Source organism: Pelmatolapia mariae, linkage group LG9 (assembly GCF_036321145.2).
Source record: "Pelmatolapia mariae isolate MD_Pm_ZW linkage group LG9, Pm_UMD_F_2, whole genome shotgun sequence".
NCBI classification, from domain to species: Eukaryota; Metazoa; Chordata; class Actinopteri; order Cichliformes; family Cichlidae; genus Pelmatolapia; species Pelmatolapia mariae.
Window position 1 is genome coordinate 7,457,202 of NC_086235.1, and position 72,089 is coordinate 7,529,290.

At 41.0% G+C, this 72,089-nt stretch overlaps 1 protein-coding gene and 1 long non-coding RNA gene across 3 annotated transcripts; both read left to right on the forward strand.

Annotated features, from left to right (window-relative positions):
* The first annotated feature begins 16,922 nt into the window (after positions 1-16,922).
* On the forward strand, positions 16,923-55,567 carry LOC134634046 (zinc finger protein 208-like). Its single transcript, XM_063483080.1, has 5 exons — positions 16,923-17,123; positions 24,070-24,175; positions 25,419-26,099; positions 53,456-54,052; positions 54,371-55,567. Exons 2-5 carry the CDS (start codon positions 24,158-24,160, stop codon positions 54,947-54,949), a joined length of 1,875 nt encoding a protein of 624 aa, XP_063339150.1. The 5' UTR covers positions 16,923-17,123; positions 24,070-24,157; the 3' UTR covers positions 54,950-55,567.
* Positions 55,568-58,299: 2,732 nt separating this feature from the next.
* LOC134634588 (uncharacterized) lies at positions 58,300-66,497 on the forward strand. 2 transcript variants are annotated; one of them, XR_010573819.1, is made up of 4 exons: positions 58,300-58,787; positions 63,547-63,652; positions 64,882-65,478; positions 66,335-66,497. It is a non-coding gene; the product is annotated as an uncharacterized LOC134634588 (long non-coding RNA). The 2 variants fall into 2 exon arrangements; XR_010573820.1 differs by having other exon boundaries at positions 66,338-66,497.
* Positions 66,498-72,089: the final 5,592 nt, after the last annotated feature.

Below are 72,089 nucleotides of genomic sequence, written 5' to 3' on the forward strand. Positions count from 1 at the left end.
CTTTGTACTAAGAATTTAGTCTTTTTATTAATAATTTCATTTAATTCTAGTTTTGTTTTGTGTATTTTGTTTAATATTTCTTGATCTTGGTGTGATACATAGGCTTTTTCTAAGGATTTGATGTTTTTTTCTAGTTCCTGAATATTTTTGTTTTCTTCTTTCTTCTTATGTGATGAGAAAGAGATTATTTTACCTCTCATCACGGCTTTCCCTGCTTCCCAGAGGACAGATGCTGATGTTCCAGGAATGTCATTAAACTCTAAATATGAAGTCCATTCTTTTTTAAAGTATTTGATAAACTCTTCATCTTTGAGCAGCGATGTATTAAATCTCCAGTTTTTACTTGGTGTGGTATTATTCTTCTGCATTAGTGTTAAAGATACAGGAGCATGATCGCTGACAGCTATAGGATGAATCTCAGTGTCTGAAATGTCCCTCAGCAGTGAGCTGCTGATCAGAAAATAATCCAGACGAGAGTAGGAGTGATGAACATGTGAGAAGAAAGAATATTCCTTACTGTTGGGGTGGAGGGAGCGCCATGCATTGCAAAGACCAAAGTCGCTCATATACTGTTTGATTATATTTGTGGACTGCCAATTACGCTGAGTTCCTGCTGTATTGAGCCTATCCATTTCTTCATTTAGTTCCAGGTTGAGGTCTCCCCCAAGAACAATTGTGCAATCTAGGTGTTCGGAGAGTGTACTAAAAAAACCGTGGAAGAATGAGGGGTCATCAACATTTGGACCATATATACTTACAATACCTAGCTTTTGGTTAAGTACAGATAGTTTAACGATTAGGAATCTGCCCTCTGGATCTATAACTGTGTCGAATATTGTGAAATTAATATTTTTATGTATTAAAATTGCTACTCCTCTTTGTCTAGAATTATAACAGGCTGAGAACACATTAGGAAACTCAGGTGTTTTAAGTTTATTCAAACCTGTGACAGGTATGTGGGTCTCCTGTAATAAAACAACGTCTGTTGGTTAAGTATTTTTAACCTTTTTTCCCTAGAGCCAGCTCCATGCACATTCCATGAGACAAACCTTAGCGTGCCCATAGTTGTGTGTTTGTGGCTAATGACATACGCTGTGTGTCTTGCTTAGACGGGTGAGGAAAATGGAAACACATCATATTTTTTTTGTAAATAAAGAGAAGAAAATGCGCAGCGAGAAGCTCCATAGGTCTGACTGTGTGTGCATAATAACTAATATGAGCAAATGTGTGCGTGTGTGTCCTATATCTGTGTGCGCTGTGTGGCTGTTGTACATGTGTTGCCTTTAAACGCATGTGTGTGCGTGATCGTGCAGAGTGAGCATGTAGAAATAGACGGTGTTGTTTTTGGATGGATAGGGAAACAGGTGATCGCCGCAGTGATAGAAAAGAGAAGCAAAGAAACCAAAGAGCAAGGTGAGCGACAAGAGAGAGAAAAAGGGAAAAAAGAAATAAAAACGGACACATTCCAATTAAGGCATTGGCGGAGAGTGACGGTGACGTTATACTAGATTAGCAAACTGATATTACAAAGTTAAACAGATGTTAATGCAAGAGAGTGTGAGTGAAAAAAAATAAAAATAAAATACTGTAGTGGATTCTTATCTGGTGTGCGGTCAATACAGCCATGGAGTGGTGCCGTGGTCGCGGTAGAGCTGTCCGTCCACGTAGAGCCGGTCCACGGCGATGACAGCCTGGGAGCCTTTCTGAATAAAACTACGTCGGACTGGGAAGAGGACCCTGCGTCGTTCCAGGATCTCTCTGGGGAACTGGTCGTTCACGCTAAAGTCTGTTCCTTTCAGCTCTCTGCCGCGACTCTTCACCTGCTCCTTCTGCTTAAAGTGGCCGAATTTGGCCACAATAGGACGTGGTCTCCCGCTTCCTGTCTTCGGAGCCCCGATGCGATGCACTCTTTCAAACCCTATGTTTTTCACCGTGTCCTCCAGCAGCTTCAGGTGGGTTTTAATAAAGCTTCTCACGGTCGTTTCTGGGTCCTCTCCGGCAGACTCTGGAATGCCAGAAAACACAAGATTATCTCTCATGCTACGGGCTTGTAGATCGATAACGGTCTCTTTTATTTTTTTATTTTCTATGTTTAATTGGGTCACATTTTCGGTTAGAGATTTGACCGAGTCCCGTAGCGTGGCATTTTCTGCAGCAAGTGTTTCCACCTGCTGCTGGCTGAATTCCAGGGATTCTCTCAGAGATTTAAATTCCCGGTGTAAGATCTCCACCAGGGACAGCCTAGCATCAAAACTGGACAATCGCTTATCGATTGACTCCAGGATGTCTATGATGTCTTTGCCGGCAGGCGATGTTGTGCCGGGGGAGTCTGCCGGGCGACATCTTTTAGATGACGGCGTCTCAACTTTGGCCGGGGAAGACGCACTCTGAACCTTCTTCATGACTAGGTCGTGGAAGCACCGGTCGATGTAATCTTGGAGAGCGTCTAAACTCTCCTCGTTGTCCTCCAGGGTGTTAGAGATGATAGGACAGATGTTGTTAGTTATATGACAATTGATTAGTATATTTGGTAATACTGAAGCTTAAAGAAACATTGCTCAGTTCTAAACTACCATTCGCTTTAATTTTCCGCCAAAATCTCCGGCGTCTGACGTCAGTTACAACATGAGTCGCTTACCTTGTTCGTCACTTCCGTCACTTACCACTGACAAAGCTTTCCACAGAGTTTCATATCTTCTTGCCTTCTTGTTTAAGTTTGTATGATGGTTAGTGCTATTTACACAATCACAAACATTGTAGTACCCACCAAAATATAGGATTTTTTGAAAACAATTCAGTAAATTTATTAGCTTGCCTTACACAGAACATGTTCTACTAGCCAGGACTTAAAGCATGAATGACACAGTGGCTCAGTGATTGAGTGATTCTAGTGACATTTTACCTTTCTGCAGATGTTAGATTTTTCTTTGTTTAAGTTAAAATGCTGTTACCAAACTGATGGGACACTAAACTGTTAAAAATTCCATCAGGGATAGAAACTCATCATTATTCCATTCCCGTGGGATCCTGAAAAAAGTTTGACCAATCGTAATATTTGGACCAAGTAATTTGATAGGACAACTGACTGTGCTTACGTAACTGCTCACACCCTCTCCACTTGCAACCAGGAAATAAACTGGACTGTGGTTTCTCTCCCCACTACCCTGTCAATTAAAAGTTTAAAAATGACGATGATGATGACATTCCAAGGTACTTACCATCTGGATTTGGACCTTGTGCTTGACAAATCTCTAGCACACCAAGGTTTTGTTTTTTCATAAGGAAATCAAAAACATCCTCATCAACTTCAGTCTTTCAGTCATCAAAAACTTTGAAGTCCAAGTTTGGAATGTTGAACTTCTTGGCAAATGTGAACATTATAAAATTGCATTATACATTTGAAATTAACACCAGAACAAGGCAAAAAAACAACAACAACAAAACAAAACAAAAAAAAAACAGTGAAATTAAATAAACTGAACCAGAAAAAAAGCCTAAACATTTGGTATAGCAGCTATTATAGCACCATCCCCAAAGCTTGACTGATTCACACAATCTATGAAACACACTGGGAACTTTGATTTTTTTACTCACCACATTCCAAAAACGATGTGTAGGTCAGTTGGCCCTCAAAACAGATGTACTTTTGTTGTTCTCTATACTTTACACGCAAAAACATGTGCTCACCTACCATTTTGGATAAAACATTGGTGCACAGGATTTGTTAAAAACACACTTCCCTGGTCAATTATACTACCTAAAAACAGCTATTCAGCAATGCTAAATTAAGTTTATTGAAATATAGCTGTCTGTGAGTGGTCGAACAACATTAATTATGTTGGAAGCTAACATTAGCATCAACCTTGGCAATTATGTAGCATGTAAGACCCACAAACTCAGAAGCTGTAATACAATACATGCATTACCCTTCACATAAACTAAAACTCCACATTTTATTCTATATTAAATTATTATTTAGCACTTTGCTCACTTACCTGGCTTATGCTGACAGTGCCTCCGTTCCACTGCGGGATAAGAAAATGGCGGCAGAAACGAAACTTAAGAAATGAAAATGGGCTTGGTCTTTCTATATTACTCCAATAGAATTTCCTCTGTTTTTTGGCTCCAACTCTAGCGGCCAACTGAAGTGATTAGGTTCCAAAACGTGCAATAATGACTCTTTTAGATGAAAATGATGTTAACTCTGGAAAAATTACTCTCTCCATTTTCCTGTGTAGAGGCTTGCATTAGAGTGCATTGGTGCTTGGGCATCTTTTATTTAGCACGGTTACACCATTGTGAAATTAGTTATATATATATGCTCAAGAGTCTATTATATGTTTGTCATGCAATTAAAAATTCAAAAATATATTTTTTAAATCAGTAACTTTGCAAATTTAGAGGAAATGTTTTTGGACAACAAATGTGTCACATTTTAAACAGGGTTTACAGACATTTATGCGCTGGGTATAACAGACATGCTTACCGTGTGAAAGGCCCGCGGATGTCTTGCACAAGAGAAACACGCTGTATTGTTGCTTTTCTCTATTGCGTAGGCAACGCCTGACTGTCAGAAACGCTTTGTGCGGGTAGCAAAGTCGGCTCCAATGCACATCCAGGCATGCATGTGAAAGAAAGGTGTCGCTGCAGCTAGGCTCTCAGGATAGTCAGGCTTTTATTTATTTATATTTGTGTTTTTTAGAAGTATCACAAGAAAAGTTTATTTCTAAAGGGATAAATGTGTGTCCTCGGATGCTCTAAAAAAAGGTGTAAACTATGGAGGTTCAGTTGGGATGTGTGTGCTGGGACGCTCTTGATAAGAAAGCCGCTTTTATTGTTTTATGACTTGTTTTGCTGACTGTTGGGGCCCTACCTGTAACCCCTATGTCTAATCATCGAGTCTTACTGTTACAGTGTGTGGCTACTAGATAATTATAGGGGGTTGATACAGTGCTATTGTGGCTAGTTAGGAATATGTGGTTTTTAGAAGTATCACAAGAAAAGTTTATGTCTAAAGGTATACCTGTTATTTGTGGTACTCTATTTAAAAACTATTAGCCTCTGTGTCTTTCAGGGCGCAAAAGAAAAGTGAAATGCTCCTAAACTAGTTAACCCTTTAAGACCTACCGTATTTTCATGACCATAAGACGCACCATACTAAAAGGCGCAGTCTCAGTTATGTGTGCCATTACTGTATTTAACACACACATAAGGCACACTGGATTATAGGGCGCATACAAGTACCGTATGCATATTTAAAAATAAAGCGGGAGCAAACCTGAGTTTGGTACTCACATTTCTATTACCGGTAAACGTCATCATCAACAACACACAAGCATACAAGTGTGCATATTTAAAAATAAAGCAGGAGCAAAACTGAGTTTGGTACTCACATTTTTATTACCAGTAATCGTCATCATCAACAACACACAAGCATACAAGTGTGCGTATTTAAAAATAAAGCAGGAGCAAAACTGAGTTTGGTACTCACATTTTTATCATCAATCAAACCCATCGAAGTCCTCATCCTCTGTGTCTGAATTGAACAGCTGCGCTAAATCTCCATCAAACATTCCAGGTTCACTTTCTTCACTGTCAGAGTCACTTTCCGTGCCGTGCGGCTCCTCGGAAATGATGCCGGCTTTTGCGAAAGCTCGAACAACAGTGCCAGCAGACATGTTAGCCCAAGCATCTACAATCCATTGGCAAATTGTGGCGTAACTCGCCCGGCGCTGCCTTCCACTCTTGGTGAAACTGTGGTCTCCATCGGTCATCCATCGCTCCCACGCCGCTCGCAGCCTTACTTTGAACGGGCGGTTCACACCGATGTCCAGCGGTTGGAGTTCCTTTGTCAGGCCTCCCGGAATGACAGCAAGCTCACAGTTCATTTGTTTCACTAGTTTTTTCACATCGGCTGTGAGATGGGCACGCATAGAGTCACAGATCAAGAGCGATGGTGATGCGTGGAAAAAAACCACCTGGTCTCCTTACATACGCCTCCCTCAGCCACTCTTTCATCATTTCCTCATCCATCCAGCCCTTTTCATTTGCCTTAATGATGATTCCTGCTGGAAACTTCTCTTTAGGCAAAGTCTTTCGCTTAAAAATCACCATAGGCGGCAGTTTCTGTCCATTAGCATGGCAGCCAAGCACAACAGTAAAAGAAGACTTTTCATACCCCGTTATGCGTATCGCTACCGTGCTGGTCCCCTTCTTCTCCACAGTGTGACTCACCGGGATGTCAAAAGTGAGCGGGACCTCGTCCATGTTTGTGATGTGGCTGGGCTGGATGTTTTTGTCGCCGATGTGTTTGCTGCAGTAGGAGCGGAAGATGGCCAGCTTTTCCTTATAATCCGCTGGAAGTTGCTGCGCTACCGTAGTCCTGGTCCGGATGGAAAAATGGCACCGTTTCATAAAACGAAAGCACCAAGACGGGCCTCCTTGGAAATGTTCAATGTTCATCTCTTCAGCTAGTGAAACTGCTTTTAGCCGAATGGTGACCGTCGAAACGCTTCTCCCGCTCGTTCTTTGCTCGATGATCCACCGCTCGAGTCTTTCCTCCAACTCGGGCCACCTCGCCTTATGTCCGCGGAAACTCAGCTGCGTTTTCTTGACCTGCCGGAGCTTGTTTTCTAGCTTCCTCCACTTGCGAACCATCGATTCGTTAATCTTAAATTCTCTCGCCGCTGCTCGATTTCCATGTTCCTCCGCGTAGCTGATGGCCTTCAGTTTAAACTGTGCTTCGTAAGCGTGTCTCTTTGCCATTTTCAGGGTTGTTAAAACAACGATGTCCTGCATAACGCACATACCTGTTCTTTTATACAGGTATGTGCGATCGTATATACCGCTACAGTCAACGCCCACACTTCACCCTTTAGCGTTCTCATGGTGTTCTCTACTACGTCCTCATTACAACACACAGGGCGCACTGCACTATAGGGCGCGCCGTACTTTTTGAAGAAAATCTAAGACTTTTAAGTGCGCCTTATGGTCGTGAAAAAAGGGTACCATAGAACCAAGTCTGCCAGAGCTTATATTATATTTTTACATGCTGTAGTGCCATTTTTGGGAGCATTTCAAGTTGCTATACATCAATACAACCATTATAGCCCAAATTTTGATAATATGTATGCATTAAGTGCATAGTAATTACATAAATTGCAAAAACGTGCAATAAACTACAAAAAAATTGAAAATCGTTTTTGTTTTTTTAACATGTATTTCTAGTTAGAGAAATTTAAGAGGCTTATCCCTCAAAACTGTAAACACAAAAAAGATGCACAAAATAGTTTCCCACCACAGGAAATTTATTTTGAGCGTCTTCATAGTTTTATTTTTGAAATACACCAATTTTTATATACTGCAGGAAAAACGAAAATAAATATTATAGTGCAAATTTGCAAAAAAAACCCAGCATATGCATCAAAATAAACTATTTCCAGCAGTGCAATTTGACTTCCAAGCATCCCAGAAACGACACAGAAAGTTATAAAGTCAAACATAACTTTTAAAAACACCAGTATAGGCTTACAAGGCCATGATGGTAAAAAACTACATTTCCGCGAATATGACGTCACTTCCGGTTTCGGGCAGGTAATGGCAGACATGCGATAGTTCGCGCTGACGTCTATTCCAGCGTAGGAAGTGTTATGAACAGCTGATCGGATCGGCAAAGCGTGTTTCTGGAATATTATGTTTTTGTTGCTGCAAGCGCTTTTTATGCAATTTTTGCAAAGCTTTATGTGGAAGGAAACCGTGATCTAGGGCAAGCTGATGGCATACGATGTAAGTACAACTCCGGTTTCATATGCAAAAAAATTATTGCACTAGCTTATGTGGTTGCAGTGCTACCGGGGAGAGGTTTCACCACATCAAGTGACTTAAAATGCCATGGATTCATACACAGTGGGGTTAAAAAGCACCTCTGTGACCAGTGTGGGTCATCCTTCACCACTGCAGTCAACCTTAAAACACACAAACAAGTCCACACAGGAGAGAAACCATACAAGTGCAGACACTGTGACAAAAGCTTCTCACATTCATGTAATCGTAACCTTCATGAACGTACACCAGTGTTGGTACTAACGCGTTACAGTAACTACGTTATTATTGTGGTAACGAGCACGGTAACTAGTTATTATGCCAAAACCAGGAACGCGTTACTCGTTACTGGGATTTAGATAGGGTCGTTATTCGTTACTTTGTGTGGTGGCATCGCGGAGCTTCCACAGATTCAATAACATTAGCAAGTGGTGGAAGCCAGCAGGTGGATGAAGGAAAAGGGAGGCAAGAAGAGAGACCCGAAGCGGCCGCCGGTCTGTGTGTCAGGTGAACTGAACTTCAGGTAAGAAGTTATGACCTGCAGTCTATCTGGGTCAGATATAAACCAAGTTTAGGTGGAGTTTATTTTAGTTATGCTGACTTTTTCGTACTGCATACTAGCTAGCATGACGGAGTTTCTATAAAGCTGGGTGGGTGCTATGTTACTGATGTTGAACTTTATTTTGTTCATACAGTTAATTATTAGAGTTGCCAACCGTCCCGTAAAAAACAGAATCGTCTCGTATTCAGAGAAAATATTACACGTTTCGTATTGAGCTGAAAAGGAACACAGCTTCAGCTACAATGAAAAAGACACAAAGCTGGATTTATTCTGTCTTTACGCTGCACAGCTGCCTCTTCTTCTCTCATTCTCCCCCCCTCCCTCTCCTGTTTCTACTTCAATCATAAAACTGATCAGTGATCAGCTGATCGGCTTTTCTCTCTTGTTTGTTTATCGCCCACTTTGCGCCAGAAAGATGAAACCAGCGGATGTCACACTAAACAAGAGCAGCACGTTTAAGCTTGATAAGCTGTTGTTAGAATTTATTTAATATTAATTTCTAGTATCAGCTGATGTTTGCTGGCGCCACAGCTGTAAAGCTGCTGGTCATGATATTGGTTTGTATATCTGGTGAGAGGGAAACATGAAGATGAAACCAGGAGATGTCCTTACTGAATCATCAGAGCTGAACAGGTGATGGAGAAACAGGTTTACCTTTTAGGTGACATGAATGAGTTGAAGGGAAGTTATGAACTGTTTCTGAGAGACAAATAACACCAGGATCCTTTTCTAAGTAGCTGACAGCTGGTAACTGTGCAGGGGCGGGTCTAGCAAAGTGTTGCCAGGGGTCCATGTAGGGCATTAACGGGGAAAGGGGGGCACAAGGAAATACTTTTCTTTCTTATTCTCATTTAAAATGTCTAGCTTTTAAAAAAATAATTATCTGAGTCTTACAACAAACAATTGATAGATTGATACATATCAGAACAGTGTACATCACTGTCACAACAGTGTTTATTTTCATTCAAAGACTTTATGATTTTTCCTATAATGGTGGGCTGGTCTCTATTCAAATTCCCCGGGACGATTTTTTTTGTCCCAGTCCAGCCCTGTATGCAGCTCATCTGCAGTCTGGTGTTACCTACATCTTCCTATTCAGAAGGCAGAATTTCCGAGTTCTGAGTACAATCGAAAGCACCACGACTGCAGTTTTTGTGTTGGATGTAAAAAGCAGAATCATGCGGCGGTCAATGACGGTCCAGGCGTGGGATTTCTGTCGTGGAAATGTGCACATTAGCTTTTTTCCTTTCTATTGGTAGGTGGCAAAGTGCACTTGTGGCAAGTAAGCAAGCTAGAAGACTGGCAATCTTGCTGGGTATCCAGTTACGGAAGCAACACATTAACAAGAGAATTCTGAGTAAAACCAAAGTTACTTTCCCTAGTAACTAGTTACTCTGAAAGTAACGAGTAACTTGAAGTAACTGAGTTACTTTTGATAGAAGTAACTAGTAATGTAACTAAGTTACTAATTTAAAGTAACTTACCCAACACTGACGTACACACATGGAAGGAAAGCTGTGACCAGTGTGACAAGAGCTTCAGGAATCTCAGTTCATACTCTGAACACAAACGATCCCACGTTACTAATAAACTGTTTCACTGTTACCAATGTGCCAAAACATTCATTTCATTGGATCACAGTGAATCTGAAGAGACATAAGGATCCTCTGTTTTCAGTGTCAGGCTTAAACCTCTTGAGATCAGACTCCACAGAGTTCAGCTGTGAATGCAGTAGTTACATTTTAACCCCCAGGGGTCGACGGACGCACCAGCATGTCAAAATCAAATGCCCAGTTCAAGGTGCAGCAACCCAGAGTCTCTATTTAAACTTAGGTTGAAAGTGTAGACACAATATACCAGTTTTTAAATTGTTTTGATAGGCCACGTAAAACAGAGTTACGATTTTTTTTTTTAAATATGAGCAATGGTTTGGGTTTTTTTTTTTGCTGAATAAAACAATGTTATTTATAGTTTATTTATTAGTGTTATAAACATTGTGGATTTTTTTTAATATCATATATATCTTTATACAATATATAGGTGTGTGTGTGTGTATATACATACACTGGAGTGTTTATATAATGGAATCACTGTGAGAAGCATCTAACCTACATGTTTAAAACCAAAAGACCCACACATTTAGGTCAAATATTATCTACAATTATATTAATGAAGTTTGTACAACATGTTGTATGAACACATGTTGATCAATAACATGCAATAATTGGGATCAATAACTAACCTTTGATTGTGTTATGGTCAACGGTTATAAGTGCAAATCTTTATTGCTCCATGTTGTGTCCAGTGTTTCCAAAGCCTATTTGGTAAACAAACCTGGCCTGCGGGGGATGCATCTGGGATTATTTTTCTCACCCCAACTGCCAGAAGGTGAGAAAAACCCTTTCTTATTATACATAGTGGTTTAATTCGGGCAAGCACACTCAAAAAAATGTCAAAAAGATTAAATGTTAACTGCCGTTTTGCAGACTCACTTTGGCCATAAAACTGACAAAGGGACAAAATTAAAAATAATGGATTCTCGGACTGGCACTCTGGCATGGAGTAGTGCCAGAAAGTTATGTAACATAAGTGTAAGATTGAAAGAAGCAAAGTGCAAGTATGATTAACAACTGATTGGGGGAAAAATATTGATGAATTATAACATTGATAACTGGGTTAATAGGACATTTTTGAATTGGAAACAATCCTTATGAGGTAAAAATTTAAAATGGACCATGAGAGAACAAAGGATGAAAGGGTACCCAATGGCAGGAGGAGGGGTGATATGCCCCAGGTTGCTGTTTTTCCTGTCTGTCAACTTGTGGTTCTCTGCTGTTTGTGCTTAAAGGCTCTTTGCCACAGGGTTTGCTTCGCTTTGCTTTCTGCCATGTAACTGTCTCGCTATACTCTGTATGTATTTTCTTGCTGTTCAAATGATTATATGTAGGGATGGGTATCGTTTAGGTTTTATCCGATACCGGTGCCAAACCGGTACTTTTGAAACGGTGCCGGTGTTTAAACGGTGCTCAAACCGGTGCTTAAAGAATGGAGAACACAAAATTGGTCCAAAAACCTCTCATGTTCAGCTGTTTTTTTTGTAAAAAGATAACAATGTTAGCCTTTTCTGCAGCTATAGTGCATATATGGTATCACTCTTGGCTGGAAGCAGTGCTTAAACAACGGAAAAAACACAAACTTTGTCCAAAAACCTCTCATGTTTAGCTGTTTTTTTGTAAAAAGATAACAATGTAAGCCTTTTCTTCAGCTATAGGGCATATATGGTATCACTCTTGGCTGGAAGCAGTGCTTAATCAATGGAAAAAACACAAACTTTTTCCAAAAACCTCTCATGTTTAGCTGTTTTTTTGTAAAAAGATAACAATGTAAGCCTTTTCTTCAGCTATAGGGCATATATGGTATCACTCTTGGCTGGAAGCAGTGCTTAAACAATGGAAAAAACACAAACTTTTTCCAAAAACCTCTCATGTTTAAATGTTTTCTACTTTTTCTTTGGTGATTTTAGCCTTTTTGTCCAGGGTGAAGGGAGTACCTGCCATCAAACAAGAAGACAGCCGCATGTAACTACAATGGTGTTTGCTAATTCACCTTACGTGCATTAATGTAGTAACGTGGTTAGCCTACTCAACCTAAATTACACACGAACAACATTAAGCTACTCACGCAGAGAAGAACGGCTGCTGCTGCCATGATCATTCGTCATCATTTCTGCTACACTGGCAGGGCTAGGGGCCAGGACTCTACTCTTTGGGTTCTTGGGGGATGTTGCTAACTCCGGGTCCGATAACAGGCACCACACCCGCAGTAGATGTGCACGGTGTGAGGTCTCGCAGCAAGCTATCAAACACGGCGCATTTCTCGGCTTTAAAAAAAAACGCTATGCGTCGCCAAGTGTTTCATCGGATTCGAGGTGTTACCTCCTTTGACAGTATCACAGTATCAGCTTAAAGCACTTGTTGCAGGCTGCTGAGTTTGCATCTTTTGCTGTGAAGTACAGCCAGACTTTTGACCGCTCCGCCTTGGGCATTTTTAATCTGTAGCTCTGCTCTAAAAGAACGTACGTACCTGGACCCGCCTACTATCCTCGGAAACGTAAAATGATTGGCTAGAATTGGCTCAGGAAAAAAAGCACCGAAATAAAGCACCGAAATGTGCGCTGCTTTTCGGTCTGGTTACTACCGTTTATGTCAGAACCGGTGCCATCATGGCACCGGACACCGGTACCCATCCCTAATTATATGTAATAAACTCTGTTCCACAAATTCTACTCTTTTCTAAAGGTTCTTTTTCAGTGCCTTGATTTTTATCTGGATCCAAAGTGTATAGAAAGTTTTACATGCTCCAAATTGATATTTTTTTTATGGGCCCTCAAATTCCTCATGGCACCCCCGGGTAGAGTTAACCTTAAAGGTGTGTTCGACAGCATATAATGCTTATGTAATCAGTATATACTGCTTTTCTTATTATTGCAGGGTTGTATGGGGTCAAATTGTGGTCATAAATATTTTGTACTTGTAAATCAGAATTTGTATGTGTAAAAATAAAAAATAAAAATTAATTAATTAATTAATTGTGTGTGTAAAAATATTTGTGTGTGGACATAGCCAAAAAATATGTCTGAAGCTTCAATTTACAACTACGAATTTTGACCCTATTTTTCTTCCTTTCAGCTGATTGGTCAATGTCATGTCAATCACAAATTTAACTATCCAATCAGAGAACAGATGGGTTTGGCTGTCAGAGGGGCGCTTTTTTGAACTGCAGGTCCTTGAGGGATAAATGCCCTTTCATGTCTCTTATTGCCACACCATGAAGGAAAACATCTGTGTGTGTACAAGTAAACTTTTTCTCACAGGTTGACGTGCTTATACAGCAGGGGTAGGCAACCTTTCTGATGATGAGTGCCATCTAAAATTTCCTCAGAAGTCAATGTGCCATATGATTGCATTAGCAATAAATTTTATAACGCTCTATATGAACAGTTGCACACTATGTAGAACAACTTTATACAATTATATTTGTTTGCAGATGTTGGCAGCTATCTGTGAATAGTTATCAGCTATTTTGAAACAAAAAAAAGACACTTTTTATCCATAACAGCAAATGAGCTGTTCAACAGAAAATGAAAATGTTATTTATGGTCTCCTCACAACAATGATAAGAAAAATAAACTAAGCCAATATGGCATGTTTGTTAATACAGAGATACACATGTTAATGTGATCTCTGGTCTCCCACTCAGAGACACAGGTCTCCAAGCGTCCAGCATTCAGACGGCTACCTGAGGACACTCTTTGTTTGAGAGAAAATCTACTCTCTCAGATGCACAATTAATCCCCGTTGCTCCCCAAGACTCCCGTGTGAGCTTCCCACTCGGACGTCCATGTTCGTGCTCCCCCCGCTGTCGTGTTTCTTCACACCCTGTGCGTGCTGTCCTTCTTCTCCACGTTCCTCCTGCAGGAAAACAATAGAAGCAGCCGTTAAACACCGACCCCTGCGGGCACATCTGATCTGCACTTCCTTATACTAATGCACACACTGACCGGGAGTTTAACTTAATGATCCCGCAGCGGTGGGAGCTCCAACACTCTCCTAAATAGCGCCGATGAGCCCTGATCAGCAGCAGGTGTGTGGCAGGAGCGTCGTGTGTGGCCAGTCCCCTAGCAGGGCCACACCCACCAGGCCTGAAGGTACCTCTAAACCGGTGTTCGCAGAAACACCTGCATCCACACACACACACACACACACACACACACACACACACACACACACACACACACACACACACACACACAGGGAGAAGAGGGACAGCAATACCAAAAATACATATAATATAAGATGCTGCATAAGCTTCTCCATGATGTTATCATTCTTGTGCTCAAAGAGCAGATTCTGAGAAGTCACGACTGCCGTGAGCTTTTTGGAGTGGCACAAATAATTTGTGTGACATCAGATTTGATGCAGAACACCTGATTGTTCTGTAACTTGAAATGTTTATTTAAAAAAACGCCTTGGCTGCATTTTTAGGTAAACAGCTGCAAAAAACTTTGTTGTTTGCAAAACACAGCAACTTTTTTGAAGAAGTAACTATATAATAAATATAGTATATATTATATTATATAGTATATAATATAATGACCAGCATTGGTCATTATATACTGTATTTTGCAGACAGAGAGTTACAGGACTCTCTCCCAGACCACAGACTCAGACTCATAATACAAGTAAGAGCTCTATTAAAAACAAAAAAAAAGTTGTGTTTTCAAAATTGGAGTTCAAGTTATTTTTACTTCCAATAGTGTTAACATACTACACAAGTCATGATTTATTTACATTTTTATTGTAAGTGGGCTAAAGAAGTTAATTAAAAGTAGTCTAACATAAATGTAAATGTTGTAATTTGATTATTTTAATAAACCATGTAACTTGGATGGATTTGATGCTGGCGTGACCACAGTGCACCCGTCTGCTGTTGCTCACAGTGGTCCAAGGGATCGCTCAGGGAGTTTGTGTGTTCGCTCAGACACATGAAAAACTTAGAGGGAAAATTGGTCCCAGCCCTAACCCACACATACACACATACCTTCGGGTGGAGTGATTTAAGTTGACTGAGGCTGCCTCACTCCTGTTTCCGCTACTCGCTGCCGCCATGTCTGTTTTGAAAGTGATGATGCATTGACGCACATTTTCGTGCGTCAATGTATTTTACGAGTCGACATAATCAATTATGTCGTCATCCCAGCCCTAAAACACACATACACACATACCTGCCTACATACAAATGTGGACACAGAACAGTATCACATATAGCACATATAATTCATAACTGCTCAGGGACCCTGGGTCGCTCAGACCCAGGACCCTGACAGTATTAGTGTTATTGTTTTTTAAACTGACCTGTAATGTTGTCTGTCATCAGTCAGTGCTGATGTTTAATATCACTGTGGCTTCGGTGAATCTGTTCTGTTTTCTAGTTCATAAACTTTTATGTCTTCTGTTGACACTCTTTGGTTAGAGAACTGCTTTTAGCAGCTTATGAGAGGAGAATGTACTTCCTGAACAACAATGCCCCCTAGAAGCTGAAGACAGTAATGCATATATCATGTTGTTTTTGGTTTTTCGTTTGTGCTCATATGCAACAGTAAAATGTTTAGGATGTTGTGGGGTGTTATGTCCCTCTGCAGCCTTGAATCTGCTCAGTGTGTTCAGCTGGTGCTAATTGGCCACACCTGACCAGGTGTGGATAAAAGCATACCTGAGGCAAGCTTCCAGGGAGCTCACTTGTCTTTGTCTTGGTGGCACCAGCCATTTTAGCCAGCCTGTGATGCCATTTTAAGATAAAACCTCTTCTCACCTACAATCTGGTATTCATCTAGTTTTTTATGTTGCGGCTTCTGAGACGGGTCGTAACATGGGGATAAAACCAAACACTTCAGTCAACCCACACTTGGACCCTGAAATGTGTGAAGATCTAAGTATTTAGCAAAGTCAGATTTATATAATGTGAAGTATAACTGTGTGTTAGAGGAAAAACAAAAACAAGTGTGAGTATGTTAAAAGATAAGATATTAGTAGAATATTGTTACAAAGCTGAAAATTACCTTTACCTTGCAAAAACACACCTTGGAAACTCCCATTGTAAATAAGTGCTATATATAAAGGGAAATACATACATGCTTTGATAAAAAAAAAAAAAAAGATTGAAAATTGAAGTGAAATTAATATAATTGTCACTGCTGCGGCAGCAGTCATGTGGTGTTGTAAGGAAGGACCCAAGTTGCAGATCAGATACACAGACGAACCAACGACAAGCAGAGATAGACACACTATGAATACACAAGGTAATCAGGAAAGACACACAGGAGGGATGAACAGCTGAACATAACACGAACCTAGACACAGACCTTCAAAGTAAAACAGAAAAATTCAAAAACACAAACTCAGGGTCATGAACAGAGCACTGGGGGAGGACAGGGGTAGGTATACAAAACACTAAACACAAAAACCCCAAGAACAAGAACACAAGAATTAACCCGAAACATAAGATGATACCAATATTAAACACAAAACTCTGGGTCTAATGACACAGGACCATGACAATAACCACTAAGACAAAATGACCTCCTATTAAGAGTTTCATTTAAGTTCAATGATGGTGGATTATAACCTCCATTCAAATCATTCGAAAAAGAGAAGAAGAAACTATAGAACATGTTATATTACACTGTGAGAAGGTAACTGATCCAAAACCTCAGTAACATAAAAATGAAACTGGATCTTATTGATTTACTGCAAAAGGACTCAAGAAGTGAAAGTTATCAGGCCTTATTCTAGTTTTTCAAGGAGAATAAATGGTTTGGGACGAGTTGAGGATCGATGTTCCAGTTCACACTCCACACCAGTTGGTGGCGGTAATGCATCATTTTGTTGTTTGACAACCGCCAATGAACGATATAAAGAAGAAGAAGACGCGGGCGGAGCAAAGTAAGAATGTTAAACGAGAGGAGGTGTTTGCACAGAGAGCTGCTTTTTCATTCAAAGAGTATAAAGTAGTACCAACGTTTGGATCGATATCTGCATCGATCTGCCCACCCTTGTCTCCTGGATCGTAGCTGAGATCAGCGTGAACCACGTGGGTCTCTGCTCCCTGATCTGTTTCCTGTGTTTGGAAAGAGTTCCAGCTTCATCACGGAGTTTCTCTCGGTTTGTGGGCTCATCTAAAGGTAAGCACCGAGCTAACTTTACTGTGAGTTCAGTTCATGTTGAGTTTAGCTCCTGAATGAGGTCTTCTGCTGCTCTCCTCGGTGTCTGTTCACAGTTTATTGTGAACACGTTGAGAGAAGAGTGAGAGAGTGTTTGGAGAAAAACACCAACTAATCATTAGCTCAGCATGCTGGGAGAAGTTGGAGCAGAAAAGTCTTTTCATTGTCCCTGCAGCTGTTTTTCTGCCTGCACCAAACCTCTACAGCCTCATTTCTATTTGAAGTGATAACAGGAAATGGATGAGAGCGATCTGCTGCAGTATCAGGGTCACAATAAACTTTATTGTCCAGCTGCTGTGGATGAACACATGAGAGGAAGTGAACTCCTACAAAGTCTCATTTTAATGAGTCTGGCTGCTGTAAAGTGATGCACAGGAAGATGTTAACAAAAACTAATGAAACAGAGATGAAAGTAAACAGTGTTCATATTTGAAAGCACAGAGAATAAAAATATATTGTGCTGGTTAATGTGCAGCTCTTGGTGATTGTTGAAATCATGTTTTTAATCATGTTGTGAATTGAATGTTGGGTTTTATTTTATTTTGTCTACAGAAGTTTTTCCCACTTGTGATCGTTCAGATTGATTTGTGGGGTTGACTTGAATCATGTGAAGGTTTAAAGCTGCTCTTCCCCCCAAAAAGAATAAAGTATAATCGTGAAGAATGTGATAATGTCTTCCTGTGTCAAACACAGCTGCAGTCAAAGCAGGAAGGAAAGCACTGAAACCGCTGATCAAAGCTCATTAATCAAAGACCGCTGATCAGTGGCCATGAGTACCATTCACAGAGAGTTGGGGAGTCGCTGCAATCACAGCATTTGATCAATGAGCTTTGATTAGTGGTTGTTGATCAATGTTCATGAGGATTTGCATATTAATGCTCAATAACTGACCTCACAGCCCATTGTTCCTTCAGTGGTCCTCGTTTCAGTCATTATGTAAATGCACTGTTTATAAGATTGGGACAAGCTACAGTCAGCTGTGGTGATGTGCGAATCATGAATGAATCGTTCAATACTCGACAATCACTTTACTGACTCGTGAATCATCATTCCATAGCCTAACTGACTCACTGACTCATCCTTGTTGCTGTTAGAAAACTAATTTCATTAGTAGAAATATATCTAGCTTATAATTAAAATTGTGGAGAAAAACACAACATCCAGTATCTTAACAAAAACATTTCTGCTCTGAACTGTAAGAAAAAACCCTGAGTAGAAGCTCACATCAAGAAAATAGCTCCTCGGTTCACAGTAGCATCACTCTCCTAACATGCTAACAGCAGAGTTACTCACCCCCTATGGCGTTATTTTTGTGTCACTATTCTGAGTGCAATTAAAAAACATTTGAGCGCACGTAAAAAAAACATTGCACTTGCAAGTGTTGCATTTTGAGGAGAAATCAGCTCAAAATGACGAAATGCAATATCCCAGAATCCATTTCGTCCAAAACTCAAACGAGGCAGTGGCAGAGGAACACAGAGTGGCGGAGTTTGAAATATTACTCTTTCTGGGTCACAAAATAAACTTTTAAGATATTTTCATGCGAGAATGTAGCTGTGTAAACTTCAAATATCTGCTCGATTTATCAAGACATCACATATTTGCACAAGTGCTCTAAATTGGTAAATGGTAAATATTTGTATAGCGCTTTACTAGTCCCTATGGACCTCAAAGCACTTTACACTACATTCAGTCATCACACACACATTCATACACTGGTGATGGCAAGCTACATTGTAGCCACAGCCACCCTGGGGCGCACTGACAGAGGCGAGGCTGCTGGACACTGGCGCCACCGGGCCCTCTGACCACCACCAGTAGGCAACGGGTGAAGTGTCTTGCCCAAGGACACAATGACCGAGACTGTCCAAGCCGGGGCTCGAACCGGCAACCTTCCGATTACAAGGCGAACTCCCAACTCGTGAGCCACGATTGAAGGAACGCCATTCATCCCGGACTTCAGCTAGAATGAAAAAAGACACAAAGCTGGAGTTATTCTGTCTTTACGCTGTCAGCTGCCTCTTCTTCTCTCATTCTCTCCCCTCCCTCTCCTGTTGCTACTTCAATCATCAGGGCTCGCAAAATCGCTAGCCCGACGTCCCGGGGCTAGCGATTTTTCCAGTCGGGCTACCAGAATCTATCCCTGCCCTGCCCGTCGGGCTATCATAGGAAGGAAAAATATATGTCAATGCTTTTGCATTCTTTCGGAAATGTAGCTGGGTAAATATGTCATTGGCATCGGTGAACCACTGTCAATATGTGACTAGGGCTGCTCAATTAATCGAATTTTAATCTAAATTACGATCTGGGCTTTCAACGATCATTAAAAATGACTGAGCCGATTATTAGCACCTCTCGCGCTGCTCCGTGTGGCAAATCGAGCGCACCTCTCTGCGTTTCGAACACACGGCACAACAATTAAGAGGAGCTAACAGAGGGAAGCTCGGAAAGCTAAGCAGAAGTTATTTGGAGAGGAGAGTGACTGCCGTTGGCTGAAAAGAGAGGTAAAAAAAACCCTTCAGTGTTGTGGAAACATTATGGGTTCGCGGAGTCAGACGTGGATCAAGTAGACATAGTGTGTAAACTTTGGTGTCGTAGCTGCACCACAGAGCGACGTGGCAAAGTTCACTAAACATAGATGTTTACATTTATTTTTATTGCAAACATTTGCACTATTATCAGTATTTACACACTATTTTACACTATTTTTGACAATCTTTAAAGCCATTATTCAATACATTGTTATTGTTAAATAAATATCATCAAATAATCGAGATCTCAATTTCAGTGAAAATAATCGTGATTATCATTTTTGCCATAATCGAGCAGCCCTATATGTGACATATTGAAATCGCATTTGAATTTGCGCTTGTTTTTTGCTTTCACTTTGCAATCGCGCGAACTGTGTATAGAGAGCGACAGTACTGATTGGTGAGTGACGATAATTTGCGCACCAATTCCTCTGACATCGTCTTATCAATCGTTAGTTTACTATCAAACATGACAAGTGAAATCTCCCGCAGGAAGCTTAAACATGTGAGAGGTTGATCGCGCAGAGAATCGCTGAGCGTTATGTGAGTGCGTGTGTAAAGGCAGCAGGATATATATTTTAGTTCTGCTGAGCCAAATAAGACCGGTCAGGGTGAAGAAGTGACAGCCAAAGAAAAGCCTACCACAAAACGGAAAAGATATGACAAATCAGACTATAAGGCAAAAAGAAAGTGCAGCTTTATGGTTTCATGGACAAAAGAATTTCTGTGGCTGGAATATGACAAGCTAAATAACCAGGGGTGCACATAAGTGGTCCGCAGGTGCGCATTCGCTGTCAAAATAAAATACGCGCACAAGATAAGAAGTTGCAACGCGTGTTTGCGTCCATAAGATTTTCTGGAGGAGGACAGACATTTGTTTAGAACTCTTAAAGATGTCGAAGAAGCTCCTTTAAGCAATTACTTTGGTGTTCCTCCACCTCCAAAGAAATGTCAGATGGAGTCCGAACCACAAAAGAAGCGCGTATTCTAGGAAAAGTGGTTGCAGGAGGTGAGCTGGCTTTAAACAAATGATGAACGCACAGAGATGTGGTGCAGAATGTGCCATGAAAATCCCGCTCTAGCAGACAAAAACAGTGCCTTTTATATGGACGCAAACGCGCGTTGCAACTTCTTATCTGGTGCGCGTCTTTTATTGTGACAGCGAATGCGCACATGCGGACCACTTATGTGCACCCGTGTAAATAACATAATGTTCTGCCGGGTGTGTTGTTGGTTTCCCTCGATTTCTGAGTCGACAAGTGCCTTTGTTACTGGGACCAGTAATTTTGAGAAAGGCCCCCATTAGGACCCATGAGAAATGCAAGAAATGGATTATTGCTCAGTCTGTAAATAACATACTAAAAATAAACCTGAAAAATCTGTTAAGGACAGCGTACTATGTTGCAAAGAGTGAACTACCACTGGCAAAATTTAGCAGTCTTTGCAAACTTCAAAAAGCAAATGTCCTAGATCTTGGTTCCACTTGCCTCTTACCTGTGATTTCAGTGGAAATTTCAAATTCAGGATCTGACACAGACTGATTCCTGTTGTACAGTTCTTACAAGTTCATAGAAATTTCTGTTCAATTACAACCAAGTATTTGAGTTGATCATTGTAATTTTTATACAATATTGTAATTTGTGTTTCAACAATTTTTTGATTAATGTTTTGTTTCCGTAACGGAAACAAAACAGGAAACAAAACATAAAAAAATTGCTTCCTTTTTTATTCGGGCTACTTAAATTTATTTTGGGCTACCAAAATCTGAAGAGTCCCTGCCCGAAGGGCTACCAGGGATTTTGAAATTTTGCGAGCCCTGATCATGAAACTGATCAATGATCAGCTGATCGCCCACTTTGCACCAGAAAGAGGAAACCAGCGGATGTTGCGCTAAACAACAGCAGCACGTTTAAGCTTGATCAGCTGTTGTTAGAATTACTTTCTAGTATCAGCTGATGTTTGCTGGAGCCACAGCTGTAAAAGCTGCTGGTCATGATATCGGTTTTGGATATGTGGTGAGATGGAAACATGAAGGTGATACAAATCATACATATATACCAACAAGACAGTGTACATCACTGTCACAACAGCGTCTATTTTAGTTCAAAGGCTTTATGGTTTTTCCTGTAATACCTGGTGGTGTAGTCGGCCGATGTTTTTTGTCAGTTCAGCCTTATATATTATATTTAACTCGAGTGACAACCGGGTGAGCTGGTGGGTAACAGTCATCTCTGAAAACGTTAGAGCACTTGTGCAAATATGTGATGTCTTGATGAATCGAGCAGATATTTGAAGTTTACACAGCTACATTCTCGCATGAAAATATCTTAAAAGTTTATTTTGTGACCCAGAAAGAGTAATATTTCAAACTCTGCCACTCTGTGTTCCTCCGCCACTGCCTCGTTTGAGTTTTGGACGAAATGGATTCTGGGATATTGCATTTCATCATTTCGAGCTGATTGGAGACGAAAACAGCCAATCAGATTTTGGTTTTGTGGCACAAATATAACGGTGTACAGAAAGAGTTAAGCGCGCATGGGCAGAAATGTTGGGAGCGCAAGCAACACATTGCGAGCAAGCGCAAGTGCAAAAACTGAGCGAGAGGGGCTGCTATTGTGTGTGTGTGTATGGATAATAGCAAACACGGAAATACATTTTTTGCACGCAGCAATGAATTTTGTTCACTCAAATTTAGCTTTTTTTTTTTTTCGCTCAAAATAAATTTCTCCTCAAAATGCAACACTTGCACCTGCAAACGTTTTGTTTTTTTTTTACGTGCGCTCAGAATAGTGGCACAAAAATAATGCCATAACCCCCTCCCTCCTGTGCTGAATCGTAGCATGAACGAATCACTCAGGACTCACTCACCTCTTCCCTCCTGGCTTACAGCTTCTTCTTCTTCTTGGTTGGCAGCCAATGTTAAGGAGCATTACCGCCCCTAGCACACAGCTCAGTGGACATTTAGATGAGAAAATATATATTTGACACATTTTAGGAAAATACTAATAAAATAAAATAACAAAAAATAAAATAAATGTTCCCTTTAGAAATCTTTTTTTTTGCTCAAAAAAATAGTTGTTTTTTGTTTTCAATCACTTGTCTTAACAGTAGGATTTACATGAAAAGAGAAACAAATTAAGTTTGAGTGGAAATGTACATTTTTTGCTCTCTCTGCTCAACTGACTGAGTGACTCAAATGACTGAAAAAGCCTGATTCACTTTGGTGAGTGACTTATTCAAACGCGATTCAGTAAAAAGAATCGAATTTACCATCACTAGTCAGTTGAGACTGCATTGATTCAGTAAAGGGACTCGATGTTATAATCCCTGATAATACATTGCTTTAAATGGAGAAAATCTTGAGGAATGGCTGTTATGAGGAAAGGCAGCCCAGAAACTACCAGCGGCAATCATCGTTGTGTGCCTCAACTTTTGGTCTTTTCGCCTTTTCAAGGAAAAAAGGTGATAAAGAGAAGTAAGACAAAAGGGACGAGAGCCGGAAGGGGGGCGCCCAATCTGGCTTCCCACACCTCCCGCCGGATCGGGCTGTTTGCTCTACCTCCCCACTGCCTCCCAGAAAAGGGACGCCCCCTGATCAATCCTAGGCGTGTTTCTCGTGGTTAGTTTACTGCCTTAGCTGCCCAAGTGACGTCAGCCTGCCGTTGCGCCTGACCTTTGATCCCAATCTGTCTGAGCAGTTTTGCTGTTGTACTGGCCAAAAAGCCCCTGCAGTCAGCTGAGACTGAAGAAGTCACTTGGATGAGTGACGAAACGTTTCTCCTACTGCAAAAGCTACGTCCAGATGAACAGAATCAAACTTTAGGGAATGGTGGAGGTGGTGGGACTGGGGGGCTGAAGGTGTGGAAAGTGTGGGGTGGGGGAGTAACAGGTCTGTCCCTGTTTGTGGAAACCACAGGAGGAGCTGTTCAGGCTGTTGGCTGGGTGTGAATTGTTGATGGAGTCTTTAAAGTTGTAGTTGCTGTTTTCCAGACTAAAGCAGAGTCGTTAGCTGAAAACTGGTTTTAGAGGTTCATTCAGGACACCTTCTCAGGCTCTTACAGCCTTACCTGTATCATAACAAAGTGTATAAACCCCAATCCACCTTTAACATGGTCCTTCTCCCAAACCCTCAAATATGACTTTCTGGCCCTGTCATAGTAAAGGGCTGCTTAGAATATTAGAGCCAATGTCACAAAGTTCCTCCTGAAGTATAAGTGAGTGAGAGAGTTACCTCACTTTGCAGCACAACATGTCTCACAAGATTTCTACAAGCAATCAGAGTGAAATTTGTACTTTGTGTTGTCAGATGAACATATGAGACACTTTGACTCTTCAGTGCAGTGTGGAGCCTAACAAAGATCTGTTTTGTGTCCCAGCTGATCAGCAGGAGGAGAAGAGTCTGACGGAGCAGCAGAGGAACATTTTCAGCCATCTGGACTCAGCTGAGTCACTACAGAGGAAACAATGAGCTCAACACAGAAGGTGAGGAAAATATCACAGTTTCACCAAATAATCAGTCACGTCTAAAACTCTCATACTCCCAACCTGTTATATGACTGTGTTGTATATTATTATATATACAATCACTTCACTAAATAATCTGCCTCAGATTGTTTTGCAGAATCGTTCAGTATATGAAAAACATAATGTCACATGTACAGACCCAATATCTGATTTCAACACATGAGGACTTACATGTAAGCTTTACATTTCCAGTTTATTAAATGCACTGTGTACAACTGTACAACAATGTACAACTGAATTAACATTGAGTTGATCAAATCCCATTGAGCAGTCCTTCCCTTTAAATCTAACCTCTCTTCTTCCTCTCCTGTCCTGTGTGTCTTATCTTTCTCCATCTCTGAGTGAAGTTAGCTCTCTTTCTTTTCTCTCCCTGTGATGTACAGCAGCTGGACCTTTAGCGAGCAACACACTGTGAGACAAACTGCACACAACAGGCTAGCTAGGTACTGAAGTACTGCAACTGCAACTTATGAGCACCTGCAGTTGTTTAGTCCTGTGCAAGAGGGGGAGAAAAAAAACCCCACCAGCCCATTTTAACCCCTGACTATGGCACACAGTTTTGCCTCTTTCATCTTCATCTTAGCTTTCATGTGTTACTGTTTAGGCTTAAATTGGTTTGATGTTTGATGCCTGCAGTGATGAAATAACTCCCCGCAAATGCCTTAAACCAAAAGTAAAAAGCCTGTTTTGTGAATTTAAGGAGTAGAAAATACAGATATATATTTTTTTAATGTAGGGAGTAAAAGTAAAAAATTCCTCAGGTTACAATCAGACTGTGACGTTTTCCTTCACTGAACCAAGCTAGTAACTGTTACATTGGATTTATTATCATTTACTAATTTAGAAAATTATAAAAAATATCTAATAGGAAACAGCAATGGGAAGTATAAAGAAAGTATAGACCTGGTAAAAATTTATTACTTTTCTGAGTGTGTTAGCATGCTAGTATTAATATTTGTGTACAGCAGGAGGGATGGGCATGATTTTAGAGTGTTTGAACAGTCATGAATTATTTTTAACACCAGGTTGGATGTAATGTGTTAGAACTACCAGTAGGTGGGGATAAGAGACCTTTAAGGTGTTTGGTGCCACACTCCACCTTCAGGTTTAAAACTAGTGTTAATGGAGGGAGTTTGAAGGTTCAGTTTGTTCCACGACTGCATTTCACTCACTGCCTCTGTTTGTATCTCTGTCACTGCAGGACCAACATGGAGCGAGAAGTCAGAGCACTCAGGAGGCCGACAAACCTCACAGAAGAAAGAGAGAGAAAACATACACCTGTGACGAGTGTGGGAAGGATTTTAGCCAGCCGGCAAACTTAAAAAGACACCAGCTCATCCATAGTGGTGTTAAAGAGCATACTTGTGACGAGTGTGGGAAGGATTTTACTGGGAAGGATTCACTAAAGCGGCATCAGGTCATCCACACTGGAGAGAGACCGTTCAGCTGTGACTTGTGTGGAAAGACTTTTTCTTGGAAGGATGCTCTAAAAAAACACCAACTCATCCACAGTGGAGTTAAAGCCTACAGCTGTGATCAGTGTGGCAGAGCTTTTACTCAAAGTAGCCAACTACAGAAGCATGTAGTTACCCACTCTGGAATTAAGGCATACAGCTGTGACATTTGTGGAATAACTTTCAGCCACATAGAGAGCCGAAATAAACACCTACGCATTCACACCAGACATGTTGTGTACTGCTGTGATCAGTGTGATAAACAGTTTATAACAGGCACAGATTTACAACAACATATGTTTACCCACACTGAGGAGAGACCTTATAAATGTGACCTGTGTGAGAAGACTTTTAAATCTCCACGTTACCTGAGACGACACCAACAGATCCACACCAGAAAGAGACTCTACAAGTGCAGTTACTGTGAGGTATGTATTTATATTTGTATCTCGTCATTTTAGCCTGACTGTTTGGAACAACTCTGCTCATTAAACTGTGTTAGCATGTTCGCAATTCTACTGCATGGAAAAGCAGCTCTGAGTGATTATTCAGATTTTCATTTCAGTTATGATTTTTGTTTACACGATCATGAAAAACTAAAAGTGGTGAAAATTGATATGATGGTGTTATTTAATGTTCAGGCAGTTTCCTGGTATATCATGGTATTGTTATTATTTCATCATAAATGGCCTTTTGTTTACAGCGGCTCATTCCTCTGTCAGGAGCACATGGAATAAAATAAAACACAAATGAAAATAAGCACAAAACCAAACCATTCAGTAATCTTCTCTTATGGTTAACAAAGTTGTATCATTACGTAATGGTATTGTAGTATTGTAGCAGTAGTATCAATTCTTATTTGTAGCTTTAGTACTTTTAGACATTAATGTTAAAATACTCATTTAATGTTACAATTGCAGTGTCATGGAGGTAGTAGTGTTTGTCTTGTGTCTCAGTTAGCTGAGTGTTATAACTGCACAGTTACAATGTTATTAATGCAGTATTAAATTAGTATTACTGCAGTGTTACATTAGTAGTTTAGCACTGTGTTGGTACCCTGCAAATATTAGCATACTAGTACTTTCGTGTAACTCAGATGTTACTGTAATATTAAATAAGTATTACAATAGTGTTATGGTGGTAGTATTGTAGTTATTGCAGCCCAGTAAACTGAGTGTGTTGAAACAGTAATTGGACGTCTGCAGAGATGCTCTTTATTTCAGGCGACGTTCAGGATAAAAATGTTGAAGGACTGACTTACACTGTCTTTGTGTCTTTATTTAGAAGCAGAGCGACACAGATGGATCCAGTTCTCAACCCTGTCATCACTGTGGTGGTAGGAAAGACTTTCGTTGTGACCTCTGTGGCAAAACTTTCAATTGGGAAGTCTCCCTAAAAAACCATCAACGTAGACACACTGGAGACAAACTGAAATACTGCAAAGAATGTGGGAGAGGCTTCATCACACCAACTGAGTTAAAACGACATGAACTGATTCACAGTGGGGTTAAAAAGCACCTCTGTGATCAGTGTGGGTCATCCTTCATTACTGCAAGTGAGCTTAAAAGACACAAACGATTCCACACAGGAGAGAAACCATACAAGTGCAGACACTGTGACAAAAGCTTCTCCCAATCAGGTAATCGTAACCTTCATGAATGTACACACATGGAAGGAAACTACAGCTGTGACCAGTGTGACAAGAGCTTCAGGAATCTCAGTTCATACTCCGAACACAAACGATCCCACGTTACTAATAAACTGTTTCACTGTTACCAATGTGCCAAAACATTCACTTCATTTTCTGCCCTGTGCAAACATCAGCGTGATCACTCAGGGCTGAAATCACTCCCATCACTGGATCACAGTGAATCTGAAGAGACAGAAAGATCCTCTTCTGGTTTCAGGGTCAAACTTAAAACCCTTGAGATCAGGCTCCACAGAGTTCAGATGTAAAAATGTGATGAGGCAGCTGTGAATGAACATGTTCCTCTAGTGTACTGAGAAAAATTAAATGGGTGATGAGTAAGATAATCATGTTAAACTGAGTTATAGACCTAACTGCTACGCAGGTGCGCACGTGCGACAAAAATTACGAATGCGTAGTGACACTCATGTTACCAAGCGTCTTTGCGTACTTGACCATCTCATTCAACCTTACACGTGTTGCTGCAGCTTCTTTGGTGTTTCGCCACCACCTAAGAAACACCAACCGGAGCCAGAGCCGAAGAAAATACTTTTTTCTAAAAAGTGGCTCCAAAGTGCCGTGGCTTGAAGCTAACAATGAGTGCACTGAAATGTGGTGCAAGTCATTGCTAATAAACAAGCTAGCTGAGAAGAAATGTCCATATTTATATTCTGAGGATATTATTATTGTAGCGGCTAGGAGTAAATGTCAGACGTGCATATTCAGCTGAAAGGGGCACGGATCATGCAGAGCATCACGCCATCAGCTGGGAGTTAGGAGCCAAATTGCAGTCTGGCAAATTTTGGGGGATGCTTTCCGATGGATCTGTGTACATCACAAAAGTCGAGCAGGAAATCATTTACATTGTGTCTGTGTCCATCAACGGCGAGTTTACCTCTGACTTTCTTGGACTGATTGAACTGGGTGCTGACCGCACCGCACAGGGATGGACTTGTGAGACTTCCTGTGGACACAGACTTGGATGACTGGACAACAACGTTGGTCGCTGCATGCACAACCGAGGCTGCTATCAATGTGGGTATGTCCAATGGCGTTGTGCCAAAACTCCAGCAACTTGCTACAGTTGGAGACTCCCTTGTGCACATTCTGTGCACAGCACACACACTGGAGAACTGCTTAAAATCACTTGATCTCAAGGTTCCTAACTGTGAGACATTTAATCGCTGTGTGGTCAAGCTGCTGCAGTTTTATTTGCAAAAAAAAAAGTGGAGCAAAAAAAAATGCTTGAAGACCACCTGCCAGCCATTATAATGTAACTGGCTACAAGTGATAACAGTGACTTCTAGCATATCTGCAATAGAGCTTTTTCAATGCGTACTAAAAACCGTCTCCTGGGACTCACCTGAGTAGCTCACTAAAAAGTTATGTATGGGCTCAAAATGTGGTCATAAATATTTTGTACTTGTAAATCAGTTTTGTATGTGTAAAAAGAATTTGTGTGTGCGTAAAAAAGATTTGTATGTGTAAAAAAGATTTGTGTGTGCGTAAAAAAGATTTGTGTGTGCGTAAAAAAGATTTGTGTGTGGACTTTGCCAAAAAAACCCTGCAAGTTACAAGTACGGATTTTGACCCTATTTTTCTTCCTTTCATCTGATTGGTCAATGTCATGTCAATCACAAATGTAACAATCCAATCAGAGAACAGATGGGTTTGGCTGTCGGAGGGGCACTTTTTTGAACTGCAGGTCCTTGAAGGGTGATACAGTTTGAAGCTGGAGGATCTCTATATAAATATCCGATAGCAGCTAGGTCCCCTAACTTTCAGCAGCTGTTGAAAGGATAAAGTTGTGGTATGTCAGTGGTTAGAAATACCATCATTACTTTAGGATTAGTTTAACACAAAGTCAGGGCTGACCCGGGACCATTGCTGTGAGTCACAGTGCGCAGCATAAAAGTCCTTTCACATCGGACACAGGATGTGCTGCTAATGCTAACTGCTAACTAAAAGCAAAGGATCCAGAATTTGTTGCGCTGGCTGCTGGGCTCTGTGGGTTTTTGCAGCAGCTCTACCTGTACTAGATGCACCTGCTCCTTGTCGTTTCTATCTCTGACTTTATGTCCTCTACAAGAGTTTCGGGGGGTGGGGGGGGGGGTGGGGGTTTGCTAGTTCTTCAAATGTTCAATAAAAACATGTATGCTAATTCATAACGAAGAAAGCTTTGTAATGAAGACTGTCATTTCCAAAACACTGATTGATTGTTACATTTGTGATTGACATGACATTGACCAATCAGATGAAAGGAAGAAAAATAGGGTCAAAATCCGTACTTGTAACTTCCAGGGGTTTTTTGGCAAAGTCCACACACAAATCTTTTTTACGCACACACAAATCTTTTTTACGCACACACAAATCTTTTTTACGCACACACAAATCTTTTTTACGCACACACAAATCTTTTTTACGCACACACAAATCTTTTTTACGCACACACAAATTCTTTTTACACATACAAAACTGATTTACAAGTACAAAATATTTATGACCACATTTTGAGCCCATAGTTATGTGCACCCCTGGTTAGAGTCTGACAGCTGCTGGTAAGAATGACCTGCAGTAACGCTCCTTCCTACACTGTGGGTGTAAAAGTCTACTGCTGAACGAGCTGCTCAGTGCTTGTACCGTCTCATGCAGAGGTGGGAGGTGTTGTTCATGATGGATGTGAGCTTAGAACAGCGGTCCGTCATTTGTTTCGTACCAGGTTGCGAGAGTTGAGGCTCGGGAATGAAATTTATGGTTTTCAGAGTTTTTATCGTTAACTCGGTTTCCCTGGGACTTCTTCCGTGTGTTGTGAATAAATTTCAAATATTTACATGTTACCATAGCGACCAGAGAGCATTAAAGGGTAGAGAGGAGAATGTTACTCTCAATGTTGTTGGCGCATTTTCAGGAGTAGGCTGCTTTCCCGATCCGGGAAAATATTTTTTTACATTAAACTGGTCCGTGGCGCAAAAAAGGTTGGGGACCGCTGGCTTAATACATGATAGACACCAAAGACACAACAAACTCAAAACGCTGGATCAAATGACCCAGAACCACGACAATGACATCTATATAGTCTATATCTATACATAGTGTTGCAATGCTATGAAGGAACTGCAGAGTTTGGAGGAGTTAAGCATGCCAGCTAACATTAAAATTCGGATTCAAAAGTTTCCATTTAAACTGAGAGAAAAATGAAACAAATGGAGTTTCAGCTGTGCAAAGGGTCATAGCAAAATGTTTATTCTGTAAACTGTGTGGAGGAAAACCCAGCCAACAGTACAGCGTAGTATTGTAAAACGGTATGTAGTAGTGTTCACTTGCATGACAAGCAGAGCCGTGCACCTTGAAGGGATTACTTTTTAGATACTCATGTTTAATGCAACATCACAAAGTTATTGCTTGTCATGAAGTGAAAACCAGCTCTCCCTCCAGGACTATTTGACAAAAAAAAAAGACTTTTTACTCCTAGAAGAAGGTGAAAACAAATCCAGTACATTTCAGACCTCTCTGGAAACTGTGGATTTGAGAATATTTACCATTGCTACAAGAATGACAGAAATGGATAAAAAGGAAAAGTTGTTTTGTGCCTAGAGATGTTGTCATGGTTAGATCCCAATGTAAAAACCTCGAGGGTCTTGGGTATTCTGAAAAATCATAACAACCTTTGCAGATAAGAAAGGTCTGGTACGTGTAGTTCATCTTCACGCAAAAACAAACGTGATTGAAAAACCTGTAACAAAAATTACTTTTGTTATGTGAAGCTACAAACTGATGAACTAGATTACTGGTAGAATGATGTATGAATGAAACATGGTTTGCCCTCTTATGCATATTGTATTAATGTATCATGACTTATTATGGCTCCTTTAAGTTAAAAACCACTCCTGCATGTTTTAGTAATAAAATCTTTCATCAGCTTCATAAATTGTAACACTGCTCATTTTAAGTGTTTTTCATTTAGTGCAACAGCTGGATTTTAAACTCATAATCAACATAAGCAGCTGTTTGTTTTCATTAGTGTGTTTTCACTATGTTGACATAACACAACATAAAATACTTAATATAACCATGAGATGTGATTTGAGAAGTATTTTGTATATTGTGCAGGAAAAGCTGCACTGTACCGTAAAAGCTGAGCATCAAAGTCAGTGTCCAGCCAGAGACATCTACCTCAGATAAAAGTGACATATTAGATATCAAATAACTGAAATGGCTGAAACTTTAATCCCAATGTGAAACAGAAGAAAGTTCCTCCCTCCCTTTAACTGTGTTTTGTTCTGTACTGTGTCATAAATCTAGAGTGAGAGCAAGAGTCTGAGACATGAAAACACCCATTCAAAGGCATTGTGTAGTGCAGATTAGTCTGTGTTAGTCAGATGACTTCAAAACACAAATCTAAAGCAGGTTTTCCATCTATGAAAGTTCCTGTTCTGATGAGTCGAGAGACAAAATAATTCCAGCTTCTTTGGTTCTGTTGTTTAAGACTTTTCAAGTTTCTATCAGTGCAGTTTGAGAATATTGAAAAACAAAATATTCGTTGACAGGAAAGAACCAGTGAGGAAAATCTGAGAATATCAGGAACAACGTGAGCGTTCAAAGCTGTCATAGAAAATGTTTTTAGTTTAAGGTCAAAAATATATATGAAAGAAATCTTAAGTAAACCATACTCATTAAACTGAAGATATTATTACTGCTTTGAGAATTACATGGAAAAAATAATAACAGATGAAATACTAATTCAAGATTAATGTACAAATGTCAATATGAAGTTGATATTTCATGTAAAACTACATAGTACAGAATTAGTAAAAGTGCACGTTAAAATAAGATTTTGTTCATGTTTATCTTGTTTTGTTCACACATACTCAACTCGACTTTTGTAATTCCTTTATGATCACGTTATACTAAAAAGTTCCCTAAAAAGCTTCCAGTTAATCCAAAATGCTGGAGTGAGAGTCCTGACAGCAGACAAATCATCTTTCTACCTTGTTAGCTTCTCTTCACTGGCTCCATGTTAAATCTAGAATTGAATATAAAGTCCTGAATAATCATTTCTTAAAGACCTTATACTGTAGTACCGTATGATCCCAACAGAGCACGTCGCTCTCAGACTGCAGTCATACTTTTGGTTATTAGTTTTGAAAACTAGAATGAGAGCAGAGCTTTCAGATATCAGGCCTCTCTCCTGTCGAACCAGCTTCCAGTTTGTATTTGGGAAACAAACTCTTCTCTCTGCTTTTCCTTCCCACCATCACAAAGTGATCGCTCATAGGGGGTCGCCTGCTTGTTGAGGTTTTTATCTAATACTGCAGTGATGCAAACTCAAATAGCTGATAATGAAGAGAAAAAATACTGATGCAGGCAATACCAACAAGATGGATCGGCTCGTGTGGCGTCAGATGGATCTTTTTTTTCCTTAAAGGAAAGCTGGATTCAGTGATTCCTTGAAAGTCAGTGTTTGTGTTAAAAGACTCTTAAAAACAGTCACATACTGTGTATTTATTATGAAGCACAACTTCTACAGCTCGTTGACTTTCTATGTCATCCTTAAATCAGTTTACTGTTTTATATGGATGGGGAAAAATTCGCATGATCAGAAAGGAATAATTTATTCCGTTATCAAAGTAAAGAACAGCAAGTCTACAAGATGATCGAGGAAAACTAGAAACTAGACTCATTGTTCAGAGCAGGTTGTTACTTTACACCAGGGATGTCAAACTTATGGCCCACAGACCATATCTGGCCCACGATGCAACTACATCCGGCCTCCAAGATAAATTTATACGTCAGTTATTAATGGCACATCCGTAAATGAGAGCCGCATCTTCAGCCCTGCTGAGAATCCATGCTCATAGACTTTATTTTGATGGGTACGCCATGCGACCATACAAAGGCAAAGAAAAACTGGGATCATGTCATTATGAGAAAGGAGGAAGGGGGGCAGATGCTCCAAAGACAGCAAGTGCAGTGGTACAGGCCAGGTACACGGAGAGAAGAGGGAAAGAAAAACAGCGGAGAAGAATAAAATAAGCAGACAAAAAATACATATATCAATCACCTGGATCACCTGTTGAGAATGAAAAAAGAAAACGAGAGCAAGATAATAAACAACATCACGATGATATATGGGAATATAACAGTAAATATTAAACATTATTGTGCATCACGTAAGATCGACAGCGCACAGTGTGCTTTGAGGTAGGAGCCAAAAAGGGTGTAGTTTGTGTGTGTGAGCACCCATGTGTACACCTGTGAGACCCCTTGTCCCAAAGAGGGACAAGGGGTCCTTTGAATCTGGGACTCTCGGCCATTTGACCTTAGAACTGAAGAAGCTTCTTGGATGAGAGGTGAAACGTCTTCAAGCAACTTAAAGAAGTCCAGACGCTTTTCATTGCAAGCTCCTTTGACATCAGAGGAGAATGTACTTCCTTAACAACAATTCCCCCTAGCGGCTTAAGACAGCAATGCATATATCATGTTGTTTTTCGTTTCTGCTCATAGATATAGATAGAATAAAATGTTTAGGATACAACGGGGTAACAGAGGTTAATGAAATATTAAACAGACATAGAGAATCCCTTTTTCTTTAACCAGTCACTCCTGTTAAAAGATAAGATATTATTAGAATACTTTAAAAGAGCTGAAAATGACTTTTACCTTGCAACAACACACCTTGAAAACTCCTATTGTAAATTAGTGCTATATATAAAAGAAAATATATACATGCATTAATAAAAAATAAAATGAAAATTGAAGTGAAATTAATATAACCACTAACAAAAGCAAAAATCATCTAATCAAACTCAGCCAGCACAATAAAATACACTGAAATTGACCAAGAACTGAATTGATGACTTCCTATTTAAAGATTCTTTTCAGTTCAGTGATGGTGGATTATAACCTCCATTCAAAGCATTCAAAAAAGAGAAGAAGAAATTGTAGAACATGTTATATTTACACTGTGAGAAGGTAACTGATCCAAAACCTCAGTAACATAAAAATGAAACTGGATCTTATTGATTTACTGCAGGAAGTGAAAGTTATCAGGCCTTTTAAAAGAGAGAAAATTGTTTGGGAGGATTTGAGGGTTGATGTTCCAGTTCACACTCCACACCAGTTGGTGGCGGTAATGCATCATTTTGTTGTTTGACAACCACAAATACAATTTCTAAGAAGAAGAAGAAGAGGGCGGTGTCAGAAGTATGATATGGAGAGGAGACAGCTGATCAAAAAGCTGGACGATATGAAAGTGAAGTTGGACTTGTTTGATTTATTTCGCGTGAGCTCTATGAGTAAAAGTTATCAGGCTGTATTTTGGTTTTTAAGACAGACCCATTTGTTCGGAAAAATTTGAGTATTTTCTTTTCTTTTATTAATTGTTTTGTTTCTTTATTTATTTCTTTTTTTGTCATTTTGGTCCACACTCCACACCAGTTGGTGGCGGTAATGCACCATTTTGCTGTTTGCCAACCGCCAATAAACCCTATACAGAAGAAGAAGAAGAGGGCGGAGCAAAGTGAGGATACTCCACGAGAGGAGGTGTTTGCACAGAGAGCGGCTTTTTCATTCAAAGAGTATAAAGTAGTACCAACGTTTGGATCGATATCTGCATCGATCTGCCCACCCTTGTCTCCTGGATCGTAGCTGAGATCAGCGTGAACCACGTGGGTCTCTGCTCCCTGATCTGTTTCCTGTGTTTGGAAAGAGTTCCAGCTTCATCACGGAGTTTCTCTCGGTTTGTGGGCTCATCTAAAGGTAAGCACCGAGCTAACTTTACTGTGAGTTCAGTTCATGTTGAGTTTAGCTCCTGAATGAGGTCTTCTGCTGCTCTCCTCGGTGTCTGTTCACAGTTTATTGTGAACACGTTGAGAGAAGAGTGAGAGAGTGTTTGGAGAAAAACACCAACTAATCATTAGCTCAGCATGCTGGGAGAAGTTGGAGCAGAAAAGTCTTTTCATTGTCCCTGCAGCTGTTTTTCTGCCTGCACCAAACCTCTACAGCCTCATTTCTATTTGAAGTGATAACAGGAAATGGATGAGAGCGATCTGCTGCAGTATCAGGGTCACAATAAACTTTATTGTCCAGCTGCTGTGGATGAACACATGAGAGGAAGTGAACTCCTACAAAGTCTCATTTTAATGAGTCTGGCTGCTGTAAAGTGATGCACAGGAAGATGTTAACAAAAACTAATGAAACAGAGATGAAAGTAAACAGTGTTCATATTTGAAAGCACAGAGAATAAAAATATATTGCGGTGGTTAATGTGCAGGAGAGTGTGAAGAATGTAATAATGTCTTCCTGTGTCAAACACAGCTGCAGTCAAAGCCAGGGAGCAAAGCACTGAAACCACTGATCAATGGCCATGAGTACCATTCACAGAGAGTTGGGGAGTCGCTGCAATCACAGCATTTGATCAATGAGCTTTGATCTGTGGTTGATGATCAATGATCATGAGAATTTGCATATTAATGCTCAAATAACTGACCTCACAGCCCATTGTTCCTTCAGTGGTGCTCGTTTCAGTCATTATGCAAATGCACTGTTGAAGATTGGGGAAACCTGCAGTCAGCTGATACTGAAGAAGTCACTTGGATGAGAGACGAAACGTTTCTCCTACTGCAAACGCTACGTCCAGATGAACAGAATCAAACTTTGGGGAATGGTGGAGGTGGTGGGACTGGGGCTGAAGGTGCGGAAAGTGTGGGGTGGGGGAGTATTCAGGACACCTTCTCAGGCTCTTATAAGCCTTACCTGTATCATAACAAAGTGTATAAACCCCAATCCACCTTTAACATGGTCCTTCTCCCAAACCTTCAAATATGACTTTCTGGCCCTGTCATAGTAAAGGGCTGCTTAGAATATTAGAGCCAATGTCACAAAGTTCCTCCTGAAGTATAAGTGAGTGAGAGAGTTACCTCACTTTGCAGCACAACACGTCTCACAAGATTTCTACAAGCAATCAGAGTGAAATTTGTACTTTGTGTTGTCAGATGAACATATGAGACACTTTGACTCTTCAGTGCAGTGTGGAGCCTAACAAAGATCTGTTTTGTGTCCCAGCTGATCAGCAGGAGGAGAAGAGTCTGACGGAGCAGCAGAGGAACATTTTCAGCCATCTGGACTCAGCTGAGTCACTACAGAGGAAACAATGAGCTCAACACAGAAGGTGAGGAAAATATCACAGTTTCACCAAATAATGAGTCGCGTCTAAAACTCTCATACTCCCAACCTGTTATATGACTGTGTTGCATATTATAATGTAGTATGTATTTTTAAATTATGTTTACAAACATTAAGAAGTCACAAGCAATTATTATTCTTTATTATTATTATTATTATTATTATTATTATTGTCGTCTGCTGAGCTCTGTAGACAGGGTAATTATAATGAAGCTGTTCATCATAATTTGTTGATTGAAGCTGCTCTTCATATGTTTGGTCAGCAGATGTCACCAAAGAGGACTGTGTGAGGCAAAAGTACATTTACTCCATTTACGCTCTATATTAACAGTTACACACTATACAGAACAACTTTATAGGATTATATTTTTTCGCAGATGTTGGCAGCTGTCAGCAAATAGTTATCAGCTATTTTGAAACAAAAAAAGACACTTTTTATCCATAACAGCAAATGAACATCTAGATGCATTCTCAATCATCGAGGAAAGTAAATCTCCAAAAGTTGATTCTGTTCATCTCTTGTACGTCGGAAACCAACGCAAAATACGGAAAGTGCCCTCAGTGACCAGAAGAGACAAGGATGCGACACGCAGGAAGTGGACAAGTGTGTAAAGAATTTGCCTGACAGACAACTCACCCAAACAGAGAAAAACATCCTTGCTAAAGGGTTGAATTTTGCTGTCACATTGAGACAAATCCCGCTAGTGGAGCTGATCACAGAAACAGCGATTCGTAACAACAATATTGCAGAAGTGGAAGCAGAGCAACTACAGAAGAAAGTTTCGGCCTGTCTCAGCAATGCAAAGCCCCCAGCATCCAACATCACCATGGAGGAGAGGAAGGCACTCACATCACTTAGTGATGACAACAACATTATCATCCTTCCGGCAGACAAGGGTAGGTGCACAGTATTGCTAAACCAGAAAGACTATCATGAGAAGATTTTGTCACTACTCAGTGATTTTTTTTTTCTTTAAACGCTACGTCCAGATGAACAGAATCAACTTTTGGAAAACAGCAAATGAACTGTACAACTGAAAATGCAAATGCTATTTATGGTCTCCTCACAACAATGATAAGAAAAATAAACTGGGCCAAACTGGCATGGTTGTTAATACAGGGATACACGTGTTAATGTGATCTCTAGTCTCCCACTCAGAGACACAGGTCTCCGAGTGTCCAGCGTTCAATCGGCTAACTGAGACACTCTTTGTGTGAGAGAAAATCTGCTCACACAGATATTAGAGCCAAGTACTGTCAATAAGGCCTCTGCAATGTTCTGAAAACAGTTAACCTTGTCAGGCAGTGATGTCAAGCAGGTGAAAATGCAAGCTCCATGAACACACACTGATTTTAACAATAAGAAACCTCCGGCAGAACAAGGCTCAGGGAGGGATGGCCATCTGCTGCGACCGGTTGGGGTGAGAGAAGGAAACAGGATAAAGACATGCTGTGGAAGAGAGACAGAGATTAATAACAGATATGATTCAATGCAGCGAGGTCTATTAACACATAGTGAGTGAGAAAGGTGACTGGAAAGGAAAAACTCAATGTATCATGGGAATCCCCGGCAGCCTAAACAGATAAAGATATTTGGGTAATACAGACATTTTAACCACATTCACTCTCCCAACTAACGAGAGAGGAAGCGGTGACCATTTTGTCAAGTCTCGTTGCATACTGAAGTGTAACTTAACAAATTTTTATTTAAAGAGATCACTGAAGCCCTGACGGGTTCCACAATGTAAGCGGAACGGTTTATGTACAAGCCGTGAGACCAGTTTTCCCGTGCTTCACTCGCGTAGGTCAGTTTGAAGAGGAAAAAGAACTCCACAGGACTCCGATGTAAAAATTTGTAACAAAAATTTATTCCACAGTTTGCGTCTTACAGGAGTGGTCAGGTTTAACTTCAAACTTCCTCAACAAAATAACCTACTACGGTAGGAAAACCGTGTGGCTCTGTTCTACCGTGCTGCCGCGTATAGCTTATACCGTATTAACTCCTTTTCTCTCTCCCCCCTCCCGCACCGCATGCGCTAATTTGCATACAGCCGTGAAGCCCGGATTTTACTATAAACACGAGTCCTTAAGGCACATGTATTCATGGTACTACGTAACCAAACCAACACAGCAATAAAATAATTTTAGTTCCACCATAAACATGCATTTACTTCCTAAATTATTAATTACACAAGCAAGCTTAACAACAGCGAAATATAACTACTAAAACATATGAACTATCTTAACTTGGCTCCCACATACCGGCCCCTAATTGTGACTCTATTACACAATTACCAAATTAAACTTGTGGAGCCAAAGTACACAAACTTCAGTCTCTGCAGCTGATTACTTCAGTCCGATTCCTGCAGAAGGCAAATCTTCGTAATGGGCCTGTCCAGTACACTCGTTTTGGTTTTGAGCCTAACCTGCCGTACCATTCCTGCCTTGTCCGAGATGGTATGGATTACCTTCCCTGTAATCCAAGAGTTGCGTGGGGCTGTATCGTCAGCAATAAGCACAATGTCTCCAACCAAAAAGTTGCGAGATGGACGGGTCCACCTTTGCCTGTCTTGAAGTTGCGGCAAATATTCCCTTGCCCATCGTTTCCAGAATATTTCCGCCATGTATTGCACTTGCTTCCATCTTCTTCTTGCGTAGAGATCTTGCCTGTCGAACAGTCCGGGAGGAAGAGATGGTTTGTTCCTGAGAAGCAACAGGTGATTGGGAGTGAGTACTTCCAGATCATTTGGATCGCTGGACGCTTTGGTTATTGGCCGACTATTAATAATGGCCTCTGCCTCACACAGAAGTGTATGCAGGCTCTCTTCATCCAGTGTCTGCAGCCTCAAGGTAACGTTTAGGATTTTCTTCACTGACTTGATTAATCTCTCCCAGACCCCTCCATGATGGGGTCCTGAGGGAGGGTTGAATGTCCACTGAATGCCTTGTTGTTTCAGGTGGTCTTCAATTTTGGACACATTCCATTCAGCAATGGCTCTTTTAAGTTCACACTCTGCACCAATGAAGTTAGTTCCATTGTCAGAACGAAGGATCTTTATCTGGCCTCGTCTGGCTATGAAGCGACGGAGAGCATGGATGAAGGAATCTGTGTCCAGTGAGGCTGCCATCTCTAAGTGTATCGCACGAGTAGTTAGGCAGGTGAAAATGACTCCATACCGCTTCACCGTACTTCGACCACGTTTGATCTCGTACGGACCAAAGTAGTCCACTCCACAGTTAGTAAATGGAGGGTCATCAGGCAGAACTCTGTCTCGGGGCAGGTCGGCCATTTGCTGCTGTCCTGCAACTCCATGCTCACGCCGGCAGGCAATACACCTAGCAAGTATTTTTCTTACTGCAGAGTTGGCACCGGGTACCCAAAATTTCGTTCTCAACTTGGAGATAACATGATTGCGACCACAATGAGCCAAGTTCTCATGTATTTCTCTGAGGATAAGCTTCGTGACGTGAAGATCCTTGTTCAGGATTGCTGGCCGCTTAGACTCCTCGGGTAGAGCCGCTCTGCTGAGTCGCCCTCCGACCCTGAGGATGCCTTGTTCCAGTACCGGACTCAGTTTGAAAAGACTACTAGTCCTCTTTACCCCTTGACCTTTAGAAAGCGCGGTGATCTCTTTGGGAAATGTCTTCCTTTGACAGTAGCGAATGATTGCTTCTTCAGCCTTGGCAAGGTTCTCTAAGGTTAGCTTGTTGGTGTCCCCTTGAAACAGGCTGTCCTTGAAACCTTTCATATCCCTCTCGACTACAGGTTGAGCTTTAACAGCACTCAACTCCTTCCTTTTGCGACACAGTTGCAGCAGAATGCTCTTGACTTTAAGCATCCATGCCACCGCCCTTTTGAGTCTAAACCAGGATGAGAAGTACTGCAAGAACTCCAGCGCTACATCTTCACATTCCTTGATTGTACTAGCACACACCAGGTTACCCTTTACCTCTGGGTCATCTGTAGTCAGGCCTTCAACTGGATGCACCTCTTCTGGCCACTCTTCCATGGGTTTGGTGAGAAAGTCCGGCCCCTGTAACCATGTGTGGGCCTGCATGAAGCTCTCTGCTTGGAGCCCCCTTGATGCAAAGTCGGCAGGATTCAGTGAGGTGTTGATGTACCTCCATTGCTCTGGACTGGAGCATTTCAAGATTGCATCCACACGGTTAGCAACAAAGGTACGGAATCTACTTGTTTGATTGCTGATATACTTGAGTACCGTGGTACTATCTGACCAAAATACAGATGGTTGGAGTGGAAGCTGCAATTCAGATGTCAGAACCTTGTCCATGCGTGCTGCCATTGTTGCTGCGGTAAGTTCCATGCGGGGAACTGTAATGGGCTTCAGTGGGGCCACTCTTGCCTTTCCCAACATGAATGCGCAGTAGACTTCGTTACGGCTGTTCCTCTGTAGCAAGTAGCTTACTGTACCATAGCCCTCTTCACTGGCATCAGCAAAATGTTGCAGCTGATTGTATACTGACTCTCCAAAGCCCACAGGTTTAAAACATCTTGGAACGCTTATGTTCTCTAGCTGGTGGAGCTGGGTCTTCCACTTGAGCCACCTGTGAGCTAGATCTGCAGGTATGATGGCATCCCAGCCAACCTTTCTCCTGCAAAGCTCTTGCAGAATCTTCTTCGCTTGAAGCGTGACTGGTGACAAGATACCCAGTGGGTCGTAGACAGAACTCACAATGGACAAGAGGTTCCTCCGAGTGGGTGCCCTGTCCGGCATTACAATCTTGAACCTGAAGCTGTCAGATTGAATACACCACTGGACTCCCAGCGCTCTCTCAATGGGAAGTGTGTCCTGATCCAGATCGAGATCTTTAACCTCTGATGCCCTTTCTTCTTCTGGAATAGCAGACAGAACTGCTCTGCTATTGCTTATCCATTTTGTGAGCCTGAATCCACCCCTCTGACATACAGCTCTAAGAGTGTGGTACAACTGTATGGCTTCCTCTTCTGAGCTCACAGCCTTCAAACAGTCGTCCACATAGAAGTTGTGCAGCACTGTGTCAACCGCTTGGCTGTTGGCTGGATCTTGGTTGTCTTCAGCACATTTGCGCAGAGCAAAGCTGGCGCAGCTTGGTGACGAAGTTGCACCGAAAATGTGAACCACCATCTTGTACTCCACCATTTCCTGAGTAATGTCACCAGATGTCCACCACAGGAACCGAAGAAGGTCAGAATCTTCATCAGGCACCTTTACTTGGTGGAACATTGCTTCCACATCTGCCATGATGGCCACTTCTTCTTGTCTGAAGCGGATAATTACCCCAAGAAGGGTACTGGTCAGATTTGGTCCTTGTAACAGTTGATCATTTAAGGTGGTGCCTTTGTACGATGCTCCACAGTCAAAGACCACTCGAAGCTTGTGTTTCTTGGGATGGTAAACTCCGTGGTGCGGTAGGTACCAAACCTTTCCATCATCCCGACCAAGGTCCTTTTCTGGCACTTTCACTGCGTAACCTTTGGTTATGACGTCACTCATGAAAGCCGAGTATTCTGCGTGGAATGAAGTGTTCCTCTCCAACTTCCGCTTTAGGTGTAAGGCACGTTGCTCAGCCACTTTGCGGTTGTTGGGCATCTTAAGGCGCTTGTTCCGCAATGGCAGAGCGATGCTGTAATGTCTGTCCACAATAGTAGCTGACTCTGTCGCTATCTCCAGAAACTGCAAATCCTCCCTTGACATTTCTTGCTTCTCGTTTCTTTCACATTCAGGGAAGTCACTTTTAAACTGCTGGTCCCAGAGTTCATCCAATTTGCTAACTGATATGCGGTTTGCTGCAACCTGAATCAGTCCGCATGCTGCCCTTTGTGACCTGCTTCCTTGGAGGGGTTCGCTGATGGTCCAACCAAGCCTTGTCTTCACAGCATATGGACCGCCATTCTCGCTGGCTATAACTTGCCACGGTTCAACAGCTTTAGGTGCATTAGCCCCGATTAGCAGTCCGATCTTTGCTTTAATCCTAGGTATAGACACCTGCTGAAGGTAGGTCCACCTGTTCACGTAGTCTTGAGAAGGAGCGTTGTCAGCAGAAGCAGGAATGTCACTGTGACTGTACATTTCTGGCAACTCAAAGAAGTCGTCACTGTCCAAGCTGCTTATTTCCAACCCAGACACAATGTGGCTACTGACGACCTGTTCTTCTCCCATTGTTTTCAGCAAAATGTTTGTCTTCCTGCCAGACAAGTTAAGCTCATGCATTAACTCTTCAGTACAAAAGCAGGCAGTACTGCCAGGGTCCAGGAAAGCATAAGTGTGTGTCACCTTTTGTCCTCTTTTAGGTTTCACTTGGACTGGAACTATTGCCAAGATGTGCTCTGTTTTCTCTGCAGCGTGAGCAGGTGCTTCCATTTCAATAAATCCATTCACGATTGACTCTGTTTGGTCTTCTCTTTGTGATGATTCCGCTTCAGGAGCTGCCCTTTTGCTTGTAGCACTGGGCTTAGTCTTCATGTGTAACACTGTGGGGTGCAGTTGTGCACAAACCTGACAACTTGCCTTTTCTTTGCACGAACTACTCATGTGTCCCTGCTTAAGACAGCTGAAGCATAGTCCTTTAGTTCGCATGAAATCAATCTTTTCCTTATGAAGTGACTTCCTCATCCTCTTGCACTGTTCCATGGTGTGCTCTTCACCACGACAGAAGAGACAGGGTTTGGAAAATGCACACACCTGAGTTTCGCTGACCTTGTTCCTTTCTTTAGCGGGTACGTCCTGTGTAGTGGTGATAGTTGCAGCTGTGGTGAGTCCCTTTCTGATTCCACTTTTCCTTTGTAACCTCTCATCCACTTGCCCTCTAACTTGGACCTTTAAGGTGCTGTCCTTTATATCACCGAACAATGGATGCAAAACTTCTTTGGCCTGCTTATTGACAAACTCTGCCAGATCTGCAAACTTGACTCTGCGTTTTTCCTTGTCTAGGACCCCACAAGCAAATGTTCTCCACCTTTCTCTCAGCTTGTACGGAAGCTTAGACACGATAGCACGCATGTTGGCCGTGTTGTCCAACTCCTCCATGTACTCCACATCCATCATTGCGTTATGACATCCAGTAAGATAGAGGCCGAAAGCGTGAAGAGCCTCTCCATCGTCTGACTTGATGGTTGGCCAGTTCAGAGCCTTGTTAATGTATGCCACTGATATCTTGTAGGCATTTCCAAAGTGCTCTTCCAACAGTCTCTTAGCCGTTTGATATCCACGCTCATTAAAATCCTTCATTAACTGTGTTGCTTCTGCTAGGCTTGCATCACATTCACTTTCCATCAGCTGGCGCACTTTTTTCACTGTGCCTGTTAATTTGGCTAGCTTGGCCTTCCGTAAGTTAACAACACATTGCAGCCTTTCCTCCATGGCTTTAGGTGTGATTTTCACCGCTCTAGCTTCCATTTCTGCTACTGTGCCTTCTTCCTCTTCGTTCATGCTATTAATTTCCCGAATAGCAACAAAAAAATGCCTTATTTTATCATCCAAAAATCATGCAGGTTGGCTACCACACAGCTCAGCATCCACAATGACTCAGCACTTTTTCCTCGTGAATTAGCTCCACTTACGTTTGTTGTTGCTGCAGCAGCTTGGGTTTTTTCCTTCTTAGTTGCTTGAATTAATCCACAACGAGCGGGTTTTCCTACAAAATGTACAAGCCGTGAGACCAGTTTTCCCGTGCTTCACTCGCGTAGGTCAGTTTGAAGAGGAAAAAGAACTCCACAGGACTCCGATGTAAAAATTTGTAACAAAAATTTATTCCACAGTTTGCGTCTTACAGGAGTGGTCAGGTTTAACTTCAAGCTTCCTCAACAAAATAACCTACTACGGTAGGAAAACCGTGTGGCTCTGTTCTACCGTGCTGCCGCGTATAGCTTATACCGTATTAACTCCTTTTCTCTCTCCCCCCTCCCGCACCGCATGCGCTAATTTGCATACAGCCGTGAAGCCCGGATTTTACTATAAACACGAGTCCTTAAGGCACATGTATTCATGGTACTACGTAACCAAACCAACACAGCAATAAAATAATTTTAGTTCCACCATAAACATGCATTTACTTCCTAAATTATTAATTACACAAGCAAGCTTAACAACAGCGAAATATAACTACTAAAACATATGAACTATCTTAACTTGGCTCCCACAGTTTAGAATAATGGTTATTAGTGAGTACCATAGCTGAAGGACAGGCATAGAGTAATTTCACTCAGGATAAAAAGGAACTTCCAAACCCAAATCTTTGCAAGGCCTCGAAAAGATATTCCCATTCTACTCTATCAAAAGCCTTCTCCGCATCCATGGAGAGAAGGCATTCGGAAGCAGTTTGGCTGGGGTGTACATTATATTAAGTAGTTGACGAATACTAAAAAAGGTTCTGTTTTTAATAAAAACCAGTCTGATCTGAAGAGATTATGTTGGGTAAAACTTTTTCCAATCGGTTGGCCAAAACCTTCGCTAGTATTTTATAGTCTGAATTCAGGAGTGAAATTGGCCTGTAGGATCCACATTCCAAAGGGTTTTTATCTTTTTTGAGAAGTAATGTTATACAAGCCTATTATCCAAATCTGCTATTTGCTTTTCCAAATCCTTTAGTTTGGAAGTAGGAGTACGTTTCTTATTAGATGCAAACGATATAACCTGGCCGCGAAGATAGGCCTTAAGAGCCTCTCAGACCAACAAGATGGAAATATCTGGAGTTAAATTAAATTCCAAAAAGTAGGTATTTGATTTGAAATAAATTCTATCAAGTTTTCATCACTTAACAAAAGAGAGTTAAATCTCCACATCCATTTAGGAGACTCCATACCATGTATGTGTCGTGTCAATATTAAGGGCGCATGGTCAGATATTACAATAGGCTGATAATCACATGACTTAACAAGAGAGGTTAGTTTGTTATCAGTAAAAAAATAGTCAATTCTACTGTAGGTTTGATGAGCGTTTGAAAAATGGAATATTGTCTGTCTTATCGGTGTGGAAAAAAAAAAAAAAGGACTGTAAATAAGAAGCTGACTTTGTTGTGGAGTATCAAGTTCTTACAGACGATCTATCCATCCCAGGGTCCAAGCACAAATTAAAGTCACCACCCATAATAAGTAAATGGGTATTCAAATAAGGCAGGAGGCCAGGGACGCGTGAAAAAAAAATTGGGGTCATCATAGTTTGGGCCATATATATTTGCTAATGTAACACTAATATTAAAAATTGATCCGGTTACTATAACGTATCATCCATTTGAATCAGCCAGAGTCAAAGAAGGGGTAAAAGGAACCCTTTTATTTACCAATATTGCTACACCTCTTCCCTTTGCTGTAAAATGTGAGTGGAAGAGCTGCCCCACTCAACTCATACTCAAACGAGTATTATCTGACATTTTAAGATGGGTTTCTTGGATAAAAGCTATATCAGCACCCACATTTTTCAAGTGAGTGAGAACCTTCTTTCTTTTAATAGGATGGTTCAGGCCTTTAACATTCCAGGTCACTAAGTCAATCAAGGTAACCATTGAAAATACAGGTCCTTCTCAAAAAATTAGCATATTGTGATAAAGTTCATTATTTCCTGTAATGTACTGATAAACGTTAGACTTTCATATATTTTAGATCCATTACACACAACTGAAGTAGTTCAAGCCTTTCATTGTTTTAATATTGATGATTTTGGCATACATAACTCATGAAAACCCAAAATTCCTATCTCAAAAAATTTGCATAATTAAAAAAACTATCATCATGTCTTTATTTTTAGTTAGCACTTAAAAACCTCTGATGTTTAGCTGTTTCCCACTTTTTCTTTCGTCATTTTAGCCTTTTTGGCCAGGGTGAAGGGAGTATCTGCCATCAAACAAGAAGACAGCCGCATGTAACTACGACGGTGTTTGCTAGTTCACCTTACATGCATTAATTTAATAATGTGGTTAGCTTACTCAACGTAAATTAAAAATGAACAACATTAAGCTACTCAGAGAAGAACGGCTGCTGCTGCCATGATCATCCGTCATCATTTCTGCTACACTGGCAGGGCTAGGGGCCAGGACTCTCCTCTTCGGGTTTTTGGGGGATGTTGCTAACTCCGGGTCCGATAACAGGCACCACACCCACAGTAGATGTGCACGGTGTAAGGTTTCGCAGCAAGCTATCAAATACGGTGCATTTCTCAGCTTTTAACAAAATGCGATACGTCGGTAGGTGTTTCATGAGATTTGAGGTGTTACCTCCTTTGCACAGTATCAGCTTAAAGCACTTGTTGCAGGCTGCTGAGTTTGCATATTTTGCTGTGAAGTACAGCCAGACTTTTGACCGCTTCGCCTTGGGCATTTTTAATCTGTAGCTCTGCTCTAAAAGAACGTACGTACCTGGGCCCGCCTACTACGCTTGCAAAGGTAAAATTATTGGCTAGAATCCAAAGTGTATTACATCTTAGGGAAAAAAAAACACCGAAAGAAAGCACCGAAATGTGCGCTGCTTTTCGGTCTGGTTACTACCGTTTATGTCAGAACTGGTGCCATTATGGCACCGGATACCGGTTCCCAACCTGATTATTTAAGACCTTGTATGTGAGGAGCAGGATTTTGAATTCAATTCTGGATTTAACAGGAAGCCAATGAAGGGAAGCCAAAACAGGAGAAATATGGTCTCTCTTTCAAGTCCCTGTCAGTACTCTTGCTGCAGAATTTTGGATTAGCTGAAGGCTTTTCAGGGAGTTTTTAGGATATCCTGATAATAATAAATTAATAATGAATAGACCAGCCTAGATGTAATAAATGCATGAAGTAGTTTGTCAGCATCACTCTGAGACAGGATATTTCTAATTTTAGAGATGTTGCGCAAATGGAAGAAAGCAGTCTTACATATTTGTTTAATATGTGCATTGAAGGACATGTCTTGGTCAAAAATGACTCCAAGGTTCCTCACAGCATTACTGGAGGCCAAGGTAATGCCATCCAGAGTACGAATCTGGTTAGATACCATATTTCTAAGATTTTCAGGGCCGAGTACAATAACCTCAGTTTTATCTGAATTAAGAAGCAGAAAGTTAGCGGCCATCCAGGTCTTTATGTCTTTAAGACATTCCTGCAGTTTAACTAATTGGTGTGTGTTATCTGGCTTCCTGGACAGATAGAGCTGAGTGTCATCTGCATAGCAGTGAAAATTTATGCTATGTCTTCTAATGATGCTGCCTAGGGGGGAGCATGTATAATGTAAACAGAATTGGTCCTAGCACTGAACCCTGTGGAACACCATAATTGACCTTAGTGTGTGAAGAGGACTCTCCATTTACATGCACAAATTGGTGTCTTTTAGATAGATATGATACAAACCACTGCAGCACAGCACCTGTAATACATACAGCATGTTCTAATCGCTCTAATAGGATATTATGGTCGACAGTATCGAACGCAGCACTAAGGTCTGGCAGGACAAGCACAGAGATGAGTCCACTGTCAGAGGCCATAAGAAGATCATTTGTAACCTTCACTAAAGCTGTTTCTGTGCTGTGATGAGCTCTGAAACCTGACTGAAACTCTTCAAATAAGCCATTCCTCTGCAGATGAGCAGTTAACTGTTTGACAACTACTCTTTTTAAGGATTTTTGATATGAAAGGAAGGTTGGAGATTGGCCTATAATTAGCTAAGACAGCTGGGTCTAGAGATGGCTTTTTAAGTAAAGGTTTAACTACAGCCAGCTTGAAGGCCTGTGGTACATAGCCGATTATTAGAGATAGGTTGATCATATTTAAGATTGAAGAATTAATTAATGGCAGGACTTCTTTGAGCAGTTTTGTAGGAATGGGGTCTAAAAGACACGTTGGTGGTTTGGAGGAAGTAATTATTGAAGTTAACTCAGAAAGATCAATTGGAGAAAAAGAGTCTAATTGAATATCAATGTTACTAAAAGTAGCTGTAGATAATATTACATCTGTGGGATGATTATTGGTAATTTTTTCTCTAATGATAAACATTTTCTTTGTGAAGAAGTTCATGAAGTCATTACTAGTTAACATTAAAGGGATGGTTGGCTCAAAAGAGCTCTGACTTTTTGTCAGCCTGGCTACAGTGCTGAAGAGAAACCTGGGGTTGTTCTTATTTTCTTAAATCAGTGATGAAGAGTAAGATGTTCTGGCTTTGCGGAGGGCTTTCTTATAAAGCAGCAAACTATTTCTCCAGGCTAAATGATGATCCTTTAAATTTGTGACACGCCATTTTCTCTCTAGCTTACGAGTTATCTGCTTTAGGCTACGTGTTTGAGAATTATACCACGGAGTCAGGTACTTCTGATTTGAGACCTTAGTTTTCACAGGAGCTTCAGTATCCAGAGTCGTATGTAGTGAGGAGGTAAAAATATTAAACAAGATGATTGACCTCTGTTGGAGTAGCATTCAGATAGCTGCTCTGCTCTATGGGCATTGAAGATGATAACAGTGGGTGGATTATATTCTTAAACTTAGTTACAGCGCTTTCAGAAAGACATCTACTGTGATAAAGTCTACTCTCCACTGCTGTGTAATCAATTATTGTAAATGTAAATGTTATCAGGAAATGATCAGACAGCAGAGGGTTTTCAGGAAACACTGTTACATGTTCAGTTTCTATGCCATATGTTAAAACAAGTGTGATTAAAGTGGTGGGTGGGTTCTTTTACATTTTGAGAGAAGCCAATTGAGTCTAATAACAGATTAAATGCAATGTTGAGTCTGTCATTTTTAGCATCTGCATGGATGTTAAAATCACCCACAATAATTATTTTATCTGAGCTGAGCACTAAATCAGATAAAAAGTCTGAGAAATCAGAGAGAAACTCTGTGTAAGGCCCAGGTGGACAATAGCATATGATGATAACAAGTAAGACTGGTTTCTGAGTTTTACAGCTGGGGTGGACAAGGCTCAGCATCAGGCTTTCGAATGGATTAAAAGTCTGTCTGGGTCTTTGGTTGATTAAGACCAGTTTAAATGAGGTTTGAATGAATCTCTGCTACACTTGATGTAATCTAACTCTGACATGAGCACCACAGTCACTGTGCACCAGTCACACACTGTTCTTTACTTTAAATCCATCACAATTCAGCAAACTAACCTGTTTATCCTGCACTAACCTGCAGAGGATCTTCATGCAGTCTTTAAATAACACAGTTAGTCTGCCTCAGATTGTTTTGCAGCATCTTTCAGTTTATGAAAAAACATAATGTCACATGTACAGACCCAATATCTGATTTCAACACATGAGGACTTACATGTAAGCTTTAATCTCCAGTTGATCAAATCCCACTGAGCAGTCCTTCCCTTTAAATCTAACCTCTCTTCTTCCTCTCCTGTCCTGTGTGTCTTATCTTTCTCCATCTCTGAGTGAAGTTAGCTCTCTTTCTTTTCTCTCCATGTGATGTACAGCAGCTGGACCTTTAGCCAGCAACACACTGTGAGACAAACTGCACACAAACAGTTTGTGTGTTTGCTGATGTTTGTTGAGCTGATTGAAATGCTGCATTTGAAATTACCTGCCACTTAAAAAATATTACTCCATTTATGCTCGCTCGTCTTCTGCATGGATAGCTAGATGCTGAAGTATTGTTACTGCAACTTATGAGCACCTGCAGTCGTTCAGTTGCTGTGCAAAAACAAAAAGAAAAAAAACATTGGCCCACTTTAACTCCTGACTATGACTCACAGTTTTGCCTCTTTCATCTTTTTTTATATTTCACACCCTGGTGATACGTACATTAGTGATGGGATTTCCGGCTCTTTTTAGAGAACCGGCTCTTTAGGTTGTTTTGTTGCTTTAATTAATTTATTATTACAATAATATAAAATTATGCACAAAAGGAATTACTAATGTAAAAAAAGTGGTTTTATTATATGTTTATATATAAATATATACAGTGGCCCCTAGAGACAAAGCATGTACAAACTCTAAAACACATTTCTAGCGTTAACTGAACTTCCAAAACAGAGCTACCTAGATCACTTAATTTACACAATTGAAAACATATGTGTATTGTTTGTGTATTAATACACAAGCACTCATATATATTCAAATAATTAAAAAAGAAAAAGTTCATTTACCTCTTACTACCACACACCGGTCGTTGGTACTTGCTGGCTTGTGTAGCCTCTAGGTAACAAAAGCTCAACACTGCGCCTAGCATTCTGGAGCACTTCTGTTGTCTTTTGTCATGTTTTGGAATTTTTACGTGCTTCTGAGGCTACGTCCACACGTACACGGGTATTTTTGAAAACAGAGATTTTCCGTTTTCGTTTAAAAAAAAAAAAAAAAAAAAAAAAATCCCATCCACATGTAAATGCAGAAATGAAGGAAAACGCTGCTAGGAGCATGCCAAAGCAACAGGTGCCGATATATTCCTAGTAGAAATGTTGGCCAATCAGAAGTCTAGAAGCCTCGGTGGGAAATAGTAAACAAAGATGGGGCATAGAAGCAGAACCGAGTCGTATGTGTGGAGGGACAGTAACTGTGTGTGTATATGTAAGCATTTAAACACTGCAGAGAGTACAATTAACAGTAACAGTATTGTAGAAATTCATTTCACCAAAACAAAATGTGGCGCACAGTGTGACGTCAAAAAAGGCGCACATCTTTGACGCTGCATTTTCTCCGTTTTCCTCATCCACACGTAAATGCAAAAAACGGAGTTTTCGAAAATATCCACCCTGACAGGCATTTTTAGAAATCTCCGTTTTCAGTGACCGAAAACGCCGTTTACGTGTGGACGAAAGGTGCAAACGCATAGAAAAATCTCCGTTTTCAAAAATACCTGGGTACGTGTGGACGTAGCCTGAGTTTTTATGTGTTTTGGAGTATGTACGTGCTTCAGGGTTTGTACGTGTTTTGAAGTTTGTACGTGCTGCTTTGTCTCTAGGGGCCACCGTAAATATACTTTTATTTATTCACTCCACATAAAAGGTAATAAATAAATCATATAATACAAAAACCAACTAGTCACAGTTCAACTTTTAACTATTTAAATTTTCAGCTTTTTCCTTTTAAACAAATTTAAAATGAAACAACACAAAACACTGCAAACCACAACACAATTAAATATAAATTAAAATATGAAAAAGAAGATGCACATTCTCTGTCATATGGGCCTGCATGAATAAACTTTCTGAATCCTTTATCATCTGCAACTGAAAATAGTTGTGGATGATTACTATACCTTTCTAATGTGACGTTGTTGTCCCTGGCTCTCTTTCTCTGTCTCTCCCTCCCGCTCTGTTCCTGTGCTACTGCGACTGTAACTACCGCCCCTCCCCCCTCTGCCCAGCGCAAAGCACAAGGCTCGCGTGCGGAATGAAGCGGAAAAAAAAGTGCGAGAGAGAGAGAGAGGGTGAAAGAAAGAAAGAAAAAAAGCTCGCGATAAGGAGCCGGCTCGCATTGTTCACGTCAAAGATTCGGCTCTAACAGCCATTTCGTTCGCGACCGACCCATCACTAACGTACATGATCAGGATTGCCTTTCATGTGTTACTGTTTAGGTTCATATTGATTTGATGTTTGATGCCTGCAGTGATGAAATAACTCCTCAGACCAAAAGTAACACATCTGTTTTTTAAATGTAAGGAGTAAAAGTAAAAGTAAGAACCCTCAGGTTACAAACAGACATTATCCTACATTGAACAAAGATAGTAACTGTTACATTGAGTTTATTATCATTGAAGAAATCAGAAATTTATGGAAATATATAAAGTTCAAAAAGTGTAATTGCATTCAGGCATATTGATCAATTGATTGCGATTAAATACAGAAAGTTGAGCGATTTATTAGTTTATTTATTAGGTTATTATTTTTAATCTATTGACAGCACTACTTTAAATGTATCAATAAAAGAGCTGCAGCTTTCACTGACAGCACGTCATGTGGTACTTTAACCTTTGTACTGTTTTCATCAATTAATTTTGCAGTTAACATGTGAACATGTTGGATGATTTGTCTGTTGTCACTGGGTGGTGCTGAGGTCTGAATCTGAGGGAAGCTCCTGGAATCACGAAGAGAACAGAATCATCACAAACTGAAAAATAAAGTTTTTCCCTCAAATCTGAAATAAAGCTGATCCTCTCTGTCCTCACACACTCGGGATCTGAAGTTCTTCTCTCACATATTTTCCTTTCTACAGCTCTGCTGGCAGCTGACATATGAGCTGTTTATCAGAAAAGGACAAAGCCTTATATACTAACAGATTTTGCAATATGTTTTGAGTTGTTGGTGCTTTGTAAATTGATAAAAATGATATGATGGAGCAGGTTTCGGTCCTTGTTCAGTCTGCTGCTGCATTGTGGTCACCAACATACGCAGGTATTATAACTGGTGTTTCAGCGGTTGGCTGGGTATTGGACAAGAAATACCAAAGCTTCAAATTATTTCTCTCAGAGCATGTAAGCTGTACAGAGTACTGTACATGTAACTGTGAACAATAACTTATTAAGAATCATCCAGACTGTTTCTTTTAACCAGAATATTTGAAACAAACTTTATTTTAATGTAAGCCACCAAACAGCTGTAGTTGGTTTCAGTGCATAAATACTGGGCTTTACTATTTTAATCTATAGTTAATGATTGAAAAGTTATCTGAGCAGATTGCTTTTTTTTTTTCTGACCCCACTCCCGTCTGCTAACATGGAGGAGGCGGGGCTTATGATCTATAGATCTATATCGCAGCCAGACACCAGTGAGCGATAGAGACAACGTTTTCTACAGTCATTGGTTTGAACAGTCATGAATTATTTTTAACACCAGGTTGGATGTAATGTGTTAGAACTACCAGCAGGTGGAGATAAGAGACCTTTAAGGTGTTTGGTGCCACACTCCACCTTCAGGTTTAAAACTAGTGTTAATGGAGGGAGTTTGAAGGTTCAGTTTGTTCCACGACTGCATTTCACTCACTGCCTCTGTTTGTATCTCTGTCACTGCAGGACCAACATGGAGCGAGAAGTCAGCGCTCTCAGGAGGCCGACAAACCTCACAGAAGAAAGGGAGAGAAAAAACACACCTGTGACAAGTGTGGGAAGGAGTTTACTGGGAGGACTTCACTAAAACTCCATCAGGTCATCCACACTGGAGAGAGACCGTTCAGCTGTGACTTGTGTGGAAAGACTTTTTCCTTGAAGAGTACCCTAAAACAACACCAACTCATCCACAGTGGAGTTAAAGCGTACAGCTGTGATCAGTGTGGCAGAGCTTTTACTCGCAGTAGCAACCTACAGAGGCATCTAGTTACCCACTCTGGAATTAAGGCGTACAGCTGTGACATTTGTGGAAAAACTTTCAGCCGGATTGAGTGCAGAAATTTACACCTGCGCATTCACACCAGACATGATGTGTACTGCTGTGAACAGTGTGGCAAACACTTTGCTAAACACACACACTTACAACGCCACATGTTTACCCACACTGAGGAGAGACCTTATAAATGTGACCTGTGTGAGAAGACTTTTAAAGCTCCACATTACCTGAGAGAACACCAACAGATCCACACCAGAAAGAGACTCTCCAAGTGCAGTTACTGTGAGGTATGTATTTATATTGTTATCTTGTCATTTTAGCCTGACTGTTTGGAACAACTCTGCTCATTAAACTGTGTTAGCATGTTATCAATTCTACTGCATGGAAAAGCAGCTCTGAGTGATTATTCAGATTTTCATTTCAGTTATGATTTTAGTATTACTGCAGTATTATGGTGGTAGTATTGTAGTTATTGCAGCCCAGTAAACTGAGCGCGTTAAACAGTAAAATGTAATTGGACATCTGCAGAGATTCTTTATTTCAGGCGATGTTCAGGATAAAAATGTTGAAGGAATGACTTAAACTGTCTTTGTGTCTTTGTTTAGAAGCAGAGCGACACAGATGGATCCAGTTCTCATTCCTGTCACCACTGTGGTGGTGGGAAAGACTTTCGTTGTGACCTTTGTGGGAAAACTTTCAGTCACCAATACACCCTAAAAGTACATCAACGTAAACACACTGGAGACAAACTGAAATACTGCAAAGAATGTGGGAGAAGCTTCACCACATCAAGTAGATTAAAACGCCATGAACTGATTCACAGTGGGGTTAAAAAGCACCTCTGTGATCAGTGTGGGTCATCCTTCATTACTGCAGGTCACCTTAAAAAACACAAACGAGTCCACACAGGAGAGAAACCATTTAAGTGCAGAGACAGTGACAAAAGCTTCTCACAATCAGGTAATCGTATTTTTCATGAATGTACACACATGGAAGGAAACTACAGCTGTGACCAGTGTGACAAGAGCTTCAGGAATCTCAGTTCATACTCCGAACACAAACGATCCCACGTTACTAATAAACCGTTTCACTGTTACCAATGTGCCCAAACATTCACCTCATTGTCTGCTCTGTACAAACATCAGCGTGATCACTCAGGGCTGAAATCACTCCCATCACATTGAATCTGAAGAGACAGAAATATCCTCTTGAGGTTTGAGGGTCAAAGTTAACGTCAATGCTGACATCACGATTACGTGATTAAAAAATTTTACACAATTAATCCGTTCTGGAGCGCAGAATGACTCAAAATCCCTGAAATGTCTCTGTCAATGCATTTTAGACAATTTGTCCAAAGTTTGTGCATTCTGCGCTCCAGATGGGTTAAAAATTGTAATCGTGTCAATCTTGATGACAGAGTTAACGTTGACAGCATATATGTAAAAACTGAGTGTGAGGGCCCTCGGTGCGCCTGCTTGCTGCTGTGCTGAAGTCTCACACACAACCTGTCAAAAGGGGAGGGGGGCGGGCTGCTTGATTATGATTCATATTGTCACTCCAAGCCTATTATGTATTAATTCTTTTTCCTGGGTTGTGTGAAATCCCAGAAAAAAACGACACATCTGCTTACCTGGTATTGTCCTGAAACAAGATAACATTCATTAGTAGGGATCGAGAAAACTGCTGTTTACCTTTGTTAGCCACTTGGCTATGATAGTAAACAGTAGACAGACAGTAGAGACTGATGTGACTTATTGAATCTTTTGGACTGTGTTCAGCATAATATCAATGGGCCACTAATTGGAAGAGCTGTATTGTTGATTTGTCTAATATTTCAATGTGTGATGAATTATAATGACTGTTTGTTATCCATTTGCAAATTCGTTATGTTTGTGCTTAAAGGCTCTTCAGCATGGGGTTCGTTTCACTTTGCGTTCTGCTGTCTCGCTATATCTGTGTGTAATTTCTTACTCTCCATATAATTCTGTGTATTAAACTCTGTGCCAAGAATATTACTCTTTTCCAGAGGATCTTTTCGAGTGCCTTGATTTTAACTGAATCTAAAAAAAGCTGGATCTCCACAGAGATCCATGATGGCTTTGCGACCAAAGCAGACAGCAGTATAAACGCTGTCTCCAGCTATACAACACAATACTTCTATACAAGTTGAGTAAGACAAAAGTTGTACAAACTCATTCATTTTTTAGAAGAGTTTTAAAAATGTCCAATGTTGAGGAGGTCCTGATGTAAAGGGACAGTTTGTTCCATAATTTAGGAGCAGTCACAGCAAAGGCCTGGTGTCCTCTGTGTTTAATCTGGACCGTGGACAGCTAAGAGCATCTGATCCACAGACCTCAGTGATCTTGCAGGAATGTACCAATTTAAAAAATCAGAAAGGTATGAGGGTGCAAACCGTTGCGTGTGCCCGTTAGTAACCGTGCTGCAGCGTTTTGGACCAGCTGCAGTCGGCTGACTGATGACAGACTAACACCAGAGTAAAGACTATTACAAAAGTCGAGGCGAGCTGAAATGTATTAGCTAATAGATATTTGTGTGTTGCCACACCTTCATTTTCCCGAGAGATTCTATTTTAAAAACACTCCTTTAGTTTTTTGTAATAAAATCTTTCATCAGTTTCATAAATTGTAACACTGCTCATGTCATGTCATCAGAGGAATACTGGATTGATGCCCTTAAGGTCACCAGTTATCCTGATCTTAGTCAGGTCTTATGTCATTATTTATAGTCAGTATCTTTGTTCTGTATTAGCGTTATTGTTTTTGTAACTGACCTGTAATGTTGCTTGTCATCACTGTCAGTGCTGTATGTTTAATATCACTGTGGCTGTTCTGTTTTTCTGTTTCTGAACTCGCATCTTCTGTTTACAGTCTTTGGTTAGAGAAGCGCTTTTAGCAGCTTGTCAGAGGAGAATGTACTTCCTGAACAACAATGCCCCCTAGAGGATGAAGACAGTAATGGATATATCATGTTTTTGATTTTTCGTTTCTGTTTACATATCAGTAAATGTTTAGGATGTTGTGGGGATAAAACCAAACATTTCGTTCAACCCACACTTGGACCCTGAAATGTGTGACGATCTAAATATTTATCAAAGTCAGATTTATAATATGTGATGTATAACTGTGTGTTGTAGGGGAAAACAAGGTTGAGTATGGAGAGAAATAACAGAGTAACAGAGACTAATGAAATATTACACAGATATAAAGAATCCCATTTTTAAAATCAGTCACTCCTGTTAAAAGATAAGATATTATTAGAATACTTTTAAAATGCTCTAAATGACATTTACCTTGCAATACCACACCTTGGAAACTCCCATTGTAGATTAGTGCTATATATAAAAGGAAATAAAAACATGCATTAATACAAACACATTGAAAATTGAAGTGACATTAATATAACCACTAAGAAAACCTAAAATCATCAAATCAAACTCAGCCTACACAATAAAATACACTGAAATTGATCAAAAACTGAACTGATGACTTCCTACTTAGAGATTTGTTTCAGTTCAGTGATGGTGGATTATAACCTCCATTCAAATCATTCAAAAAAAGAGAAGAAGAAACTATAGAACATGTTATATTACACTGTGAGAAGGTAACTGATCCAAAACCTCAGTAACATAAAAATGAAACTGGATCTTATTGATTTACTTCAAAAGGACTCGAGAAGTGAAAGTTATCAGGCCTTATTCCAGTTTTTAAAAGAGAATAAATTGTTTGGGAGGATTTGAGGATCGATGTTCCAGTTCACACTCCACACTAGTTGGTGGCGGTAATGCATCATTTTGTTGTTTGACAACCGCCAATAAATGAAAGAAGAAGAAGAAGAAGACGCGGGCGGAGCAAAGTAAGAATGTTCCAGGAGAGGAGGTGTTCACAGTAACTACCATCTCCTTACAAATGTTTATTGGATTAACCACACTTATACAGACTGTATATAACTACCACCTCTAAAATGTTTGTTTGCAGAGAAAAGACACAGACAGACGATGCTTACAGGATGTGATGTGACAACACTAATGAAATATTGATGTGTCATTTTTGTTCAAGACGTTTTTCTTATGGGCAAAAATATTAAGATCATGATGAACAGGGGTGGTGATTCCTATGACTTTGTGTATATAATTTGGAATTTTTTACAAATGTGGTCCAAAATAAATACATGATATCATTTCATTCATTTCAAAGGTTTATTTGCATGACGCACAAACAGACACAATTGAAAGGTACAAATGTGTTGTGCATGAAACGAATTCAAACGTGGTGCAGATGTGTGTCACAAGTTGATCTGGCTGTAGGCTGTGGCACTTGGCCAGAGGTGGCGCTGGTTGATTCGAGTCCATGTTAGTGCACACAAAGTAAACTGCACGCTTTAGCTGTGAAGCAAAAACGCTGAAACCGGAGAAATAAAACGTGCGAGGGGGACGATAACGACGGCAAGAGTCTCCCGATCGTTTACTCTTGCTGTCCTATGAACAACATCGGCGTGATGTTAATTGTTTGCTGTTTTCGCGATCGCGTCGCGCATGAGGATATCACCAGGTAAACTCGCGACATTTTTAAACATTTTGTTGTTCAACAGCATCAAGACTGACGGAGTGTGTTTGAGATAACCTCACAAGTGTCACAGATGACACATTTGGTGGGTTTTTTTTGCTGGTTTGTCGGCAGCAGCTTTGAAACGCAAGTCTGCCACACATCTGTTCGACCAACGCCAGTTGATCTAAACGCCAGTTGATCTGGAACACCGGAACAAATTGGGAATGTTCCACGAGAGGAGGTGTTTGTACAGAGAGCTGCTTTTTCATCCAAAGAGAATAAATCACTATCAACGTTTGGATCGATATCTGCATCGATCTGCCCACCCTTGTCTCCCGGATCGTAGCTGAGATCAGCGTGAACCACGTGGGTCTCTGCTCCCTGATCTGTTTCCTGTGTTTGGAAAGAGTTCCAGCTTCATCACGGAGTTTCTCTCGGTTTGTGGGCTCATCTAAAGGTAAGCACCGAGCTAACTTTACTGTGAGTTCAGTTCATGTTGAGTTTAGCTCCTGAATGAGGTCTTCTGCTGCTCTCCTCGGTGTCTGTTCACAGTTTATTGTGAACACGTTGAGAGAAGAGTGAGAGAGTGTTTGGAGAAAAACACCAACTAATCATTAGCTCAGCATGCTGGGAGAAGTTGAGCGTTTGCTGGCAGAAAGTTGGAGCAGAAAAGTCTTTTCATTGTCCCTGCAGCTGTTTTTCTGCCTGCACCAAACCTCTACAGCCTCATTTCTATTTGAAGTGATAACAGGAAATGGATGAGAGCGATCTGCTGCAGTATCAGGGTCACAATAAACTTTATTGTCCAGCTGCTGTGGATGAGAGGAAGTGAACTCCTACAAAGTCTCATTTTAATGAGTCTGGCTGCTGTAAAGTGATGCACAGGAAGATGTTAACAAAAACTAATGAAACAGAGATGAAAGTAAACAGTGTTCATATTTGAAAGCACAGAGAATAAAAATATATTGTGCTGGTTAATGTGCAGGAGAGTGTGAAGAATGTAATAATGTCTTCCTGTGTCAAACACAGCTGCAGTCAAAGCAGGAAGGAAAGCACTGAAACCGCTGATCAATGCTCATTAATCAAAGACTGCTGATCAATGGCCATGATCATTCAGAGAGAGTTGGGGAGTCGCTGCAATCACAGCATTTGATCAATGAGCTTTGATCAGTGGTTGTTGATCATTGTTCATGAGAATTTGCATATTAATGCTCAATAACTGACCTCCCAGCCCATTGTTCCTTCAGTGGACGTAGTTTCAGTCATTATGTAAATGTACTGTTTATAAGGTTGGGTTAAGCTGCAGTCAGCCGTAATGATGTGCGAATCATGAACGAATCGTTCAATACTCGAAAATCACTTTACTGACTCGTGAATCATGATTCACAAGCCCAACTGACTCATCCCTGTTGCTGTTAGAAAACTAATTTCATTAGTAGAAATATATCTAGCTTATAATTAAAATTGTGGAGAAAAACACAACATCCAGTATCTTAACAAAAATATTTCTGCTCTGAACTGGAAGAAAAAAACCCTGAGTAGAAGCTCACATCAAGAAAATAGCTCCTCGGTAGCATCACTCTGCTAACATGCTAACAGCAGAGTTACTCACCCCCTCCCTCCTGTGCTGAATCGTAGCATGAACGAATCACTCAGGACTCACTCAGGACTCACTCACCTCTTCCCTCCTGGCTTACAGCTTCTTCTTCTTGGTTGGCAGCCAATGTTAAGGCGCATTACTGCCCCCTGGCACACAGCTCAGTGGACATTTAGATGAGAAAATATATATTTGACACATTATAGGAAAATACTAATAAAATAAAATGAAAATAAATAAAATAAATGCTACCTTTAGAAATCTTTTTTTGTTGCTCTATAAATATAGTTGTTTTTCGTTTTCAATCACTCGTCTTAGCAGTAGGATTTACATGGAAAGAGAAACAAACTAAGTTTGAGTAAAAATGGCAATTTTTTTGACTCAGTGACTCAAATGACTCAAAAAACCTGATTTACTTTCGTGAGTGACTCATTCAAACTCAATTCAGTAAAAAGAATCGAATTTACCATCACTAGTCAGCTGAGACTGAATTGATTCAGTAAAGGGACTCGATGTTATAATCCCTGATAATGCATTGCTTTAAATGGAGAAAATCTTGAGGGATGGCTGTTATGAGGAAAGGCAGCCCAGAAACTACCAGCGGCATACATCGTTGTGTGCCTCAACTTTTGGTCTTTTACCCAAGCTAATCTGGCATTTTTTCTTCCTTGGTTGGGTTCAGGGGTTAGAGATCTGATCTAAATTATCATATTAAGTTTAGGACACATCGTCAGTAATGGACCTTAGATTCATCGGGTGTTTCAGCCATTCTCGCTGGACACCCTCATCCAAGGAGACCCTGCCGGGGTTGATCAGGCCCCGGAGTGTCACTGGTTTATGTTAAATTGTTATTTCTCTTTTCTTTCTTGTCTAAGGAGCTTGGAAAGAAAAGCGTCTGGACTTCTTTAAGTGGCTTGAAGACGTTTCACCTCTCATCCGAGAAGCTTCTTCAGTTCTAAGGTCAAATGGTGGAGAGTCCCTTTTCTTTCTTCCTTTTAGTTTTCTAGCTGTTTATTTTCTTCTATCCACTCACTGCAACTGAGAAATAATACTTACCTCCATCCATCCATCCATCTTCATCCGCTTTATCTGAGGCCGGGTCGCGGGGGCAGCAGCCCAGACCTCCCTCTCCCCAGCCACCTCCTCCAGCTTATCCGGGGGAACACCAAGGCGTTCCCAGGCCAGCCGAGAGATATAATCTCTCCAGCGTGTCCTGGGTCTGCCCCGGGGCCTCCTCCCGGTGGGACATGCCCGGAACACCTCACCCAGGAGGCGCCCAGGAGGCATCCTTGTCAGATGCCCGAACCACCTCAGCTGGCTCCTTTCGATGTGGAGGAGCAGCGGCTCTACTCTGAGCCCCTCCTGGATGGCCGAACTTCTCACCCTATCTCTAAGGGAGAGGCCAGCCACCCTTCGGAGTAGGGCTGCTCAATTAATCGAATTTTAATCTAAATTACGATCTGGGCTTTCAACGATCATTAAAAATGACTGAGCCGATTATTAGCACCTCCCTCCTGCTATACTCTCGCGTTGCTCCGTGTAGCAAATTGAGCGCACCTCTCTGCGTTTCGAACACACGTCACAACAATTAAGAGGACCCGAGGAAAGCTCGGAAAGCTAAGCAGAAGTTATTTGGAGAGAAGAGGATAATGGCTGCTGAAAAAAGAATGCCGTTGGTTGAAAAGAGAGGTAAAAAAAAAACCTTCAGTGGTGTGGAAACATTATGGGTTCGTGGAGTCAGACGTGGATCAAGTAGACATAGTGTGTAAATTTTGCTACGGTGTCGTAGCTGCACCACAGAGCAACACTGCAAAGTTCACTAAACACAGATGTTTACATTTTTCATTTATTTTTTATATTGCAAACATTTGCACTGTTATCAGTATTTGCACACTATTTTATATTATTTTTTGACAATCTTTAAAGCCATTATTCAATACATTGTTATTGTTAAATAAATATCGTCAAATAATCGGGATCTCAATTTCAGTGAAAATAATTGTGATTATCATTTTGCCATAATCGAGCAGCCCTACTTCGGAGGAAGCTCATTTCTGCTGCTTGTATCCGCGATCTCGTTCTTTCGGTCACTACCCACAGCTCGTGGCCATAGGTGAGGGTAGGGACGTAGATCGACCGGTAAATTGAGAGCTTCGCTTTTACACTCAGCTCTCTCTTCACCACGACAGACTGGTGCAGCGTCCGCATCACTGCAGCCACAGCCCCAATCCGTCTGTCGATCTCTGGCTCCCTTCTCCCATCACTCGCGAACAAGACCCCGAGATACTTGAACTCCTCCACTTGGGGCAGGAACTCATCCCCGACCCGGAGTGAGCACACCACCCTTTTCCGGCTAAGAAACATGGCCTCAGATTTGGAGGTGCTGATCCTCATTCCCGGTGCTTCACACTCGGCTGCGAACCGTTCCAGTGCGAGCTGGAGGCCTTCACCCGATGAAGCCAACAGAACCACATCATCCGCAAAAAGCAGAGATGAGACTCTGAGGCCACCGAACTGAAAGCCCTCTGCCACTTGGCTGCGCCTGGAAATCCTGTCCATAAAAATTATTAACAGAACCGGTGACAAAGGGCAGCTCTGGCAGAGCCCATCACCCACCGGGAACGAGTCCGACTTATTGCCGGCAATACTTACCTCTTTAACATTTATGGAGTCTCACTTCTTCAAAGGGATAGAAAAGGTGATAGAGAAAAGTAAGACAAAAGGGACGAGAGGAGAGCCGGAAGGGGGGCGCCCAATCTGGCTTCCCACACCTCCCGCCGGATCGGGCTGTTCGCTCTACCTCCCCACTGCCTCCCAGGAAAGGGACGCCACCTGATCAATCCTAGGCATGTTTCTCGTGGTTAGTTGACTGCCTTAGCTGCCCAAGTGATGTCAGCCTGCCGTTGCGCCTGACCTCTGATCCCAATCTCTCTAAGCAGTTTTGCTGTTGTACTGGCCAAAAAAAGCCCCTGCAGTCAGCTGAGACTGAAGAAGTCACTTGGATGAGTGACGAAATGTTTCTCCCACTGAAAGCGCTACGTCCAGATGAACAGAATCAAACTTTAGGGAATGGTGGAGGTGGTGGGACTGGGGGGCTGAAGGTGTGGAAAGTGTGGGGTGGGGGAGTAACAGGTCTGTCCCTGTTTGTGGAAACCACAGGAGGAGCTGTTCAGGCTGTTGGCTGGGTGTGAATTGTTGATGGAGTCTTTAAACTTGTAGTTGCTGTTTTCCAGACTGAAGCAGAGTCGTCAGCTGAAAGCTGGTTTTAGAGGTTCAATCAGGACACCTTCTCAGGCTCTTACAGCCTTACCTGTATCATAACAAAGTGTATAAACCCCAATCCACCTTTAACATGGTCCTTCTCCCAAACCTTCAAACATGACTTTCTGGCCCTGTCATAGTAAAGGGCTGCTTAGAATATTAGAGCCAATGTCACAAAGTTCCTCCTGAAGTATAAGTGAGTGAGAGAGTTACCTCACTTTGCAGCACAACACGTCTCACAAGATTTCTACAAGCAATCAGAGTGAAATTTGTACTTTGTGTTGTCAGATGAACATATGAGACACTTTGACTCTTCAGTGCAGTGTGGAGCCTAACAAAGATCTGTTTTGTGTCCCAGCTGATCAGCAGGAGGAGAAGAGTCTGACGGAGCAGCAGAGGAACATTTTCAGCCATCTGGACTCAGCTGAGTCACTACAGAGGAAACAATGAGCTCAACACAGAAGGTGAGGAAAATATCACAGTTTCACCAAATAATCAGTCACGTCTAAAACTCTCATACTCCCAACCTGTTATATGACTGTGTTGTATATTATTATATATACAATCACTTCACTAAATAGTCTGCCTCAGATTGTTTTGTAGCATCTTTCAGTATATGAAAAAACATAATGTCACATGTACAGACCCAATATCTGATTTCAACACATGAGGACTTACATGTAAGCTTTACATTTCCAGTTTATTAAATGCACTGTGTACAACTGTACAACAATGTACAACTGAATTAACATTGAGTTGATCAAATCCCATTGAGCAGTCCTTCCCTTTAAATCTAACCTCTCTTCTTCCTCTCCTGTCCTGTGTGTCTTATCTTTCTCCATCTCTGAGTGAAGTTAGCTCTCTTTCTTTTCTCTCCCTGTGATGTACAGCAGCTGGACCTTTAGCGAGCAACACACTGTGAGACAAACTGCACACAACAGGCTAGCTAGGTACTGAAGTACTGCAACTGCAACTTATGAGCACCTGCAGTTGTTTAGTGCTGTGCAAGAGGGGGAGAAAAAAAACCCCACCAGCCCATTTTAACCCCTGACTATGGCACACAGTTTTGCCTCTTTCATCTTCATCTTAGCTTTCATGTGTTACTGTTTAGGCTCAAATCGGTTTCACGTTTGATGCCTGCAGTGATGAAATAACTCCCCGCAAATGCCTTAAACCAAAGTAAAAAGCCTGTTTTGTAAATGTAAGTTGTAGAAAATACAGATATATATTTCTTTTTTAATGTAGGGAGTAAAAGTAAAAAAATCCTCAGGTTACAATCAGACTGTGACGTTTTCCTTGACTGAACCAAGCTAGTAACTGTTACATTGGATTTAATAATTAAAAAAAAAATGTCTAATAGGAAACAGCAACGGGAAATATAAAAAAGTATAGACCTGGTAAACATTTATTACTTTTCTGAGTGTGTTAGCATGCTAGTCTTAATATTTGTGTACAAGCAGGAGGGATGGGCATGATTTTAGAGTGTTTGAACAGTCATGAATTATTTTTAACACCAGCTTGGATGTAATGTGTTAGAACTACCAGCAGGTGAGGATAAGAGACCTTTAAGGTGTTTAGTGCCACGCTCCACCTTCAGGTTTAAAACTAGTGTTAATGGAGGGAGTTTGAAGGTTCAGTTTGTTCCACGACTGCATTTCACTCACTGCCTCTGTTTGTATCTCTGTCACTGCAGGACCAACATGGAGCGAGAAGTCAGCGCTCTCAGGAGGCCGACAAACCTCACAGAAGAAAGGGAGAGAAAAAATACAGCTGTGATGAGTGTGGAAAGAATTTTACTGAGAAGGCTAATCTAAAACGTCATCAGGTCATCCACACTGGAGAGAGACCGTTCAGCTGTGACTTGTGTGGAAAGTCTTTTTCCTGGAAGGATACTCTAAAAAAACACCAACTCATCCACAGTGGAGTTAAAGCGTACAGCTGTGATCAGTGTGGCAGAGCTTTTACTCAAAGTAGCCACTTAAAGAGTCATCTAGTTACCCACTCTGGAATTAAGGCATACAGCTGTGACATCTGTGGCAAAACTTTCATCCGCATAGGGAACCGAAATACACACCTACGCATTCACACCGGACATGATGTGTACTGCTGTGATCAGTGTGACAAACAGTTTACAACAAACCAGCAGTTACAACGCCACATGTTTACCCACAATGAGGAGAGACCTTATAAATGTGACCTGTGTGAGAAGACTTTTAAATCTCCACATTACCTGAGACTACACCAACAGATCCACACCAGAAAGAGACTCTACAAGTGCAGTTACTGTGAGGTATGTATTTATATTGTTATCTTTTCATTTTAGCCTGACTGTTTGGAACAACTCTGCTCATTAAACTGTGTTAGCATGTTAGCAATTCTACTGCATGGAAAAGCAGCTCTGAGTGATTATTCAGATTTTCATTTCAGTTATGATTTTTGTTTACACGATCATGAAAAACTAAAAGTGCTGAAAATTAATATTATGGTGTTATTTAATGTTCAGGCAGTTTCCTGGTATATCATGATATTGTTATCATTTCTGCATAAATGGACTTTTGTTTACAGCGGCTCATTCATCTGTCAGGAGTACATGGAATAAAATAAAACACAAATGAAAATAAGTACAAAACCAAACCATTCAGTAATCTTCTCTTATGGTTAACAAAGTTGTATCGTTGTGTAATGGTATTATAGTATTGTAGCAGTAGTATCATTGCTTATTTATAGCTTTAGTGCTTTTAGACATTAGTGTTAAAATACTTATTTAATATTATAATTGCAGTGTCATGGAGGTAGTAGTGTTTGTCTTGTGTTCCAGTCAGCTGAGTGTTATAACTGCACAATTACAGTGTTATTAATGCAGTATTAAATGAGTATTACTGCAGTGTTACATTAGTAGTTTAGCACTGTGTTGGTACCCTGCAAATATTAGTGTGGTAGTACTTTAGTGTAACTCAGATGTTACTGTAATAATAAATAAGTATTACTGTAGTGTTATGGTGGTAGTATTGTAGTTATTACAGCCCAGTAAACTGAGTGTGTTGAAACAGTAATTGGACGTCTGCAGAGATGCTCTTTATTTCAGGCGACGTTCAGGATAAAAATGTTGAAGGACTGACTTTCACTGTCTTTGTGTCTTTGTTTAGAAGCAGAGCGACACAGATGGATCCAGTTCTCAACCCTGTCATCACTGTGGGAAAGAGTTTTTTCTGTGACCTTTGTGGAAAAACTTTCAGTTGGCAAGTCTCCCTAAAAAGACATCAACGTAGACACACTGGAGACAAACTGAAATGCTGCAAAGAATGTGGGAGAATCTTCATCACATCAGGTGGAGTAAAAAAACATGATCTGATTCACAGTGGGGTTAAAAAGCACCTCTGTGATCAGTGTGGGTCATCCTTCACCACTGCATGTGGGCTTAAAACACACAAACGAGTCCACACAGGAGAGAAACCATACAAGTGTAGACACTGTGACAAAAGCTTCTCACAATCAGATAATCGTAACAAGCATGAACGTGCACACATGGAAGGAAACTACAGCTGTGACCAGTGTGACAAGAGCTTCAGGAATCTCAGTTCATACTCCAAACACAAACATTTCCACATTACTAATAAACTGTTTCACAGTTACCAATGTGCCCAAACATTTACTAAATTATCTGCTCTGTGCAAACATCAGCGTGATCACTCGGGGCTGAAATCACTCCCATCACAGTGAATCTGAAGAGACAGGAAGGTCCTCTTCTGTTTTCAGGGTCAGACTCAAAACCCTTGAGATCAGGCTCCACAGAGTTCAGGTGTAAAAATGTGATGAGTAGGGATGGGTACCGGTTTCCGGTGCCATGATGGCACCGGTTCTGACATAAACGGTAGTACGAGACCAAAAAGCAGCGCACATTTCGGTGCTTTATTTCGGTGCTTTTTTTCCTGAGATGTGATACACTTTAGATTCTAGCCAATCATTTTACGTTTCCGAGGATAGTAGGCGGGCCCAGGTACGTACGTTCTTTTAGAGCAGAGCTAAAGATTAAAAATGCCCAAGGCGAAGCGGTCAAAAGTCTGGCTGTACTTCACAGCAAAAGATGCAAACTCAGCAGCCTTCAACAAGTGCTTTAAGCCCCACGCCCCCGGTACCGCGAGCAAAAAGGAGGAGATCACGTTTAATCGGTTATAAGACGGGGTGAGAAATATAAGTCCAGACATGTGTGGTATCCACAGAAACTCTGAATCTCAGCTAAAATGTCATATAAACCATTTCTACAACCACCAAACTCAACGAAAACAGCCATGATTAAACGAGCAGTTATGTAAATGCGCACAAGTCCGCTAAACAAACAAGGCGAACCAGGAATTCTCCAGACTTCATGTAACCGGCTAAAGATAGGCTGGGTAGCTTCCAGGGCTATCACTGACTCCACACACCAAGTTTCACCACGATCAGACCAAAATTCACTGAATGAGCCGCAAAAGAAGACCACAAAAACACACAGCGGCGCAAATGCGCTAAGACAGAAATTGGCTTACCGTCCAGATTTCCTCCGTTATTTTCGCCGGTAGCCATGTGATTATCAGCAGTTACCACGCCTACCTAGCTGCATCAGAGCCGTTTTCCGTCAACAACCTCCATTTTAGACCCACCTACAGACACGTGACCGGACAGACGCCACATGCAGTAAATTTGGACCCACGTGGGTTTTGGCATTACAATGTCTGATTGGTTGAAGTAACGTGAACATGGCATCGTTACTGTGACTCTATTGGCTCAAACAATTAAAAAGAGGGGTCAATCATGCAAATTAACCAAAAGAAACCAAAGTTACAGCCCCTCGGAGTTTAAAGGGCCAGAGGCCAATTAAGCGCTCCATGGCAGAAAAGGCCCATTACCATGTAAATGTGTGGTTAATTCTTCAAAAACGTATTTTTAAAAAAAGCATTTTTAGGCATGTTAATAAAATTAATTAATTTCTGCTCTTAAATACCTAAAAAAAATCAACTGGCATGGTGTCCAATTGTGTGCCAGAATTGGACATTTTTGTACAATGTCTGGATATTCATGTATTGACAGCGCTGTAAGTTTTCACTGTTTCACTTTAAAAACATAAATCTTTGCACAGATGATGTTTATATGTTGTTACGGTTCTTATCATTTTGCAGAAAAAAAGAGACTGCTAAAAATAAAAACATGAGAGGTTTTTGGACGAAGTTTGTGTTCTCCATTCTTTAAGCACCGGTTTGAGCACCGTTTAAGCACCGGCACCGTTTCAAAAGTACCGATTTGGCACCGGTATCGGATAAAACCTAAACGATACCCATCCCTAGTGATGAGGCAGCTGTGAATGAACATGTTCCTCTAGTGTACTGAGAAAAATTAAACAGGTGATGAGTAAGATAAACATGTTAAACTGTGTTATAGACAGGGATGCACCTAATTGCTTCGCAGGTATCCATGTGTGACAAAAATTAAAAATGCGTAGTGACACTTATGTTACCAAGCGCCTTTGCGTACTTGACCATCTCATTCAACCTGACACGTGTTGCTGCAGCTTCTTTGGTGTTTCACCACCACCTAAGAAACACCAACCAGAGCCAGAGCAGACGAAATGTCTTTTTTTTCAGTAAAGTGGCTCCAAAGTGCCGTGGCTTGAAGCTAACAATGAGTGCACTGAAATGTGGTGCAAGTCATTGCTAATAAACAAGCTAGCTGAGAAGAAATGTCCACATTTATATTCTGACGATATTATTATTGTAGCGGCTAGGAGTAAATGTCAGACGTGCGTATCATTCACCTGAAGGGGGTACCTATCGTGCAGAGCATCACGCCATCAGCAGGGAGTTAGGAGCCAAATTGCAGTCTGCTGAATTTTGGGGGATGCTTTCTGATGGATCTGTGGACAACAGAAAAATCGAGCAAGAAATCATTTACATTGTGTCTGTGTCCAGCAACGGAGAGTTTACCTCTGACTCTCTTGGACTGATTGAACTGGGTGCTGATCGCACCGCGCAGGGATGGACTTGTGAGACTTCTTGAGGACACAGGCTTGGACGACTGGAATACAAAGTTGGTTGCTGCGTGCACAAATTAGGCTGCTATCAATGTGGGTATGTTCAATGGCATTGTGCCAAAACTCCGGCAACTTTCTACAGTTAGAATGTGCACAATGGAGTCTCCGTGCACAGCACACACACTGGAGAATTGCTTAAAATCACTTCATCGCAAGGTTCCTAACTGTGAGACATTTAATCGCTGTGTGGTCAAGCTGCTGCAGTTTTATTTGCCAAAAAAGTGAAGCAAAAAAAAAAATGCTACACTGAAGAAGCTGTGTGAAGAAAATGGGATCCCCTTTGTAAAACTGGGTTTCATAATACCAGGTGGTCTTCATGGAGGCATGAAGACCACCTGCCAGCTATTATAATGTAACTGGCTACAAGTGATAACAGTGACTTGTAGCATATCTGCAATAGAGCGTTTTCAATGCGTACTAAAAACCGTCTCCTGGGACTCACCTGAGTAGCTCACTAAAAAGTTATGTGCACCCCTGGTTAGAGTCTGACAGCTGCTGGTAAGAATGACCTGCAGTAACGCTCCTTCCTACACTGTGGATGTAAAAGTCTACTGCTGAACGAGATGCTCAGTGCTTGTACCGTCTCATGCAGAGGTGGGAGGTGTTGTTCATGATGGATGTGAGCTTAGACCAGCGGTCCGTCATTTGTTTCGTACCAGGTCGCGAGAGTTGAGGCTTTAGTATGAAATGTATGGTTTTCAGGGTTTTTATCATTAACTCGGTTCCCCTGTGACTTCTCCCGTGTGTTATGAATAAATTTTAAATATTTACATGTAGAGCTGGGCGATAGAACGATAACGATATGTATTGCGAAATAACTTTTTCTCGATAGAAAAATTAAACTATTGCGATAGACCTCATCTCTCTCTTGCTCTCTTAAAAAAAAAGAAAAGAAGAACAGCCAATCCAAATTAAGTAGCGCAGAGCCGAACCAATCACAGCCGCAGTGTCACGTCACGTGACTTGTTACGTACAGCACAAGTGCCAAGCCGTACATGTGTATTTGTTTGGGAAGCAGCCAGCCGCCGTGCCACCCCGGTAATGGAGGAAATGAGTGTGCCGACTAGAGAAAAATCAACCGAGAGCGTGGGTGACCAGGTTACCGAAGAGAAAAGAAATGATGGTTCCAATGCCCGAGAGATTGTCGAACGGAAGGGCCATAGAAGTTCCGTAGTGCGAAGGTATTTCGTAGTGATGTGTCGGTCGCGAACGAAATGGCTCTTAGAGCCGGATTTTTGACGTGAACGATGCGAGCCGTGGTTTTTTTTTTCTTTCTTTCTCTCACCCTCTCTCTCTCTCGCACTTTTTTTCCGCTTCACTCTGCACGCGAGCTGTGCTTTGCGCTGGGAAGAGGGGGGAGGGGCGGTAGTTACACTCGCAGTAGCACAGGAACAGAGCGGGAGGGAGAGACAGAGAAAGAGAGCCAGGGACAACAACGTCACATTAGAAAGGTATAGTAATCATCCACAACTATTTTCAGTTGCGGATGATAAAGGATTCAGAAAGTTCAGAAAGCTATACAACAAGGAGAGATTGAAAATTTCCTTTTAGTTCTCAGTTTATTTGATATTGACAAATGTTAGTCAATTTTGTCTGTTCTTCTGTAAAACAAACTAAGATTTATTTTTAGAATTAATATTTTGTTTCTAAGTGGAATTGACAATTTAGTAGTCTGTTTTGTTTGTTCTATTTTGAAACTTAAACGCTTTAGCGGCTGCCCTTTGTGTAGTTTGCAATATTTGCCTTGTTAGCTACGGCACATTTAAATCTTACAAATATAGTTATTTGGCTTATATCGTGATATATATTGTTATCGCCTGAAATGAAAAAAACATATCGTGATATGAAAAAATCTTATATCGCCCAGCTCTATTTACATGTGACCATAGCGACCAGAGAGAATTAAGGGGCAGAGAGGAGGATGTTACTCTCAATGTTGTTGATGCATCTCAGCGCCAACAACATTAAAACTTATTTTTTAATGTTTTTTGCATAATTATGTGTGTGCAATTTATTTGGCGCAGCATACTGATATTTTCTTGCCATAAGCTTAAACCACTGCAGTAACTTTTTTTTTTAAGATGAGGAATCAGCTAATTGATGTCAAAGGAGCAGGGAACGGGCCATGCTCACATCTCACACACAGCTCACATGTGCAGCAATCACCAGGCTTTGTAATAAAGTTACACAATTACATCGTGAATTCAGGTTTATTATTATATTTACAAAATACCACAGTTTTTGTCTTGGTCATATCATTTTATTCTGTTGTATTTATCCGCGACAGCTTAAATGCTGGCCCGGGAAAATATTTTTTGACATTAAACTTGTCCGTGGTGCAACAAAGGTTGGGGACCGCTGGCTTAATACGTAATACACACCAAGTACACAACAAACTCAAAACACTGGGTTAAGATGACCCAGAACCATGACAATGACATGTTTTAATGCAACATCTCAAAGTTATTGCTTGTCATGAAGTGAAAACCAGCTCTCCCTCCAGGACTATTTGACAAAAAAAGACTTTTTACTCCTAGAAGAAGGGGGAAACAAATCCAGTACATTTCAGACCTCTTTGGAAACTGTGGATTTGAGAATATTTACCATTGCTACAAGAATGACAGAAATGGATAAAAAGCAAAAGTTGTTTTGTGCCTAGAGATGTTGTCATGGTTAGATCCCAATGTAAAAACCTCGAGGGTCTTGGGTATTCTGTAAAATTATAACAACCTTTGCAGATAAGAAAAGTCTGGTACGTGTAGTTCATCTTCACACAAAACAAACGTGATTGAAAAACCTGTAACAAAAATTACTTTTGTTATGTGAAGCTACAAACT

Bases quoted from the DNA above. Each gene is read 5' to 3' on its own strand.
- LOC134634046 (XM_063483080.1), top strand. The intron at 26,100-53,455 runs GTATGTATTTAT...CTGTCACTGCAG, and splicing joins ACAAGTGCAGTTACTGTGAG to GACCAACATGGAGCGAGAAG. The intron at 54,053-54,370 runs GTATGTATTTAT...GTCTTTGTTTAG, and splicing joins CCAAGTGCAGTTACTGTGAG to AAGCAGAGCGACACAGATGG.